This window comes from Capsicum annuum, chromosome 3 (genome assembly GCF_002878395.1).
Source record: "Capsicum annuum cultivar UCD-10X-F1 chromosome 3, UCD10Xv1.1, whole genome shotgun sequence".
In the NCBI taxonomy this organism is placed as follows: domain Eukaryota; kingdom Viridiplantae; phylum Streptophyta; class Magnoliopsida; order Solanales; family Solanaceae; genus Capsicum; species Capsicum annuum.
In genome coordinates this window covers 179,537,288-179,605,420 of record NC_061113.1, presented here as the reverse complement: position 1 = coordinate 179,605,420, position 68,133 = coordinate 179,537,288, and the positions used below count along the sequence as shown (strand labels likewise).

The 68,133-nt window shown below is 34.4% G+C and overlaps 1 pseudogene; it reads right to left on the bottom strand.

Moving 5' to 3' along the window:
• Positions 1–10,714: 10,714 nt before the first annotated feature.
• On the bottom strand, positions 10,715–46,864 carry LOC124896762 (annotated as a pseudogene).
• Between the last annotated feature and the right edge of the window lie 21,269 nt (positions 46,865–68,133).

The window sequence follows — 68,133 nt, the reverse complement described above, 5'->3', positions numbered from 1 at the left end:
AGTAAAGTAAGACGGTGTATCTCTTCAGGTGTGTTCTTTTTTAATGAAACCGTAAATTATGTTATTGTAGAGTAGGGATGATAAGGTGCATATCTTTAACTGTGTTGTGGTTTAATGAAATTGTAAATTTAGTTATTAAGGAGTAGTGATGATAATTTGATTATTACCGAAGAAGTTGATGGTGGAAAAATGGCAATAGTCATTTATGTAAGTATAAAATATACCAAAGTGAGAAGGTGCATCTCTTCAAGTATGGTGTATTATCGGTTAAAGTAGAGAGAGGTGGAAGAGACGACTGTTTACAAAGGTCGAGTATAAGCGTTATTTCAGTGGTGGGTTTTTTAGTTAGGAGGGTAAATTAGTAATTTCACTTTAAGTTTTCTGAGTTGGTGCTTTTAAGGTAGTATGTATGTATATATATATATATATATATATATATATATATATATATATATATATATATATATATCTTTTTAATTTCTACAAACTAACAAATTTATTCAATTTGTTGAACTAACATTTAGTTCAATCTTGAATATTCTTTTAAATTAAAACACATCATATAGGTTTTGGCAGCAATTAAGATTTGATTTCTTTTCATAAGTTGCCACTATTTCTATTTTAAGAGTATTTTATTATCGATTAAACCGAAAATCAAATCGTTAAGGACTAAAAATCGATAAATCAAAATCCCATAAAAAATATCTTATTGTTTGGTTATTGTTTTAGTATATTTGAAAATAAAAAAACCAATAAACTGAACTAATGATACATAAAATCGGATCGAATCGATCGATGTACACCCCTACCTTTTACCGGATAAGTCATGTTTAGACTTGAAATTAGAGTTTGGTGTGCCCTATTAGTACCTCCGTACATCTTTTCTTATCGAGTATATCAAAAATAAATATCCAATAATATTTTTGAATTTGAAAAATCAATGAATAATTTGTCATATTTTGTCCATTTTACGTTTGTTGTTATATATTATTTATAACTCAATGCATTTTAAAAATATTAATTTTCTTAGATTAAAATGGTGACATAATATACTTGCATCCTGTTATTTGTTGTTACTTAGTGTATGTCAAGTCAATAGTGGATAAGTAAAGATAAATGTAGAGAGTACTTGTCCATGTCTAACTAGCCAAATAATAAATAAAATTGTGATTTTACTATATCACTTATTAATAATAAGTAATCAAAATATTGAGAAAATAATGCCAAATAAGGACCAGATCGCTTCAATGATATTCCAGGAACATTTACAAACAAAGCATAAACTTGTAGTTACCGGTTTAATTCAAAAACGGGTCCAAAACACAGCATTTAATGCCTTCCTGGCTAACAGTCCTTTCAACTGGACCTCCGGCATGAGCCTTGAATCAAAATCTATTACTACAGGTTTATGTATTACGACCTTAATATGATTGGATGATTAGGTTCTTATTTGAACATCTTATGTCATATCATATTGATTAGCTTAGTTTGTTATAGTCCAACACTAAGTATTTAGCCTATCATTAGGATAAGAACAAGTAAAGAAATTAAAATTTTAAATTACAAAAATTTAAATTATACCTTGTCACGGATGGATGCTCAGAACCGAAAGTTTTTATTTCAATTCAAGATATATATTACAAGAGAGTAGAGAGAGAGTAATGGATAGAATGGGGGTTCTAAAACCTGCTCTTACAAAATAAAAATGAGCTCCTTATATAATGGATGCTCCAAAAGACAAAATAATAATAAATGACACTTACTATTCACAATTGGTCTCTACTACTCATAAATGTTCTTTACGTTTTCAGAAAGTTAATGGCCTTTACTATTTGCTTTTCAAAAGCTGTTTTGCTATCATAGTTGTCTCCCCAATAATTTCACTGTTGGGTCCTGTAATAATTCATTTTTTCCTTTTTCTTTTGCAGATGTAGAGGATTCTTCCAGTGTATCCTGGAATTTCTTCAGGTATTCATCCAGATCTAATTCTTAATCGCTTTGGATGTTTTGGGATTCCCCAGCTAAGCAATCTCCTTCATTCTATGTGGTATGACCTGCAAATGATATGGACATGTCTGAAGGACATCCTTGATCAGGATTCCTCATCAAATCTCGTTTGACTTCTTCTATATATGAAGCCAGTATTTCAGCTTTGGACATTGTTTCTTTCTTCATCTGAAGTTTTCGAGCAATGTTTTTGAATGGACTATGTTCTTCCCATTCATGAGGCGGAGTCATCTTCCTTTGCTATTTGTACTGAGTAACTGTTGATTTTATTAATTCAATCAATTAATGGCCATGGACATTTCCATTTCTAGTCTGTTAGTTTAATTTACTCCAAAATTTAGTGTAATAAACCCGCATTAAACATGGTAAATTATCAACATTTGATTTTACCTCTATGGACCATTTCAAGATCCAAGGAATCGAGAATTCAATGAAGAAATACATTGTCGATATTTCTTCAAAACATATATTCTCTTTTTGTATTTTTAGAATTATAGGTGATACTTTTACCCAGTCATTATACAGACTTTTAAATGGTGCAGGCAAAATTGTTGTTGTGGAACCATACAAGATCCACCATTGGTAAACTAATTTGGTATTCTCTGTTTGTAGACATTTCCACAAACTTTCATAAATGATGAGTGAGATCTCTTAGGATTTTCACATAATAAAACTTTATCAAAGCTTTCTACATAATCCCAGTAATTATATTTAACAATAAGTTTTTGCTGCTCTGGATGTATGTATTCTTTTTCTGTAAGGGTACTCAAGCCCCATTCTTCAGGATAAAAGATCTTTTTGATTATAATCTTTGAAAAATTATAATTTTTGCACACATTTGCGTTTGCATAAAAGTGTTGTATTTCTGCAAATACTGTTTGAGACAGTATTGTCTCATAATGTTTACGATACTTATATTTTATAGTAGTATCAAATGTATTGTCCAAATATTTTTGCATCAGCTATCGTGGACTTTCTCTCCATCGAAGATCATGATATTCTAGAAGAAGTATAACTTCTTCTTTTTTATTTTTCTCATATAGTTCTGTATTCCCATTATCATCTTTAAGAATACTGGAATAAGAAGGAACATCATCTTCCTCTTATTTTTCAGACTTTGATTTCATGAATTCCAGAAAGTCCTGTTACATTTTTTGATCCATATTCAGACCGGATGAGCTTGAACTTGCAATATTTAAGGCTATAAGCCTTTGATTGCCAATTTAGGCCAGGATATTTCCTCTTCCCCTAGTTAGAGTTATTTTACTTCTTCATCATCCTCTATAATAAGAGGAACTGGATCCTTGGGAGGCCATCCTGTATTGGAGTGAAGAAAACGTTTAAGTTAGATACTCACGACTAAGAAAATCGGGCAGATTATTTTCTGAACCCTTTATATATTGAATTTCAAAGTCAAATGGAGCCAACAGACCTTGCCATCTTGCAAATATTTGTTTAGACGCAACGTGTTTACAATCTTTATTAAAAATTAATTTAGTAGCTTGGCAATCAATTCGTATAATAAACTTTTGATTATAAAGATCGCCTTGGAATTTCAGACCACATTTAACTATAACAAGAATTTCCTTAGCTATAGTTGCATAGTTTTTCTGGCTGACATTCCATTTTCCAGAATAAAATTAAATAATATAGGCTTGTTTATCTTATGGGGAATATTGCTTCAAAACTCCACCATAGCCGATATCAGACGTATCTGTCTCGGTAATTTTTTCCTAATTGGGATTTAATAATGTTAAGCATGGTAGGTTATTAACCTTTGTTTTAATATCTTTTACGGTGAGAGTATGACTCTCTGTCCATGCATTTGGATTTTTCTTCAGTCTATCATACAAGATAGCTGTGTCTTTTGTCAAATCCTTTATAAAAGGAGATATATTATTCAAGCTTCCCCAAAATCTCTGCAATTGAGTTTGATCAGTTATAACATCTGGGAATTTAAAGGCAAATTCAATACTCTTTCTTATAGGAATTATTTTTCCTTCGTCAATATTATGACCTAAGAATTTTACCTTTGTCTAGAAGAGCAGCATCTTTGGCTTCGATATGACTAAGCCATTTTGTATAATGATCTTTTTAAAAAGATCTAGATGCTTAAAATGTGTCTCTATATTTTTTGAGAATACCAAAATATCATCAATATAGATAATTATAAAATTGCTATGTGGCATAAATATTTTGTTCATGATTTTTTAGAATTCTGAAGGAGCATTCTTCGGTCCAAATGGCATGACATTCCATTCAAATTGTCCCATTGGGACACTAAAAGCAGTTTTATACTTATCTATTTCCAATATCTGGATATGCCAATAACCTGATTTCAAATCAAATTTAGAAAATATTAGAGCATTATATAATCTGTCTAATAAATCCTTTTTATTTGGAATTGGATACCTGATCCATCCGAGGACTTTGTTGAGAGGTTTTTAATTTATAACCAGCCTCAAAACACCTTTTTGCTGTTCAGCATGTTTATTAACATAAAAGACCATACATGACCATGAAGATTTTGAAGGTCATATTAGATCTTTATGCAAAAGAGAATCAATTTCTTTTTTACATAACTCAAGATATTCAAAATTCATTTGGCAAGGTCTTGCCTTGGTAGGGATATTATCCTCTTGAAAACTTTTTTCATATGGAAGGCTAACCATATGCCTTTTTCTTTGCCAAAACGCATTTGGATGGTCTCTACATATTTCTATTGAAAACTTATTTTTTAATAAATTAATTTTTTCAATTAGTTTCAGATTTTGAAAAGTTTGATCAATAGTCAAATTGCAAATTTCATTTTTCAGACTCCATTTGTTTATTTTTTGAAAGAATTTTTTCTTTGATAAAATTGATATATCTGGTGTAAGGCAGTTCATACCATTCAAACTTAATTTGTTTGTTTTCAAAAATGCCAATTATACCATCCTCATCCCACCAAATTATGTTATATATATGCACAAACCAAGGTTTTCCTAGAATAATTTGGCCACTGATATCTTTTACTAAAATGAAAGTTTCTGGCATGCAAATTTTATCATGATAAATATATGCCTTGGGTATTTTATATTCTACCCCCATCTTATCCCCACTAGCATTTCTTAAAACATAAGTGGTTTTTATAAAATATTTTGAGGGTATCAAACCTTCTTTGATGCAATTACAGCCTGCCCCACTGTCAATGAGAGTTGTGAACTCTTTCTTATAACTATAATCAATTGAAAGAGTTATTTTTACATAAAAATATTGTTGAGTAACAACTTCCAAAGTCTGGAGGAAATCTTCCTTAAGAAGAGTAGGGCCTGCCATAGTAAGTGCCACATAAGGATTTTCTAGGGCAGAAACCCTCTTATCTAAAAACAAATTGTGACTCTTAAGAAAGGATATTTCCTTTGTGAGATTATCAATCTCATTCTTAAGGTCTTGGGTTGTTGCAGGGATGCTGACAACCTTTTGTCTTTCCTTTAAAAGCTTATGAACTTCTGTCATGGTATAAGGTCCATTTTGGGAGGGGATACAAGGAATTTCCTCCTCTTTGTGAGAATAACTCGTAGATCGTTGGTTATCTTCCTGGTTAAATTTTTTTAGCATTTCAATCAGAGCAGCTAATTTGTCTTCTTTCAAGACATTTATTTCCATGTCTTGGAATTGGGAGTAAATATTAGAAAAAACATCTTTTTCTTCCTTGTTACTATAAGTTTGTCCCTATTGGCAAGGAAAACATTCATCTTCTGAGGACATATAATCCTCATTATGAAGGACTGTTAAATCTTCATTTGTAGACGAATGACTTTTCTCATTATAACTGTGGTCCGAACTGAAATTTTTCGGAGAGGAATTAAGCAATATGTTAAATAGAGTGTCTTTAACTTCTTCATCTAAGGTCAGACTCTTGATTTTTTCCTTTACTTTGCAATCTTTTGCAAAGTGGCCAAATCTTCCACATCGGTAACAAGAATTGTTTCTTAATCTTTCAATTAGATATAAAAAGATATAAAATGATAAATTATTTCTTAATCTTTCAATTAGATAAGTAGATGGACAACCATTTTTATTATATCGAATAAGTAAATATATTAAAAGACACTATATATATATCAAATATAACATGATTTTATCGATAATAGCATGTTCTTGTGCAACTCTCTTTATTTTGATTTTAACTTTAAGAGCGGCATTAAATCAAAGAAAAAAAGTATTACATTTCCATAAAATTCAAATGTCAAAAAACTTTCTCTTTCTAAATCACATTAAATTTCAGTTTCCTCTCCTCAAACTATTCTTTGCGATTTCATGTATCTTAAATACACAATTCATCAAATTCAACATAATTTTTCTTTTGATATTATCTACTTCTCCTTTCCTTTCCAACCCTTTTTTTCTTCAGAGAATTCAATAATGGATTTCAATTGTTTGGCTATGGAGATTAGGCTTAGCAATTTCCTTTCCTATACTAATCCAATAAAGTTCTTCCTTCGATTTTAAATACTTGTGTTGATTTACTTTCCGCAATTTACCTTCGTGTATAGTTACTCAAAGAATATGATTCTTTGAGCTTAGGAAATCAAACTTTATTACAACATTTTGAACAAAACAAGTATTGCACATTTGTTGTTTTAATTGAAATTTTCTATTTTACCATTTGATTTTTCTTATTTAGTCGTTTACTTCGACATTAGTTTTGGTGACTTTATCAAAAGTGTTTGGAAATTCAGCTATTAATTGAAATTGGTGTAATTACTAGGGTGGTAATTACATAGCCTAGTAATTACAAGGACTTATTTGTTTATTTGTCTCAATGCCATTACAGTTTATTAAACATACTATTTGGTTGCACATGAGGAATTACATGGTTAAATTAATGTCGAAGTAAAAGTCTAAATTAGAATAATTGAATAACAACATGGGAAATTTAATTAATTGAAAATTTTCAATTCAAATAACAAATGTACAATACTTGATTTTGTTTAAAATGTCGTAATAAAGTTTGGTTGCGTCCTAAGTACTCAAAGAATCAAGTTCTTTGAGTAAGAGGGTGTTTGAATTGACTTATTTTTAAGTGCTTTTGGCTTTTAAGCACCTTTTTTTTTTTTTTTTGTTTTTAGAGGTGTTTGACAAGGATAAAATGTGCATTTAAGCAGTTTACGTTAGCTTAAAAAGTACAAAAAAAAAAAATCAAAAGCCAAAAGTAAGCTTTTGACTTTTAGCTTTTAAGCCACTTAAAAGAAGCCCATTCAAACACCCCCCAACTATAGACAAAGGTAAATTGTGGAAAGTAAATCAACAAAAATATTTAACATGGAATATTTCTTTTTCTTAGGTGGCAAAAATCACGATCCAATCCTCTACTATAATTTAAGGTCTACAATGTTCTTGTATGTAATGAACTCCAGGTTATTTATTGCGTTTTCATATTTTTCTATATTTAGAGATTTTCTATAGACACCCCAAGTCATTTATAACTTCTTAGGACTGATAGTTTGGTTACGGGCAGTTTATTTGATTTTTAGAGTCATTTCTTTATTTTGGAGTTTTTGATGTTAACAATGAGTCTCTGGCCTAAATTCCCTGTAAATGGCCTCGACTGTCAATTTTGACGATTTTATTAGCTCCAAAATATCAAGAGGACCCTTTTGTCCGAATCCCCAAGCTTTCAAACTTGTTTTTGGCTATGGTGTGTATTTTGACTAAAACGGCTCCTTGGGCATGAGATTCATTTTTTATCGAAACGACCTCAGATGGAAATTATGATGGCGCCATGATGTATGGAATGCCTAATTTGATAGGACAACATAGTTCATTTGCACACACAAGATTTCAAATCAATCCTGCACACCCAGTTAGAGTCTGTTAGGACTTATCAAATTTGGCTAGAGCCAAATTATCTTGTGCAACCGCTTTAGCGTCTAAGAGACCATTTTAGAGGCTTGGCATCGCTTTAGTGGTAGCTTTTTAAGAAGCTCTAGAAAACTTTATCAGAGGTCGACAAGCTAAGGCTGGATAGCTATAACGACCCCCTAGCCGCTTTAACGGTCATTTAGCCGCCAAAATGGCCATCGCTAGAAGTGGTATAAAGAGTTAATATTTTAAAATCAACCTTATTTTCCTAAATGTTAGGCACCATTAGAGCTAGTGTAAGAGAAAAAGCTCATGGGATATCATAGAATTAAGGTCGAGTTTGAATTGGAGGAGTGCTAGTGATTGTTTTATTGTCGTATTCCCGTAAGTTCCTGGTTACTTAATTAATTAATGCTCTGATTAAATTTCTATCCTTTGAGTTGTGTTGGGATTATTTTGGGTACTGAATTAAGCTTAAATTTTTCCCAATTTTGGGGAAAGTAATCCTTTAGCTGGGAAAAAATGACACGAACTGAACCAGGGCCTAGTCGTGTCGGGTGCCTCAAGCCCAACCGAGCCAGAGACCACCCCCAATACCCAACCATAACTACCTTATTCCTTAAGTCGGATAAATTCCAAATATATATATATATATATATATATATATATAAATATAACATAACAAAATGGAACAATCATAAATCAAATATAGTCAACCAATATCAGCCATAATACTAATACCATTGCCAAGGTGGACACCAATGCCGACACCGCCCATACCAACCCATAGTAGTCTCACAAAGCCTCTATCTGAAAGTAAAATTGTATCCGATTTGTACATGCCCCTGACTATAGCCAGAACAAAAGTCTAAAAAATAACCCAAGTATGAAGACAAGACCATAACATGAAATGGAGCCTTCCGAAGTACGGAAAATCACCACTTCATTCCAACTCTAAGTTATTCCCAAATTCGATCACTACACAGGAGGAGTAGTTTGGCCGGTTCCTGCATTGCGTGGGGATACAATTCCAGAAGAAGGGTTAACGGGTGAACGTTAGCATGCATTCAGGATAAGGATAAAATAATGCCAATATTTAAAACCAAGTAAATAACTAAGTAAACCAAGTATATATATATATATAATCCATGTCGGGAAAGGGAATCGGGTTTAGCATGAATTTAAAACCATTAGCCTGGGTTTGTGTAGTTTAACCGTCCTAGAACCACCCACGGGCTATATGGGTCCAGTGTTACCCCCTGAACGAGCCTAGTGTATGTAGTCGCACGTACCAAAGATATTATAGGAGCAGGGGATTCCCGTGTACCCTTCACCCTCCATGATATATATATACAAGTATAACTTATGGGATTCTCGTGTACCCTACTCGTACATGGTCGCCATGACCAATCCTCATGTCCGCAAATACGAGTTTCCAGTGTCTGTCCATTGGACTCACACCTTCACGGTTAGCTATAACCCACCTTTATTGCCCAATTAAAACCATTAGCACACAACCAAACCACCAATTCCATATATTATTAACCAAGGCTATAAGAAGTGGTATCATTATACCGACTATAGCTTGCAAGCAAAGTCCCTAGCCAATCACCAAGGGGTTTCCTATGTACCCCGTAGGTACCATTATTAGATTCACTTAGGGGATTTCTGTGTACCCCACAAGGTTTTTAAATTAAACCTTGGCCACCAAGGACTTACTATTTAGCCATTAAAACTATTTAGCCAATTTAGGTTCCATTGCCATATTATACTATGCAATGTTTTCAATGAACGTCTAACTATTAATAAAAGCATTCTCATAGTCATTTTAACAAACATGTTGAGGGCATATAGTTTCTAAAACCAAATCCAAGTACCAATTGACCATTCCCATGCAACCACATGTTCAAACCACTATTATAATATGAAAACCATAAGTAAAAACATGGGAAAATACAAATCAACCATTAATAACTAAATCCCACAATATACAATTCAAAACCCAAAACCATATCACAATTTTGCCATGAAAACCATCCATAAAACATGAATTCAATTTAACTAACAATGAGGAAGGAGTAACATTCCTTAGATTACCAAGAAGACGGAGAGAAATCACCCTTTAGAGCCTTAATTATCCACCTTGAAGGAAACCCTAGCCTTTGTTTAACCCAAGAGCTTGAGAGAGTTTAGAGATAGTTTTTGAGTGTCTAAGATTAGAATAATAGGGTAAATGAAGTTCCAATATTGTTTTAGGCCGTGGGGTCATAATAGGTTAAGAGGGGAAGTATCTAGAATACCCTCAACTTAAACTGTAAAAATTCTCGCATGAGGATATGACTCCACCACCCAAACCATACCCTAACATACGAGTGGTACCCACCACTCGTGTCCTAGGTAGCAACTTGGACCCCAACACAGTCCAACACACGTCCACCAAGATTAACTCGTACCCAAGCATACGACATGTACTCTTTACCCATGCCCATAGTAGAATAAAGAGGGGTTGGACACTATCTAACATACGAGTTGGATAACACCACCCATACCTTATCCTCATGACTCATGGCTACTCGTACTCAGATCCAAGTTAATTTACCAAATTTTAGATTAAGTGAAGGATCTACCAACCGACCTATCACCAACCATATGACCCATACCCACCAAACTGTAACCACACCAGAAACTCACTCACCAAATACTGGACAACATACAAAATGGGTCACCTGACCCATACCCTCACCATACAGCTCCTATGATGAGTTGTATGTTCAGAAGAAGACTCAAAACCCAGCAAATTTTTCGAGGACCAGAACCTAGGGTGTTTTAGAAAAGTTGTGAAGATTTTAATTTTGTGATTTTACAAGCGGGCTCTATGTGAGATTTTTAGCCTAATTTCTGACTTAGAGCATTTATGCATAATATGGGTATCGATTTTCTTGTCTTGACATGTAGGACTAATTATTTTAGATGTCTCTTCACAATAGTTATGATAGAGAAATGACTAATTCAAATTGAATGGATTTAAAATAATGTTACAACATGAATCGGGATTAAAATTTTTTCCATTTTATCCTTTAAATAATATTTAAATTTAATCACTTGAAAGGTCTAGTTTAAATTGTCAAGTTGCAAATTGTTAGTTACTAAGATCTGATTATGAGTTATTAAATAGTAAGATGAATAAAAATTCTTAATTGGAAGGGATGTTCCTAAAGGTCCCAATGAATTCCTAATTGGAATTAAGGGATCCTTTTTAATTGATTCTTTTATCACACTATGATATTTTACATCCTTGAATAGCCCCATTCGAGAATAATTGGTTGCTGATAAAATTATTAACGGCAGACATTCCTTATTTCTATCCAACAACATATGAATAGTTCGTTGAGATTGGTTAAAGGATTGTTGAATTTTTGCCTTAAAATATGAATAAATAGAAGAAAAGGAGTTGATATTGTCTCAGTCTGATCCATTATCAGAGAGCAATTCTGACCCCGATGGATCATTTTTTTTTGATATACGATATAGGGGATTTCACTAAGTTAATTTTTAGGAAATGTGGAATCAAACCATTTGTGTTTATTTCAACAAAAGAAGCATTTGCATTTTCGTAAGAAGAACTTTTTTTGTCTTGGTTTCAATTCAATACTAAATAAGTTTGAACTAATTGAATACTTGTGTCAGAAATTTCTTGAATCGATTTACCATTTCCATAAAGGATATAATTGACAATTTGAAGTTGCACATTATCCCTTTCCTGTAATGGATTCAGTGGAAAAATGGTTGCTAAATTTATATTGTTTGTTATTTCATATGTAACGACAAGTCAAACTAAAACAAAAAACCAGACCCAATTTTTCACGTTTTTGAATTCCTTGGAATTTCTTTTTCCTGTTCCTGGTGGTATCAAAACATCGATATGTCTAGATAACTTTTCTGTCTCTCCAGGAAAATGGATATCTCTAGAAAAGATTTTAAGTTCAATTTATTTATTCTTTCTCTCCATTTGGACCAACCCACCAACTCGGCTTCTTAGATTTAAGGTACTTTATGTATCTACCCTAACGATACTATTGTTCTGTACCATTCCAGAAGAAGATCTGGGTAAGATATTCACCTCTTCAAGAATGAAAAAAAATCGATCTACTTTAATTTGGTGTTTTTATTGAAATTCCTTGACTCCTCGATGCTCAATAAAATCCTTTTTTTTTTATGACTAAATGCGTTTTTATTGTCGCATACTTAATAATACCTGAACTCTTTCTTTTGTATCGAGGATCATCAAAATAAGCAAGAATACTATTTCGATGAAAAATACCATTTACATGGATTTCAATCGAGTTACCTGAATAGGGCATTAGTTGATTCTCGTGTTCTTAAATCAAATATAGTGGAATGTTGAATTTTTTCTTCGCCTTTTTGACAATATATCAGAATTCTCATGGAAAATAGGTGAATATACAAGATTATACTGACCAGTACATATGATTTGATTAAGGTCTGATTAACCAAGAATCCTATCTTTTTTTTAACATAAAAATCCAAACTAAATAATTTTTGCCTCGCCTAATCATTAGTTATTAAGAGGTTAGAAGTATATCTTCGCTTTCCAAAAAGAGAATGTGCATTCATTTGACACTGATCCTTGTGGATCAAAAGATAGACTACACTGGACCTGCACGACCCTCCTAATAATATTCATAAATGACTTGTTTTTGGTAATAGATAAACATTACCGTATGTAAATTCGGGTGTATGATAGATATCGGTATTCCAGTGCATTTCTCCATCTGAATCAGAATAAATATATTTTCAAACCTTCTCTTTAAAATTTGAAGTGAATATTCCTGCACGAATCTCATAAATTACTTGTTCTGATTCTACATATTGGTCGTTTTGAACTAAAAGCAAACTTTTGGGTGGAATATTCATATTATATAGAATATCTTCACTTTCAATAGTTACATTCAAGTCTGTAGAACGTAGAAAGATGGGATTCCTATGATGTGTATGTGTCGGATAAACCAAAACCACATTGAATTTTATCTTTCCATTAGATGGGGCTTGCACATGTTCTGCAGTCCCCCTCATGAATGCTCCTCCGGTATGAAAAGTTCTTAATGTTAATTGAGTACCCATTTCTCCAATCGATTTACCTACAATAATACCTACAACTTCCCCCAACTCAACCAGGTCGCCATGAGTAGGACTCCAACCATAACTTAATCGACAAATCCAAGATGTACTACTACAAGTAAAGAAAGTTCGAATAGAGATTGGTTGTGCCCGATAGGTTATGAATCAATTTACAATTCCAATGACAATGTCTTAATTTCTAGTGGCAATACATCGTGAACCCATGCGTGTCATCTACTAATACAAGACCAATTAACGTTTGACTAAAAAACCTTTCTAGCATCATCCCATTTAGAGGACTCACAGAAATACCCTGAGCAGTGCCACAACCCGTTCGACGTACAAAAATGTGTTGAACTACTTCAAAAAGTTTGTGAGTGACATTCTAGCATCTGATGTTCATACAACAGTATCCACAACTCCTTTACGGGCTCCATAACAAAAATGATGTATTCTATTAAAGAGAGTCATTCACACAAATTTCTTTGAATTGGTGAATCAATCATTTGTACTTGAGGATCCAACATTAATCCTATTATACCTACTAATTGATTTACCTAATATCCATTTCCTATAGCTCCAAAGAAAGACATTATATGAACTGGATTAAAAGGGTTAGTCATCTTAATATTCAAATTCATTTCTTGTCGCAAATATTCACTTGTAGTATACCATATTTCAATGGATTGACATAAATTTTATACTACGTGTATATTCCCATAATGATGGTGTTTTTCAAAATTAAACTTTGTTGTTCAACATCTTGAATGAGCCATTCTTTAGAAGGTATTATTAAAAGGTCATCAATTCCTAATGGAATGGATGTAGCAGTAGCTTGTTGGAATCCTAGAGTTTTTACTTGATCAGGATATGTGATGTATATTCCATTTTGAAGTGATCTATTATCAATTGACAATATAAAAGTGGTCAAAGGCTTCTCAAAAGGAGAAAGCTCCAGAATAGGGGATTGTGCAAACTTTCGGCGGTGTCCGGGTAGGTTAGGCTAGGCTTACTTATCTCTTAGAATATCTTCATTATATTATTAGTGTAGTACTATGCTATCTATAGGTGGTTATTTATGTCCCGATTATAATTTTTGCAATCATTGATTGAATTAGCCGCATATAGGCCCTTTTTTGTAGAATTTGGCATCGTTTACCCTTATATTAGTCCATGCTTATTCCTTAGGACTAGTTTTAGTACTCTTAGTGTCTTGGGATGGGATTTAAAATCCTTAGATTAGGTTTGGGTTGGTGTTTGCCTAGACTGGATTTTTGGGACTGGTAGTGGGCCCCATCAACCTTTTTTTAAAGTAGAATAAGTAGAATTAACTTTAGTTTATTTATTAGTTTTAATTTGAGTCCGACATCTAGAAACTATCTTATTAGTTATCAAATTGGGCTCAATTCTGACATTTTACTGTTATGGTAGATCTCTCAAGTTCTGAATTCGAGTCCAACATTGATGATTTATATACAATATTTTACTAGTAAGATAATATTCCCTAGTTTTATTTAAGTTTGGCATTTATGATCTATCTAGATACTAATCTGGCATTGAAAACTCAGTAAATATAGATAAGACTTGGTTTTTGACCAGGAAAGAGCATCAAATATGCTTACTACACATTGACCCATATTACTCTTTCTATTATTGTTATTTTATCATCATAATTTGTGTTACTCTTCATTTGTACCCATCGGGCTTATGAGGTCTCAATTGGGTTATTTTTTTCTTGTTTGTACGTTTTAGTCTGATGGGGGCTTAGGTTATTATTTGACTTTATTTCCATCCCTTGAGTTATTTATCTCATATTTATTACCTTTATTTGGTATGATCTCTTATCTTTCATTTATATCCTTTGTTGCTGACTTTAGTTTATATTCTCACTTTTGTTATACTTTTACTATGATTTAGATCAGTTGGCGTATAAAGACTATTGAGTAACCATTGTTTTGGTACTCATATTACACCTCTGCATCTTTTCCCTAATGCAAATCCAAGTACGAGTCATACCACTGACATTGTTCTCAGGCTTGTTGTTGATTTAGAGATAGGATGAGTTTTACAATCCTGAGTTGATCCTCTTCCTTCTGCTTTACTGGTAGTCTTCATATTCTGAGACTACTATGTGTATATGTACATTTTAGTATTCTCTTTTGGTTATAGTGGCTCTTGTACAGACCTTACTAGGTCTTAAGCGGGATCCTTTCGTATATTTTTCCTCTTCTCTCTTTTGTACAATCTGTTATGTACATATATCTCTTTATTTTTGCTCATTATGGTGTTGTTGATGATTTCACCCTTATTTCTCTTATATCTTCCACCTGTTAGGCCATTACTTACTATTTGGGCTATGACATGGGTTACCAACTGATAAGATAGAGTAGGTGCCATAATGCCCCGATAAATTAGGTCGTGATTTTTGGTGTCAAGGCCTAGATTCACGGGTATTATTGATACAAGAGTAAGTCTCTTGTAGAGTCCTACGGACCAGTACAATGATGTTTGTATCCTATCTTTCTGTAGTAGAGTCCTACAATCAGTACAATGATATTTGTATCCTATCTTTTGGAGGTTACAGGATATTCTTAGGAAAATCTAATGTTTTTGGTTTATTTTATATGATCTGTCTATATTGGTTTCTTTATTCTTATTTCTTTTACTATTTTGTAGATAGCGAGGACATAGGCCATGCCAGTCGGGGATCGAGACCCCGAGCCTATATTTAGAGCACTAGGTAAAGGTCGAGGACAGGCTAGAGTTGTAGCCCTAAATTGATACCTGGATAGGGAGCCATCTCCAGATCCTATTATTACTCCTAATCTAGATATAGAACCTAAGGTTTCCACTACTACAATAAGTATTATAGGGGGTAGCCTAGGCTTCACTGGGATTTATACTATCTTTTGTTCTTTGTGATATATTGGTACAACTTTTGGGGTTAGTTGAAGGTCTGCTAACAGATGGGGCTTTGACAATAACTTAATATGGGATTGGTTTAAGAGTGCAACTTACAGTTGTATTTTCCAGAGTGGAGGTTCCCTTAGCTCCGGTAGTTTCACAACTAGCAACATCCCAACTAGTTATGACTATGGAGGTGGTGGAGATACTGGACCAATTTTTGAGATTAATTCCATGTAGGTTTGTGAAGGGTCCAAACAAGGATGCATTTATGTTTTTGACTAGTTATTTAAGAAGCTTTGTAATTTAGGCTTGATAGAGTCTCGTATTGTGGACTACACAGTCATGATCTTCAAGCTGAGGTGGCTATTCTGGATCAACCGAACCTTCTAGATATAGTAGAGTACCTTGGGAATGTAATAATAGTGGGATCATTATTCATTTCTTTTGAGAATGCCCTCGATTTGGGATGATTGAGCCCTTAACATAGGCTATTCAATTGATAGTGCCCTCTCCAGGTAGGGGTTATGCTCAGGATCTTAGGGGTAGCATCCAGGGTTCTATAGGAGTCCTCAGACCATTCAAATAGGTGGATAGGTAGGTATCTAGTCCTAAGGTAGATGGGGTTACTTATATTTTGTTCTTTGTTGGCCGGAGGCAGAGTCTTTGGATATTGTTATTATAAGTACAATTTCAGTATGCCGTCAACCAACTTCTATTTTATTTGATCTAGGCTCCTTATTTTCATATATCTCTTCTTTTTATGCACCACAATTGGGGTTGTCTTGGGAGCCTTTATTTATGTCCTTACTTGTAGCTACTTCTGTGGGTGATTTATTAGTAGTGAATCCGATGTACAAATCATTTTTGGTGATTGTACAGAGTATGACACATAAAATATCTTTATTATGTTAGATATAGAGGATTTTGATATGATTTTATGGACTGGTTATCCCCCTCCACATGTTGTATTGGATTGCTTTGCGAAGACCATTGCCTTAGCTATGTGTAATGACCTTTTAGGTTATTTCCTTAATTTGCATGTATTCCAATGTTTTGAGCCTTCCCACAATGGCTACAAGTCATTGATGACATGTTAGAACTATCGGTTCAATTATCAAATAGTTCGTTTGAATTTTAGGCATATTTTCCTGTTTTGGAGCTTTCCCTATTTAGGATTAAATCTCAGACCAAAACTCCTAGTAGATGAACTCGAATGAGAATTTTCACAGGCGCCTTTAGCTCTGAAATGTTGATTTTATGCTAGTGTAACTTTCGGTTCATGTTTCAAGCTTTTGGACTCGTTTTGGGCAATTAGGCGGATTATGTGAAAAATAGAACTATAGGTATGGGCCCTACATTTAGTCGAAATGATCTAGGATGAAGGTTTTGATATGTCAAATTTGGTATGGTAGTATATTTTGTTTGCATGCACGGGGTTACGAATGAATCCTAAGCACCCGATCGATGTCCATTTTGGACTCAGGAAAATCTGGTATATTATGTTGCTAATTCGAATGCTTAAGCGATCATATGACCGCTTAAGCGGTCATTGCGTATGAGACATAGTGTCTCTTAAGCGACATTGACCTCTTGGTCAATGGTTTCTTAAGCAATGTTGTGTCCGCTTAAGCAGGCATCACTTTAGTGGCCTGTAAGTTGCTTAAGCAATACCCGACCAAGGTGCCAGATCTCTTAAGCGATCTTGGAGCCGCTTAAACGGTTATCGCTTAAGAGACAGGGTGACCGCTTAAGCTGCACCTAGTGGCTATTTATCCCCTTTTCCCCATCAGATTTTCTACCATTTCTTCCATTATTTTCACATCAAATTGAGAGGTAAAAGTGGCAAATCATCCATATAAGTTAAGGTAAGTTAACCTAACACTCCTCGGTCATTTTCCATTAATTTTCCCTTAATTTCCATCCTAATTCATGGTCAAATTCTTATAAATTATGTCTTTAATTTCTAAACTTTAAGGGTTGATTTGAGACCCAATCTACACTCTGTTTGTACTCAATTTTTGAGCACACATTCCTTGTCCTTCCACGGACCCCATGTCGGGTTTAATTTTGGATTTTATTTTTAGGACCTGCGGGGGTTTTCTTGACCCAAAATTTGACCCCACCCTTAATATAATAATATGGATCTTATTTTACTCCTAAAAACAAGTAGATTACTATTTTTATAGCATGACGACATTCGAGATCATGGAGCAAAAATGAATGATTTTTGGGCAATTCAAGGATTATAGTTCAACATCGAGGTAGGATTTTGTCTACTCTTGTTCATGAGATGGTGTATTATATATGTTGCATGTTAGATAGGGATGTTAGGATGTGATTGTGTCTAGAAAACTGTGACTGAACCTAAATTATGAGTTTGGGGATTAGATGGGTGAATCGAACCTTAAGGTAAAATACTTATTATGCTTCTATAATCATATTACCCTAGGTTCCTAGCATATTAGGTATAGTTGAGACTAATGAACCTTTATTTTTATTACGATACTCAATGTATTGTGATAGTTTTTCTCGTATTATGATGTTATGGTTATGCCGGATATGTATATTATTGGGCCTAAGGCTGTGATTATGATATTGGTTGGATCCTAAAAAATGTTTTATCCTTGTAAAGGATGTAGCCATAGCTTATAGATGTTTTGATGCTTATTGTTTCATTGTTTAGATACTGGTTATGGCATACATAGATTCCGTACTTTCATGCTCACTAAAACGACAACTGGTACGATTCTAGCTAAAAATATGGTTATACTATTCTTTTTCCTGAAAAAGGTTTATCCCACTTTTCACTTTTAAAACCGATTTCTTTATAACGGGAATTGTAACATCTTAATAAATAACTTATGAGTCTTTAAGACTAAAAATTATATTTTAGAGATTTGACCGAGATATTTACCTCAATCATGAGAGATTCCAATCCTTTCTATACTTTTATGATGATTTAGTCCATAAGTTTACCACAGACACTAAATTTACAGACTCACACTCTTTTAGACATAATTCTAGCTCATATATATATATATATATATATATATATATAAATATGATACTAGACAGAGTGGATCGATAATGATGATGATGGTTATTAGAAATCCTGGATTGGGACTAGGTCGGTGTATACGGGTATTCCCAAACTCCTAAGATCCCCTTTATTCGTGAGCCATTGTGCCAAAAAAGAGACATCATCGTAGGTCCTGCCTTTGCGAGTCGTTGAGTTAGAGGAGGTGTATACACTTGGTTTCTTTATGGAATTTGGATTGGTTATTATATTATAGATCACTCTGCATTCATCTTTGAATGAGAATTGCCTATCACCAGTGTGTGCCTATATCTATAAGCATTTTTGGAGTTGTATCGGTATAGGTGATGAGTATTGTATGTGGTATGTTGTGTGTGCTAATTGGACCTTTTAGGTTATGCGGCTTGGTTTAGGTATTGTTTTTCTGGGCTAGCCTATTTCTTTATGTTGTTTTTGTTATTATGATTTGCTTATGACAGGTTGAATTAGACTAGTATTGATATTCGAGGTATAATTCTCATTTCTTTATCTTATTGCTATTTATTTATGCATGATTATCCCATGGTTAGGAATTCTAGTTTTAGACCCTGATTATGTTAGCACTAGCTCCTACAATAATTAGGAGATCTTGAGATGCTAGTGTGACTACTTAGGTTTTACCTTGGAGTTAGCCTTATATATATATATATATCTATGGTATTTATGGTATTGCTGTATATGTCACGATCTAAGACTATACCCTAGTTGTAACACAGTGCTTAGAACCACAAATGATCCCAAGCTAACCCATGGAACTGGGATGATGCTTAAGCAACTAATTAAAACAAATACAAGAGCTAAATTTACTGAATGGAAGCATAATCTTGAGATAAGTTATTTCAATACATTATTATTCAAAGTTTACGATGTTGTAATCTGAAAGAAGGGGAAACTAAAAATACATACAATAACTCTAACTGACTATCTACGAAGCCTCTCCTAATACTTACTATAGGTAGTCGAGATGTGACCCCCAAATATCCCTAATCAATACATATGAATAAGAAAATAAAATATTGGAACTACAACTGATTTGAGTCCTCGAAATAAGAGAACTCATCACCTGCTTGACGAATGCTATGATCTGGCTGACTATGATCCTGATAGTAAGCACCTGAATTTATATCATATGAAAAATAAAGGCAAAAGAGGTATACAATCAGTACTTTGAAATGTACTGAGAATGTAAGATATGCACTAGTCATGAAAACACTTAAAACATACTTTAAAACTGAGAAAATCATTTGCTGAAATACATCTTTAAAACATATCTGTACATAAAAGCTGTGAGGTGCTGTGAAATATCTAAACCATGTGCTAAAATGTTTCTATAAATTGGGAAGCGGTAGAAGCATAACTATTACATTTAGTCTCAAGATAATACTGAATATGATGTAAAACTATACTGAATGCCAACTGAAAATATAGAGATGAACTTGAGTGTAAACTGAATGCATGGAGCTGAACTGTAGTACAATGACCCTATATAAAATATGACTATGGAGCTGATGTGTATTAATAGTTTAAAAATTTATAAGATAAAAGAAAGTAAACTAAACTTAGGGTCATGTATGAATACTGGGTCTGAAACTATGGGATGTGAACAGACACAATGACCAAGTAAATAAACTTGTAACTAATCAATACTGTACTGAATAATCTGATTGGAAGATCATGCAATAGCTGAGCCTGGATGTGGGAGAAACTATTACCCAACATATAACCATGTGAGCTAAGCATGGAGTTCGATGTATAAACCCCATCGACATGGTTCTAATACACCCTGCCAGGGTATAAAGGCTAAGCTGACGTGATACCACTAAGCTAATGTCCAAAAGGACTAAGGTGTCAATCCTGGTCTGATGGGTGACCCTTTAGAACCTATGGTGGCACCGTAGTTCTGGAACTTAGGGACTTCTAATAAAGGTCTCAACCTAACTAATGGGTGAGTCTCTATCCCTGCGTTAGCCGATGCTAAGTACTGCTCCTACCGAAAATGTAAATTGATATATGGAATAACTCAATAATACTGAAGTCTTGAGGTTGAATGATAAGTTCTGTGTCTGAAAGTATTTTAAATCATAAAAGTTGAAATACTGAGTGTTTGACTGATAATGCATGATATCCTGGGTATCAGATGTTCATAACCTATCATATTTAAAGAATGCAACTATCATGATAAATTTTATAATCTGAAGAGAAATGTGAAATTTCATAATTAAGCCTAAAATCATGAATTTAACAATGTAGTAAGGGTTCATAATTCTAGGTTTGTGTAAATACTGCTTTTTATGGGAAAACATGTTATGTCAACTATTGTGGCCTAAAATCTGCAAAATCATGATAAATAATGCTTAATAGTCTTGAAAACTGATACATCATACATAACTTGATCATATGCTTTAAATTTAATGTAATATCACGTAAATAATGCATGAACATGAGAATATTGTGAATGGTGTAATATAGTCATAAGGAATCATAATTAATCATGAAAATATGCTCATGAATGTAAATATATCAAGGAGAATTGAATTGAAACTTATAATTCTATTTGGGTAAACACCCTAGTTTATGGGAATCATAAAAATCGTAATTGAAATTCAATTTTACAACTAGATTTTTGGCCATAAGGGTGAAAGGAATCCCTTATTGAATACCTATATACCCGGACTGATGAAATCTTGGACTAAAGCCTTGATTTGACTTTGAGAAAAACCCTAGGCTTAGACTTTCTTGAGATTTGAATCGCTTGATTTTCTAACCTAGAATGCGTTTAGGGAAAATAATGAGGGATTTGGGGTGATTAAATAGACTTATACCTCTTGTTACAACTGAAACTACATAATTTTGGGGTTAAAAGAGTGGGAAAACACCAAACAATCCTTTTAAAATCGTCCAAAAAGTTGTTGGTATCAGTCCCGATAAGTTTGGTGACGGCCCGTAGGGTTCGGTATAAATCGTGGCTTTAATTATCATTTGGGACTCAAATTTTGATCCCCACTCCCGTGATGACATGTCTTCCTAATGACTCGTAGGGCTTGGCTATGAGTCGTAGCCTGATTCGTAGTCATTTGTAGCAGTGCTTCAGTAAATTAGGCATAAATTTTTACTCTGATATTGAATTAAGGCAAAACTGGATGAGTTGGAAATCTAATTCAATTATATATTTTTTGTGGGTCTTGAGATCAAAATCTCATAGTTTTATGAAAGTTATTCTCATTTAAAATTGACTATATAAATATTCTTCTCAATAATTCAATTAGTAAGGGATATTTTGACTTGTGCATAAGCTAGGAGTTATTTGAGCTCTTAATATATGTCTAAATCCCTTACCATACTATGAAAACATGATGTTTGAGTTTGCATGAACTTGAAGCATGTTTCTAATATTGGCTTGAATTTTCGGGGTGTTGCAATATCTCCCCCTGGGATCATTCATCCTCGAATAAAGACTGACTTGGTTCAAAGGATAACGAAAAAGCTGTAATCCATGACATAGAATTCTAAAAACCTAATATGGATAGGACAATTAAATTTCCAACTAAAACTTTGATTTTTTTAAAAATTAGGGAACTCACTATTACTATTATCTAGCTGAATTCTAAAGTTGGATGACTAACACGATACCGATTTTTGAATCTGGGTATCTATTTTGGTTGGGGAGAATTTAGACTTAGAGTAAGGAATAAATTGAGATTACACATAGAATAAATTGAAATAAAGAACCTCATGGAATAGAGATATACATGAAACGTAGAAGAGTAGACTAGATGAAGAGATGAGAAACTATGGGAGATTGTTTAGATGATAGCTAAATTGGATTGCTAGCTATACAAACTAACTCATACTTAGAGTTTTACAAATCAACAGAAGCATTCCTGGCATGATCATATATGTAGAACTATAAAGTAATAGATAATAACATAAAATTTCTAATAGTTACTGATAAGGAAATATTCTTAACCTTCAACGGTCCTGGTCAGAGGTTCTGATAACATTAGGGAGCAAAGAATTTTGGGCATGATCTAAGTAAGATATCTAAGTAAGGATTATAACATGGTTTGAGCATCAAGTCTATTAGTCTAAGCTTGTAGTATAGGAACGACTTGGAGTTGAACATGAGAAACCTCTGGTCAGAAGTTATATATCAAAGAATGGAATTATATTGGGCTAAAAGTAAGTATAGAACTAATATACTTTAGTAAATAGGGATTATAACTTCTAAATTAGAAACATTCTTCAACTGTGATCCTTCCCACAAATATCACACTTAACTAGATGAAACTTCTAACCCTCTGATGGATACACTACAAATAGCTGTTGAAGGCTAAGTCTAGTTGCATGCTTATACCTAGTTCAAGATATACTATGAGATATGAAACACTACTACTAAAATAACAACACTGGACTCAACTACGAGAATTTATATTTTATATTCACTAGAAGCGATTAGGCTCCAAACACATTGTCTCTTGCTGCCTTAAACAATCAACTTTAAGTACTAATCAAAGAGTCACTAACCACCATAAGCCATTATCTGTAGATATATAAATAAATATTCAATCCTATAACTCAACCACCACCAATATCACCATCAAAACATAAGAAAGGTCACTGAAGATCTAGAATATGAGGGTTGATATATAAAGGATATTGTGAGATATTGACTTAAGGATTTTGATGAATTCAACACGTAATTAGGGCATAAGGAGTAAAACGTAATTGTAATAAACTTGTTAAAGAGCTTTGATCTGAGAGCATACAAGACGTAGTGTGATATCATTAGTCATTAAAGATTGTAGCATGAGTACCTGGAATGGAACATACTATTAAACATGACTACATGATTCATGAGTTGCATGACTTGAGATTGGAATTAATAAATTCAGATAATATAAGTCATACTTCTGAGTGAACTGTCACTCCTTATAATAGGAACTGAAAGTGGACACAATTCTGTATAAAGAGCATGAATATGAGCTATGATCATAGAGCTAACTTGTAAGGCATGAGTAGAGTGTCCTAATGACTGACGTACAAAAATTTATACCGATGTAAGAATGGGTTGGGTATCTTCCTTCCCTAGTGTTGCTCTAGAATTCACTAGCATCACTACTAGAATTACAAAACCTAATTTGGTTCTTTCTTCTATCATCTCCCCCTTGATTCAAGTCATCAGTCTAAGTCTGTAGACCTCTATAATAAACTTTAAATTGAACTGCACTCACTCTACTCTAGGGTTCGGGATATAGCAATGTACATAAATATTAAACTCCTCCTTAAAGACTATACCTGAAAGTATAAAACCTGCTATGAGTATTTCTTTTCGGGATACCTGAAAGTATAAAACCTGCTGTGAGTATTTCTTTCTGAGATACAACTCTTAACTTTCTATAGCTTCAATAGTCATCATAATAACTTGAATGCTTATTTACTTTGAAACTTCAGAATTATCACAATTCCTCGAGTTCACACTTTTCCTTCTAGAATTTAAAACTCTTCTTTTTATTAGCTTAATCATACATATTTCAAACTTAGATTCTAAGACTTAAAATAGATATCCCTAAACTTTCAGTTAACTATACTAACTTACTACTACTGGATAAGAATCATGAAACACTAATCCATATGATATTTTATAAACATATCCAACCTTAACAAGCTTCTCTATCTTTATGGTCGTTGCCTAATCTCAATCCTGACTAAAGTATTTACATACTCTATGTCTCCTTAATTGGTAAATCTCTCTCAAAATGCTATTATATAATCTACACAACACCTTTTAGGATCCATGGATACATAATCTACTAAATCTGGATAAACACTATCCCCACTTTATTGCTGCTACACTTTAAGGCTCATGCTTATAGCTCTAGGTCTTGCTTCCATAGGATTTTGAGAAGGGATCTGAGGGCACATCTGACTTTGGCTCAGTGTATGATTTTCATAAACAAGAATGAACTCTTTCAAAGTTTGTAACTTAAAGGCATTGATGGGATCTTTTCAAGCCCGCATGAAATAACATAACTGTTTGTAAAGATTGTCTAAGAAAACTGTATTAATAAGAATATAAGATTGACTATTTCTATTACCTCTAAAATAAGGCATAGTCAGCTGGACCAGAGTAATACTAGAATCTATATCAGTTTCTTAGAGAACATCTCTACTGTATGATGTGAGATATAAAAAATGGGAAACATTTCTTTAGTGCCCTTTAGCCTCTTAAAGAAAAGTACAAACATCTCCGTACCGTTCCACAAGACTCTACTAGACACGGATTCATAGACATGTTAGGACACTTGAACCTTGTGCTCTGATACCAAGTTTGTCACGACTAGAGACTATCACCTAGTCGTAACACGGTGCTTAAAATCACAAGTGATCCCAAGCAACCCATGATACTGGAATGATGCTTGAGCAACTAATTAAAACAAATAAAAAATCAAAATTAATTGAGAAAAAGCATAATCATAAGTTAAGCTATTTCAATATATTACTATTCAAAGTTTACAATGATGTAATTTGAAAGAAGGGAAAACTGAAACTACATACAATAACTTTAACTGACTATATTTGAAGCCTCTACTAATACTAACTATAGGTAGTCGGAACATGACCCCCAATTATACCTAATCAATACATATGAATAAGAAAATAAAATACTGTAACTTCAATTGATTTGTGTCCTTAAAATAAGAGAACTCATCACCTGCTGGCTCAACGCTATGGTCTGACTGACTATAATCATGATAGTAAGCACTTGAATCCATATCACATGAAAACTATTAGAAAAGAGGTATGCAATTATTACTTTGTAATGTACCGAGTATGTGAGATATGCACTAGTCATGAAAACATTTAAAATATGCTTTAAAATTGAGGACATAAGCCATTTGCTAAAATATGCATTTAAAACATGTTTGTACACAAAAGCTGTGAGATGTAGTGAAATCTCTAAATCATGAGCTAAAATATTTCTATAAACTATGAAGCAGTAGAAGCATAACTATTGTATTTAATTTTAAGTTAATGCTGAATATGATGTAAAACTGTACTGAATGGTAACTAAAAATAAGGATATAAAATTGAGTGCAAACTAAATGCATGGAGCTAAACTGTAGTACAATAACCCTATATAAAATACATATATGTTGATGTGCAATGGTTGTTTAAAAATTCATAGTATAAAAGAAAGTAAAACTAAATTGAGGGTCATGTATGAATATTGGGTCTGAAACTGTGGGATGTGAACAAATGCAACAACCAAGTAAATAAACTTATAACTGATCAATATTGTACTGAATTTACTAATTACAAGGTCATGCAATAACTTAGTTTGGATGTGGGAGAAACTATTAACCGACATATAACTATGTGAGCTAAACATGGAGTTTGATGTATAAACCCCATCGAAAATAGTTTAATATACCTTCCTAGGGTATAAAGGTTGAGCTAACGTGGTATAACTAAATTGATATCCAAAAGTACTAAGGTGTCAATCCTGGTCTGACCGGTGACCCTTTAGAACCTACGGTGGTGCCATAGTTCTGGAACTTAGGGAATTTTACTAAAGGTCTCAACTTAACTGACAGGTAAGACTCCATCCCTGTATTTGCTTGGTGCTAAGTACTCCTTCCAATGGAAATATAAATTGATATACGAAATAAATCAATACTACTAAAGTCCTGAGGTTAAATATAAGTTCGGTGTTTGAAAGTATTCTAAATCATGAAAATTAAAGAACTGAGTATTTGACTAATGTATGATATCCTAGGTATCGGGTGTTCATAACCGCTATCTCTAAAGAATCCAGATATCATGATAAATTTATAATCTAAAAAGAAATGTGAAATTTCATAATACAAGCCAAAAACCATTAATTCACCAACGTACTAAGGGTTCATAATTCTAAGTATATGAAAATACTAATTTTCATGGAAAAATATGGTATGTTAACTAACATGGCCTGAAATCTGCAAAATCATGACAAATAATGCTTAATAATCTTAAAAACTGATACATCATACATAACTTGATCATGAGTACTGAGTATGCTTGATCATATGCTAGATGTATGAGTGTAGTTTATATTCCTTCTTGTATGTTATTTATATTTGCACTGTCTTTGAAGCTCAGTCAGCAGTTGCCTACTGAGTACTATGTGTTTGGTACTCATATTACACTTCTGCAGCTTGTAGACCAGAGTATGTATTTTTTCCATTGTTGTATGTGTCATGCGAAGTAGCTATGTTTCGAAGATGTAGGGCGAGCTCCTAACTTTTGAGTATTGCTATTCTCCCTCCTATGTACTAGACTAATCTCTATGTTATATTCAGAGATGGATAGTATCAGTATATTTATTTAGCACTTTATCTTGTAATCTGATTATATTAGAAGCTCTTGTATTGATTCCACTAGGTTTTGGGACTATCTTGTGTATTTTTTCCTTTTTACTATATTTATTTTGCATTCTTCCTTCATTTCTCTTAGTCATCTGTTACTAGTAGTTTTGGACTATAGGTTGGCTTCCCTATTGGCGGATTATAGTAGGTGCCATCATGATCTAAGACATTAGGTCATGACACCATGAATGGAATAACCCCAGTTGTGTGGCAGGGTTCTTTTATCCATATGACGATGGTGATTATATCTTATATTTGGGATATGAGACTGGTGTCAAGGGGTAGTGAGTCATTCCTTGCTTATGTTCTTGATTTAGTGCTTAAATTTCTTTTCTTGACTCTGTTCGTATTATCCATGATTTTTTGATGTTTTTGCTACCAACCTACCTGACCTTCCTCCTGAGCGTGATATAGAGTTTTCTATTAACCTTGAGTTAGGCACCCAACATATTTTTATGGTACCTTACCATATGGCTCATGCTGAGCCAAAAGAGTTAAATATTCAACTTTAGGATATTTTAGGTAAGGGTTTTATTAGGCCAAGTGTATCACCATTGGGTGGTCTTTTTCTGTTTGTGAAGGAGAAGGATAGTTCTATACATATGTGTATCAATTATAGGCAGCTGAAAAGGTAATAGTGGAAAATAAGTATCCAATGCCTCATATCAATGATTTATTCGACTAACTTCAACGTGTGGTAGTTTTTTCTAACTTTGATTTGAGGTATATCTACCATTAGTTAAGGATTTGGGAAGAGGACATCCCTAAGACAACTTTCTGGACTCGTTACGGCCATTACGAGTTCCTGGTAATGTATTTTGGGTTGACAAATGCCCTAACAACATTTATAAAATTAATGAACTGCGATTTCAGGCCTTATTTGGACTCTTTTGTGATCATTTTCATTGATGATATCCTTGTCTATTCGAGGAGTATGGAGGAGAACGAGCAATATTTGAGGACTATGCTCAATATTTGAGAGATCATAGGCTTGATTTCAAATTCACAAAGTGCGACTTCTGGCTTGAGTCTGTATATTTGTTGGGGCATATGGTGTACAAGGATGGTATTATGGTGGACTTGGCAAAGATTGAGGTGATTTGTAATTATCCTAGGCCTGTGTCTCGAATTGAGGTTCACAATTTTATTTGGTTGGTAGGCTACTACAGGCGGTTCATTTAGACATTTCCTTCTATTAAAACCCCTATGACTAAATTGACAAAATAATGTTACATTTTAATGGTTCGGTGGTTCTGATATGAGCTTTATTAAGCTCAAGGACTTGCTCACTTCAACTCCTATATTGACTCTTCTAGTTGAGGGAAAGGGGTTTACTATTTATTGTGATGCTTCTGGTATTGGTTTGGGGTGTGTTCTAATGCAGCGGGGATGGGTTATTACATATTTGTCGAGATAGCTGAAAGTACGATAATGCTTAGATTACACTCTTGAATAGATATAGTGGATGTTGTCAATATATACCCAACAAAGAGTCGGGGTCAAATCCACAGGGAGCAATGTGAGTGGTGATTTAGTAAGTATGAAATAAAAGTGAATCGCTAAAATTCAAACATAAGATACAAGTATTTTAGGGGTTTTGATAAAAAAAATGGAACACAGATAAAATCAATTTAAAGAATGAAAATTGATCAATAGCTATCACAATGATGGAAAACAAGGAATATGACACGGGGAATCAATTTTATCATACATCATATTCTATTAACTGCTCACAATTTAATCACAGATCTAGTAAATTAGCCTTTATTCAAAATCACCTACTAATGTCTTTCGACCATTGATGGATTAGTTCTCGCTTGTTCTTTCAAACCAAACTTAGAAGAATGAACCACAAAGCCAACTTTGGGCTACACTATGATTTAACAATGTCTAGCGAAAAATTTCATAAGATAGGTCATACAAACCAAATCGCACTAAATTAATCTTTCCCAACCTTAATTAGATATTTCAAGTAGGTAATGGGAATTGCCCACTCTAATTTTCTCTTTTGAGCTCAACTGAAGTAGAAATGGTAGAGCACGAGATTTATTTAGATAAAGAAAATCCATTTTCAAATTAAGAGTTATCAATCAATATGAAAGCATAAGATAAAAGCAAAATCCAAATTAAATACCCAAGTATTGCATTATATTAACTGCAAATACTCAAATATCAAAGTTAAATTACACCCTAATAGTCTAAACAAAACAAGGAAAATAAGAAAGTTTTGAGAAATTAATACCACAAAGCTCCAATCTTCAATTCCAAGGGTGTTGGGTCAAGAAACCTACCCTCCAAGGTTGTAAATCATGCAATAGAAATTTTGGAAAGGCTTGGGATCGAGTATTTGATGATTTGGGGTCCAAAAATATGAGATTCCATACTTTCCCCTGAATTTTGCCGAATGTTCGCTTAAGCGGACCTATAGGTCGGTAAAGCTATCATGTTGACTTTGACTGACCGTTAAAGCGATTAAATTGGACATTAAAGCGGACCTTGACTTTAATTGAGAAGACTTCTAAAGTGATCATTTTGGCGCTAAATATCCCCTTTAACAATTTTGATTAACTGCGAAAGTGGTCAGATTGGCGCTAAAGCGTCCTTGACTTGGGCGTTGACTGGCTGCTAAAGTGCACCTCAGGCCGCTTTAGTGGTACCTGAGGGTATGTTTTGAGATTTTCTTCTACTCTTTTCTTTTAGCTTCGATGTCACTCTTTTTCATCATAACTTCTTGTAAAGCTAAAAATACCTGAAATTAAGATAACTCAAAGGGTAAGTAGCCTTCCTTTATCAATTAACTACAATAAATCATAAGAAGCGAGGTATACATGAGTGTAAAATCTCTACTTATCAACACCCCCAACTTAAAGACTTTGCTTGTTCTCAATCAAAACAACATTAAAACTCAATGATGCTATTAATTTAAGCTCAAAACCGAAGTCATCACCTTTACTTCAAACGCGCACAATGACTACGACTTTGATTGGTACTAACAATTAGTCAACAAGGATGCGAGTTTCTACTTAAACAACTCCTTTAAATTCAATCCCATTCTCAAGAGAACAACAAACTTTCAAGAATGATCAAGTAATAACTACCAACTCTCTAGAAGTGTTTGACAATCAATAGTCAATCAAATATGCTCCTTTGCCCTATTTTCATAATCTATCAACTTCACCAATTTTCATAGTTTACATGCCTTCACATAAAAGGAAGTACCAAAAACACGCAATATTTACAAAACATTAACAAGGGACAAATGCTCAAACATTCACACATACAAAGAAATTCTAATGCAAACAAGTACCATACCATATGCTTGCCGTTATTTTTGATCTCTACTAACTCAAAAACACTAGGCTGGGGATCTAATAGGACTTCTTTTAGCTTGTAATGTAGGTTTGGGGAACAATAGGATAAGTATTTAGGATAAAATTGAATAAATGCTGCATTCAAACACACACACAAGTATATGCAATTGTACAAGTAATATTGGATTGAGAGTCTAGATATCGTACCCACAGGGACTTGTCGATTAACTATAATTCTAAATTAAACTAATACTTATTATTTGTTCAAGAGGTAAATCCCAAAAGATGTATTTATGAATTAACTAAACTAAAAATGAAAATAAAATAACTAATGAATAATTAACCAAATAAAGAGCAGATTTTTACACAATCAATGGATGAATCGATCTAGAATTTTGGTTTCGCTTACAATCATGTTTAGTATCAATTTCACCAGTTTATGTGATTATCTAGTTGTTGATTAAGGAATTGATTTTATAATTCAGGAATGGTATAATCATCAATTCAAATTAGTCTTACAACTACAGCATTGAATGGGGATGTGAGAATCTAATTCAAACGCATTTATTTAACTTATCGTGTTGTAACCAAGTAAGGTGATCTAGGTATATTCCTATCCTAGACACAAATCAATTCCTTATTTTATTAAAGAAGAGATATTACTCCCTATATTCTTTGTTCTGACCCTCTATTCCCTTGGTTAGTTCATTTCAGGCACAATGATTTATTTTAAAGGTCGTGAGTCTTTAAAATAGTAAAAGCAAGAATATAAGAGCAAATATTTTGATAATCGAATAAATAAAACAAAGAGGTACTAAAAAATCATTTAATTAGCTACCACAATCCTAGAAAGAGAAGTTTAACTCCACATAACCATGGAGCAATTACAGCAAATCATTCAAAGAAGTAATGTAAAAATAAATTATAAAGAGAAGAACAAATGAAACCAATTTTCACCGGCCTCCACGGTGGCTCCTAGCTCTCTCTAAGTCAAGTTTTGTATAAATTAATTTTATGGAATGTTTATAAGTGTAGTAAAAAGCCTCAAATAATATAACTGAATCCAAAATAATCTGGAAAAATTCAAATTCGGATTGGACTCCTACGTGTCGAGGCTTCAAACGTGCAAATGAGGTTATGTGATGTGCCTATCAAATTGTTTCTTGGTTGAACATGTGTGCCTAATTTCAATTGAAGAAATTCAATAGGGTCACTTTTTATTATTTTAATAAATTTGTTCCTTTGAGCTGCCTGCTTGATTCCTTCTATAATCTTCCGCCTTTAATTTGTTTTAGCTTCGAATTTTTTCATCTTCACACCATTTTAATCCTACATATTAAAATATAATATTAGGTGCAATTCATAAAATAAATGCTCAAAAAGGACAAATCAAATACTAAAGATGAGGCAAATAATGACTAAAATTACACAATTTTAACTTAACATCACTACATCCTCCTTGAACTCCACAAAACACAATATAAATCAAACTTTAATCATTGGCCACATCATTTTTACACTACACAAGTGCCTATTTTCTTCATTCTAGCGCACCCACTTATTGAAAAGTTTCTCCTTTTATTTTCTTTTTGCATTTTCTTTTTTTTCTCTTTATCTTTCCATCATTAATTTGCTTTCAAGGCGCTCACTTACTAAACTAAGACAAATGATCACGTCTTTCAAGTTCCACCACACCTCCAACAGAGGCTTTTAGCCTCAAGTTGATATTTTCAAGTTCAAGAAGGGTAGGGTTCAACAGAGGGAAAAATTTTAAAAGGTTCAAGGCTTGTAAAGTGGTTGCCTAAGAAAGGATATTAGGATTAAAATAGGGTAACTAATGATAACATCTATGTACGAATAGGATTTTAAGGATATAGTGGTTACCAAAAGTCACCAAGAAGGCCTAAGATTATTTCACCAACCAAACACAATCCAATTAGCATTAAAAGACTAATGGGGAAAGTTCTAGATGCGTAATACTCCATACCATTAATTGCTCGAGTGTGAACCATCTGATTAACAAAACAAATAGGGTTAGATTCATCCAATTAGTCCTAAACATCAAACACACAAGGAAGAATGAGAAAGAAAATTAAGACACATCCTCACAGAATCATGATAGAAATGACAGACAATATAACCATAATTGAGATTCTACTACTAACTTGTGCTCCATTAGTCACAGGAATATCTGGCTTTGATACCAACTTTATCAGGACCATGACCAACGCTAAAAAGGTTAGTACTCCAGAGCATGCTTCGTTAGCTTTCTACAGAAAATTAGGTAGAGTTTTCCCTATTTTTTGTCCTGTCCAAAAATTTTCCCTATCTCAAACCAACAACACAATACACCAATACCACCAATAATTCACCAATACCATCAACGATGCACCATTACGATCAACAACCCATTCACAGTGAAATAATAGTACTAGATCTATCTCCAAAATATAATAAGAAGTCAAATACTCCACGAGTCCATAATAATAATAAAATGCTTACTCTAAGAAAACGACTATGGAACGACTCTAAGATTTTTCAAGAAAAAGAATATAACAAATAACTAAACTACTTGTCCACGTGAACAAGTGTGAGCCTTACCAGAAATATGCCAAGTCGAATGCTCTAGCTAACGAAATCCTTACCGTCACATGTATTCTTTAAAACAAATAACAAGGAGTGAGATGCTAGCTTAGTGAGTAATAGCACTTAACCTCAACCGTTTTAGTGTGGACAAGTCCTAAAACAAGCTAATATGAAAATCAGAAAATATCATGAAATAATTCTCTTTCAGAAAGTGATAACCATCATATAAGAAATCAATTTAACAATTGGATAATAACCAACAAATATCATCATATCAAGTTTTATTCTTTAGGAAGTTTCCATAATGAATCATGTAATCAGTATGGCATTCTACTTCAAGAAATAGCCACAAACAGTGTACCCCTCCTAAATGAGTCAAATATCTTATCAGTAGGTACCTAATTGAGGGAGATCAGTAATAATATGCTAGTTCTGCCTTTACACTAGCAAGGGTTGTAACCATTATCTATAAATACAAAGTGCAGTAGGTCTAATGAATCCGCTATTAGCTATGAAATTCAAATCAAGGTCTACTTCCATTTATATTTTTTTTTATAAATAGTACATACTCATATGAAAGCATTTTCAAAATAAAACAGGACATTTAGGTTTATATCAAAACATATTTCATTTAAACTTGAATGGAAAATTTGTCAAAATACTTATTCTCAAGTATGTGAAGAACTTTCATAACATCAATAATCGTATCTTACGTAACGGTAAATATGTCTTATAACAGCGGGAACATTCAAATAACCATTGCAGTATCATATAAAGTAAAAAACTTGCCCCACGTGCAATTTCAAAGCATTCAGTAACTCTTGTTTCATCAAAATCATGTATAAAATATGCAAGTTAAGAAACACAAACTATGGTAAGGTCACTACTCACCGTCCACTTGTTGGAATACCAAACTTGTTACCTCAAGAAATACGTATGACTTTCTACGATCAATCTGTAATCATATCATATTAATCTCATGTTAATTTCTTTGTTTAGACTAAACATAACTACTTTAAACTATCCAACTCTAGAAATTTTATGATTGACTATCAATTTATCAACTTATACTAAATTTTTGCTTCTAACCCATAAGAACATGCTTATAGTTGATTTTTCTCACTATCGTAAACTGCAATAACCTTACTGTCCAATTTTCTTTTCTTTGATTAAGCTAAAAATATAAAGATTGCAATCCAATCATTAAACATTCTCTCTCTATTCAAGAGAATTTAAAAGATTTTCTATCCCTTTAACCCTTGATTCTTAAACTTCAACCCCAAATCTAAAGCCGTAAATCATACAAGTAAAATTTATAAACCAAGTTAAGAAACCCACGTCATTTTCCTACTTCTCTTTAATTTTCTTTCACTGATTAAGTCCTCTTCGTGTTCTATCACAAGATCGCAAAATCTAGAACCCTCACTGCTTCCTTTGTTTTTTCTAAGAAAAGTGGCTAGTGATTTTTTTAGTTTAGGCTGCTGCTCGAAGAACTCCCCACTTCCCTTAATCCCTTTTATATTTTTAGCTAGTTGCAGTAATGGGCTTTGGCGCCCTTTTTATTCATTGAGTTATTAATATTTTTAATCCTTTTTTGGGTTAAATGGGATTCTACCCACTTTCTCATCTCTTTATATTTTTTTCTTTTGCAACTACAAATACTTATTAAATGGTATGGGTTATTACAAGATGAAATAAGTAAGCAAAAAAATTATTAAACAAACACTCACCACACATGGCATGCAAACTACTCTAGAAGGATCATTTTCATTTCCTAAACAAGAATAAGAGGATTCATTTTCCACATTACCACCACCTAAAGGATTAAGAGTCATGAAAAAATTCAAAGAATTGTCACAACATAATTCACTTTCATGCGCTTGTTTTTCACAAAAATTTTAGATAGAGGGGTATGCTAATTTCACATCTCATAATCAAGGCTAACTATTATTAGTACCAAACAAGTCACAATCTCTCATTTCGGTTTCGACAAGGGCAATAATGCTACTGCTGTGCGGAATTCACTACAATAATTGGCTACTCAGACTTCACCATAATCAAAATCACAATCCTAATTAACAATGTATGGGTACTCAGACTTCCTATACACAAATAACACCAACACCCAAAAATGATGATTTTTCCTGAAGAATGTCATTACTCAATCTATCATACAGAAGGAATCGCCCACAATAACTACCAAAATGAAAATTAATCTAGATTTTGAATACAAAAGAAAAATGACTAACCCAGCAAATCTAAATAAATCTATGTGTACACAACATCCTAAAAATCAAGCTCGATAAAAGAATGATAACATCTAAATAAAGAAACACAAATTTCCAAATAAAATGTAACATAAATACAAATACAAGGCACCCCTAACTAAAAAACTGTATTGTCCTCACTGTATAACATCAAACCATAAGAAAGAAGAGGGGCTTACTGAATTTGAATCACTGACTCTTGTTATTCTCATCCTTGTTCATATCATCATATCCCGCACCCCATCATTACCAAACTATGTTGACGGTACATCGTCATCATTATCTATCCTCAAAGAGGAAAGTGGATCCTTAGTTCTTAGGACCTTACATAACCCTTTTACCCTTTTCACATTTGAGTGGAGAAATTTTCTCTCTTTTTACCTCTTATCTTCATCTTGATGTGAGGCTCACTCAATGATCTATGAAACTTGGCTAGGTCAGTGTATTCTTTCTCTAACATGAGAGATAAAACTCTTTGCCTTTTTTGATCTTCTAAAGACCTTTCAAAATCCTTTCTTGGGACATAAGAGTTAGGTCCCTGAGAAGTCTCTCCTAACCTTATATGAAGTCTAGGCACCAAATCTCAAATAATCCTCAACACATTAGTCAATTCCTAAAATCACCCCGTGACAATCACCAACAGGAATTAGTCTCCACCTGAGGTGACTTTTCATAATTAGTCTCTACTTTCTTACTTTTTATGATGGTTTCTTTTACCCCACCTCTTTAATAGAAATATTAGAGCTGTAGGTTCAGCCCAATTGTCTCCCGAGAACTCTTCTACTCTAGCCTATTTATATAACTCAGTGATCTATGAAGGAAACATGAGAGTTGGGATATCTTGTACCTTAAATTCTATCCGCTCCAAGATTGAGAAGAGACTAACATTCACCAGAATATTGTCTGAAATACAAGAGACCATCTGCACCTTCAACAAAATGGCAAAACTCTACTACAAATGATAGATATCCAATTTCTTCCTTCAGTTGTGAATTCCTTAGTCGTGATTCCTGCCTTTGGAACCCCCAAGATACATTTTTTCCCAAATAAAGCTTCGAAGCCAACCAATTATTTAGGATGCAATCTTTTGCCCTGATTTCATAATGATTGGGGTTTGGCAATCTATAGATTCTATATACCACATCAACCCCAAAGTGAATAGTCTTGTCTCAAATTTGGGTCACCATATTGTTCAAATTGACAACCTTGAGGTTTGAATAAAACTCCCTCACCTATTGCTCATTTGCTTTGCATGGTTCGGGAGCAAAACAGATCTATTCAGTTGTTTCCAACCTTTGATAAAACTCGAGGAAGGTCTCAGGGACCCAATTAAGTAAAATCCCCCCCTTGAGAAATAACTTATTTCTAACCAAGTGTGCATAGTATATGTTATGACATTCAAGAAGAAGTGATTCTGATCATAGTTTTCTCTAATTTCTACTTCCTCAATGAGGCGGTGTTCCATTCTTGGCTTTTTGTTTGAAGACCTAAAAACAATACACATGCATGACTTACAAGATTAACTTGTAAAAGAATACAATATTAGTGAGATAAGACAAAGAAATGAAGGAATTACCTTGCCTTGGGATCCCTCAATTTTAAGCTTTCTTGGAGAATCTATAGAGAATTTGGATTTCTTGGAGAAAAAGCTTTGATGGTCTAGGGTTTTCTTTTGAGAAAGAATGGATTAAATAAGCATGAAATGCCTTGGGATATGTTAAATCTTGTGTTTTGGACGGATTGGGGGCTTGGAAAAATTCCAAAATACCCCTTTTAAACTCCTAAACGAAGTTGGAAAAACATAACTAGAGTTTCGATTTAATGGGCCACCGCGATGCGCCACTATTGCGGTGGCTCACTGGAATTTGGCAATTGGGAAATTGGTGCCTCCGCGATGCAAAGATATCGCATTGTCCCACTGGATTTTGACAATAGGGACCTGGTATTTTAAAGTGACACGCTACCATCGCGGTGCCCTATAGAAATGCCATTTTGACCTTCGATGTGATGCGCCACTATAGCATTGGACTACTGGAAATTAACGAACGGGAAAATGGACCTTTCCATGATGCGCCAATATCACAGAGGTCCACTAGAAAATGATAATTATAAATTTAACAATCTCTGCAATGCGGTGACTGTCCAGGTGGCACACTGTCAACTTAAAAACGTCTTAACTCCTTCATCGAGTGTCAGAATTGGGTGAATTTGATATTGATGAAAAGCTTATTCAATTGCCCACACAAATGGAAAGTCTAAATTTAAAGAATTCCACACGAAATAAATATTCTTCATTTTGGAAGCTATTTCTTAACATCCTAGGAATGAATTTAAGCTAGGAAAATTTATAGGGTATTACAATATCTCCCCCTTGGAAACATTCATCCTCGAATGTGGCTGATTAAGTTGAACATACTGAGAAATCTGAGGCTATAAGCTATCATGCACAACTGAAATAAACTAAATATTTGAGTCTTAAATATAATGAGCTACTGAACTGATCTGAAAGTGCATGAATTCTCATGAAGGTAATTATATAGCTGAATCTGAGAATAGTAAAAGACTGAATGAAGGAGAACCATTACCTTTAGCTGAATCTGAGTTCGTGGATAAGAGATGAGGATACTTGGTACGCATTTCTGCTTCTGCTTCCCAAGTAGCGCCCTAAACGGACTGATTTCTCTACAAAACTTTGACCGACGAAACTTTTTTGTTCCTTAGTCTACTAATCTGATGATCAAGAATCTCTATTGGGACTTCTTCGTATGAAAGACCATTCTGAATTTCGATGTTTTTTAAGGGAACTATAACAGCTGAATCGTCCATGCACTTCTTCAACAAGGACACATAGAACACTGGATGAACTGAGGATAAATCTGTGGGTAGTTTAAGCTTGTACACTACCTTTCCAACACAACTCAAAATATGGAAGGGACCTACATAGCGAGGAATAAGATTTCCCTTCTTGCCAAATCTCTTCACCCATTTCATGGGGGAAACTTTCAAATACACAAGATCATCAACCTCAAAATCAAGATCTCTTCTCCTTACATCTGTATAGGATTTCTGATGACTTTAGGATGCTTTTAATCTCTCTCTAATTAACTTAACTTTCTCCATAGCTTCAAACACCACGTTTGGCCCAATCAAAGAAGCCTCACCCACTTCGAATCAACTAACTGGCGATCTACATCTCTACTCATAAAGAGCCTCAAACAGAGCCATCTGAATACTAGCATGATAACTGTTATTATAGGCGAACTCAATCAATGGAAAATGCTCATCTTAACTACCTTTGAAATCAAGAACACAAGCTCTCAACATATCCTTTAAGGTATGGATGGTCCTATCTGCCTGGCCATCTGTCTATGGATGAAAAACTGAACTAAGATGAACTTGGGTACCAAGACCTTTCTGAAAAGCTCTCCAGAACTAAGAGGTAAACTGAGTACCCCTATCTAAGATGATAGACAATAGAAATCCATACAATCTGACTAACTCTCGGATATACAACTTAGCATAATCCTCAGCTGTATAAAATGTATGAACTGGCAAGAAATTCATTGACTTAGTCAATCTATCCATATAAACCAAATCAAATCATGATGACGACGCAAATGGGGTAAACCAGTCATAAAATCCATATTCACCTCTTCCCAGTTTCAAGTGGGGATACCAAACTCTTACAACTTACCACCAGGTCTTTGGTGCTCTACCTTAACCTATTGACAAGTTGCACACTTGGCTACAAACTCTGCTATATCTCTCTTCATACCACTCCACCAATAAATTTCCCACAAGTCACGGTACATCTTGGTAGAACCTAGATGAATAAAATAACACGTACCATGTGCTTCTACCATAATCCGCTGTCTCAAATCATCAACACAAGGTATACATAATCTACTTTGGTATCTTAACACACCATCTCCTCCTTGGGAGAAAACCTCTACCTTTTGGTCTTTAACTGACTCCTTCAGTTTGATCAAACTAGGATCCTTATCTTGCTTCTCTTTCACTTTTGAAACTAGGGAAGATTCAGAACTACTCTGAACCCAAACATTTTCTTCAGCGAAATCAACTAATCTAACACCCAGTTTGGCTAAGCGATGCACTTGTCGAGCTAACTCTTTCTTATCATTCTCCATATGAGCAAAATTGCCCATAAACAATCTACTAAGGGCATCTGCCACTATATTGGCCTTGCCTGGATGGTACAACACACTTATGTCATAATCTTTCAGCAATTCTAACCACCTTCTCTGACGGAGATTCAACTCCCTCTGGGTAAACACATACTGCAAGCTCTTATGGTCTATGAATACATCAATGTGCACACCATAAAGATAATCTCTCCAAATTTTCAAAGCAAACACCATAACAGCTAATCCAAGATCATAGGTTGGGTAGTTCTTTTCGTGAGTCTTAAGCTTTCTAGAGGCATAAGCCGTGACCTTACCTCTCTGTACGAAAAGACAACCCAAACCAACTCTGGAGGCATCATAATACACCATAAAACCATTCGTACCATCGGGTATTGCTAGGACTGAAGCTGAAGTGAGTTGAGTCTTCAACTCCATAAAACTCTTCTCGCAGGAATCGGACCACTGAAACTTAACCTTCTTTTGGGTTAATCTAGACATAGGGGATGCAATAGATGAGAAACCCTCAACAAAATATTTGTAATAACTGGCTAGACCCAAGAAATTCCTAATGTCTGATGAGGAGATAGGTCTAGGCCAATTCCTCACGGCTTCTGTCTTTTGGGGATCGACTCTAATTCCATCGACGGAAACAATATGACCAAGAAAGGCTACTAACCTTAGCCAAAATTCACACTTGCTGAACTTGGCAAACAATTGATGATCTATAAGAGTTTGCAAGACAATGCTAAGATGATCTACATGATCATCCTCACTATGAGAGTAGACAAGAATATCATCGATAAAAACTATGACAAATATGTCCAGATACTGTTTGAACACTCTATTCATCAAGTCTATCAAGTCAGAATTGGACGAATTTGGTATCGATGGAAAGCTTATTCAATTTCCCACACAATGGAAAGTCTAAATATAAAGAACTCCACACGAATAAATATTCTTCATTTTGGAAGCTATCCCTTAACATCCTAGGAATGAATTTAAGCTAGGAAAATTTATGGGATATTACACTTTTAAGGGATTTTGGGTCGGCTATCCAAATTTACAAAATTACTCTGAACATATTCTAGCTAAGCCATAGTCGCAACAGCATGTCTGAGATTGCGACTACCACTATCGCAATACGATCATCATAATTGTGGTCCTTTGACTTGACTTAACTGGCCTCAATTGTGAACCTCAGACCGCGATTGTGGTAACTGATTCTGATTTCTGCTTTAAGTCTTGCACTTATACTTCTTTTCTTCTTTTTGATAATTTTCAGCTCAAATCCACATCTTTCCTTCTCATAACCTGTATGCCTGCAAAATGTGTAAATTAGTGCATTTAATCATAAATATGTCTCATGCATCATTCAAATTATAGTAGTGTGCATGAATGCTGAGTGCAAACGAGTGGTAAATTCACCACTCATCAATACCCCCAACTTAAATCTTTGCTTGTCCTCAAGCAACACTGCCTCTTACCATGAGACAATGCACATTTAAGACCCTTTTATACAACCTAATGATCACAATAACTTCAAGCTTGTCTACCACCACAAGTAGCTCTTCAAACATGGGCAAAGCTATTCTCACGACACCTCTCAAAATGAAATGCATTTTCAAGGATGTAAAAGACTTTAAAGAACAATAATGCAACAATTACTAACTCTCTAGAAGTGACTCACCTTTGACCTCCACTCCATTATATTCCCTTTGCCTCATTATTCAGAAGATGACAAGATCACCCACCTTGAGTTTTTCACATGCCTCCGCACAAGAAGGATATCCCACACACACCAAATTTTCAAATATACAACAAGGGATTTTAAGTGCAAAACTCTCTCTCACTAAGACTCTCAATGCTAAAAAGTACCATACCATATTCTTGCCCTTATTTTCAATCCCCACTACAATAAATACACTTGATTGGAGATCTCGAAGGGCTTTTTGAGCTTATAACGTAGGTTCAGGGAAGTGTAGGATATCATTTAGGAACAAAGTGGCTATACCCTCCTTGAATATCCATATCGCACTAATGGATCACTCCTTTTATTTTCACTTCTTACACATGTGCCTAGTTTTATTACCTTGATTTACCCATCTTTTGAAAGCATTTTCTTTTCATCTCTTTTGTTTGTACACTTTGTACATTTCTTTTCTTTGTTGGATCCTTTTTTATATTCATTTGTTCTCATTTCTTAGCTCTTAGGCACCCACTTACAATTTTGTGGCCTAAAGTTACTTCTTCGAATCTTCACCACCCACAAACATAGGCTTTTACCCTCAAGTTGAATTTTCAAGTTCAAGGAGGGTAAGATTCAAAAGATGGATAAAAGTCAAAAGGCTTATGATTTGCAATGTGGTTGCCAAAGAATAGTTCAAAGGCTCAAAGTAGGTGACAAGGTTTAACATCTATGCAAAGGTAAGCTTTTCAGACTAGAATGGATTTTCAAATTCACAAAAATGGCCTAGGATCATTTCACCAACCAATTATAATCAAAATTAGCCTTGGGAGACTAATGGGGTAAGTTCTAGATGGTACAAGAATACATGAGATTTAGACAAATAAGCTCACCACACAAGACATGCAAACTCACAAAGGCAGCTCAATTTCCCCTCCTACTAGAGTCCAAAATAGAGCATCTACCAATTTTTATAAGCCAAAATTTTTGAGTCACAAAAATTGGAAAAGTATTGTTACAAGATGACTCACGTCCGTTCCCTTGATTTGAAAATTTTTTGGATGGAGGGGGGCGTTTGCTTCATATTTTCACCACACACAATTTGCTATTTATGGCACCAAACCAAGCCGATGCTTCACATTTCGAATTTTATATAGGAAAACCATAAGGCTACTCAGACTTTGCCATAGGTATAAGTGCGATCCTAAATCAATATGCCATGGGTACTTAGACTTCCCCTGTATGTATTTCTCTAAAATTCTATGGGTACTCAGACTTCCCTACATCTATGGATCAAAACTCAATCACGATGATTTTTCCTTAGAAATTTCGTCACTCAATCTATCATAGAAAAAGGCTCGTCTGATATCACCATAAGTAAAATAAAGATAAGTAAAAATCTTAAAAAAACAAAATAACTAATCCATGAAAACGTGGGCACTATTAGAGTGCCCAAATATTACAACCCATAAAAAAATAAAAAATATCTAAAATAACATCAAAATATCCAGACATATCAATAATATAGGTCCTAATGAATAAATGTAGAGACAGGCACCCCCAACTAAAAAGCTTGCAGTGTCTCACTGCATAAACAATAAAGCATAAAGAGAGATAAGGGTGCTCTCTATAATTGCATCAAGAGCTGCTCTCGCCCTTGGACTCTACATCATTATCTGTATCCTTATGACGAGACCACTCTACTAAGGCCTCATCATTACTCTCCACTCGGTAGGAAGAAAGTCTAACTTGGGATTTTAGGGACTTCTAAAGGCCCTTTACCCCCTCCCATATCTTGCTAAAAAATTTATCCCTCTTTATTTCCCTTTTCACCATATTCTTATGCAAGTCCCGTAGCTCTCTGTGAGACGCTGCTAATGATGAGTAGGCCTTCTTGAGTGTAGAAATGGTGTCTCCCTACTTTTTATGGTTTTCTAATTACCTCTTATAATTAGAGAGGGTCACATATGAATAGAGAGTGGTGGAGGTTTCTCTCGGCTCCTGAGGCAACCTGACACGAGCTACTGAATAGCCCCAATATCAATACTAATATCTTCAAGAGGCCCGACTACGGATGGCCTACAAGACTTAGGCTTATCTCATGTCGACTTTCCCAAGTCAATCTCATCTTTTTGCTTTTTCCCCGTGCGCTCTTACCTTGAATTTTGAGAGAGTAGATAGGGGTTCTAGGATGCACCCAAGAATGTCCTAGGTACTCCTCAATGCCTACTCTTTTTTCATAACTTTGTAATCAAAGAAGGGAAAGAGAGGTCACACCATGGTTTTTGAAAAATTTCATATCTGATACCACAAGCTGACTAATATTCAAAGAAATGTCTTCTAGTATGCAAGCAACCATCTGAGCCCGCAAGTCTAGAACTATTGTCATGTGGGTACAAGGAAAGACTTGGCTACAGATGATGTTCAACCAAATCTAGGCCTTAGTAGTGAAATCATTCATTCATATGCTTCTCTTGCTGGCGGCCAAAGAGACGTCCTTTCCTGAGCACAACCTCCCTGCCATCCAGCTTCCCGCTCACACCCCTTGGCTTTAAAGTCAGTCATATCAACATTTAGGATCCCATATAGGTCATTAGTTTTCTCTGCCCCAAAATGCACCTCCTTCCCCCAGATCCTAATAATCCTGATGGACGGGTCAGAGAAAGATACTATACTAAGGTTAGCATAGAATTCCCGGACCCACTGCTCATTCTCCTTATAAGGATCGGGGGCAAAGCACTACCTAGTTGCAACAAGTCTATTATGAAATGCCGAAATCTTTTTCGGAACTTGCTCTAAACATATTCCTCTTTACGAAATTAGCTTTGTTCTCAGAAGATCACCATAGTATAGAGTGTGGCACTCGAGGGCGATGAATAGGACTTTATTAAAGTCTTCCATGATATGATCCTGAAAAACATGAGAACAACAAAACAACATTAATCATCGATATTTTCATGCACAAACCATGCTATGTTGTCCACTAAAGCTCATGGTATGGTTACTTGGTGAAGTTTGGACAGAAATTTAAAGTGCAAAAATTTTGATCCAGGCTGGAATTCAGCCTAAGATGTAGTGATCACGGGCCATAGAGCTGCTGTCCTAATGACCACGATCGTGGTATCTGAGATCGGTTCAAACCAAAATTTTCAATTTTCCAAAAATCTAAATTCTAAGCAAAAATATGTTCCAAAATAAGAATCAAGACTAAAATCATTGAACAAGATTACTAGGTACTCCATTATGCCCTTGGAATGTGAAAACAACTAGCTATGAACTTGTTTAGGCATTTGATCAAGCACTTGGGGTGCACCCTTTATTTTGCTCAATTTCAAACACAATTTGGGTACTCAAGACTTCCCCACATGTGTGGACACCATTTGTAGCAGCTAATCACCACACAAGTATAATTTAATCACAAATTTAGCAATGAAAATCATAATTTTAGGTCTTCCCTTTAACATGCATTCTATGGCCTATTTTTCAATAATTAAAGCACAAAACCAAAACACTTACCAGAGGAAATGATGCAAGAGGGATGCTCAAATGCTTTTGAATGCCAAAAATATGCATAGGAGTGGGTAAAAATTGAGAAAAAAGTTGAGAAAGGAGTGTGGGCGAAATTGGAGTTCGATGGTCCTTTTAAATTGATTTGACCACGATCGCGGTTAAAGGTTCGCAATCGTGAACACGTGGGTGACTGCAATACCGATACAAGGTTCTCGATAGCGGTAACTGAGGGGATTTCTTCACCTCTATTTTCCCCTATTCAGCTTATTACTCAATTTTAACACACTTTCCTGTATTCAGTCCAACTTGCAGAAATTTCACACTTTCCCTTTCTCAAACTAATTCAACACACTCCATCGTGCCACAAATGTATGGATTAATCAAATCAAAAAATTAAAATCTAAACTACAAAATTATAAACTTAGGATACGAGCCACTTTTGTGGCATTTGTGGGTTGCCTCCCATATAGAGCTTTAGTTATCGTCATGGCACGACATCCTTCATCTTTTTTAAGTTAGATACACAAGGGACCCATCATTACCTTCCTTATTTTCAACATCGATGACCGATACCACTTGAAGCTCCATGGGTTGTTTCTTTGTTTTGCATACCCAGAAGGACACTTCACCATCATGAACTCTAAACCTCATTTCCCCAAGCTCCAAATTGACAATGGCTCTACAGGTGGAAAAGAAAGGTAGACCAAGGATGATAGACACCTCTTGGTCCATTTCAAAATCTAGCACCACAAAATCTATCGAAAGAATGAATCAATCCACTTTCACTAACACATCAAACAAAACACCAATCAATTTCTTGATAGACTGGACCACCATCAAAAGCCTCATCAACGTTGGTGTAGGGGTGCTCAAGCCAAGCCTATGATAAATTGTAAAGAGCATGAGATTAATACTGGTACCAAGGTCACATAAAGCTTTTTCAAACTTATGTGTCCCGATGGTTTATGGAATGCTAAAGGCCCCCGAGTCTTCCTTCTTTTCAACTTTCACACTAGCCATAATAGTGCTACACCCATGAGTGACTTCAATGGTGTCATCCTCAACAAGCCTATTCTTCAACATCAATTTTTTCATAAACTTGGCATACCCCTAAATATCTTGGATAGCCTCGACTAACGAGATGTTAATAGAGAGATTTCTAAGCTTAGCCATGAATATTTTGAATTTTGCATTATCCTCCTTCTTTTTGAGCCTTTGAGGAAATAGAGGGGAACTATCATGGTAGGCATCGGATCACTTTGACCTATATCATTTTCAACTACCTTGGGTCACCCTTTTCACTATCAACTTCTTCATTTAACACCGACTCTTTTTATTTCCTTTTATGAGATTTCAGAGTCTCCTTCTTTGAATCATCCACAAGCTTTTTCTCCACACTTACTTGTTCAATATTGGGCTCTTTTTTGACATCCACCACAAGATCACTGAGCTTTTTACCACTCCTAGTGATAATAGCCAACACTTGGGCCTCATTTTTTGGGTTTACAATAGTGTCACTAGGAAGGCTTTCCTTTCGTCTAGCATTGAGTTTGGTGAAGATTTGACCGATTTGAGTCTCTAATTGCTTAATCGAAGCAGAGTAGGACATAACCATTTGGTTGATTTGTGAAAAATATCCTTTCAATTCACGAACCATCTTATCTGTCCCCTCCACTCTTATCAAAATTTTTACCAAGACATCTTTGGTTTTGTATTTGTCAGGGTCAATGAGATTTGCATCTTTATTATTTGCCCACTCTCTAGGGGGCGCTTAACGATCGTACTCCCGGTCTTTGTCCCTCCAATCACGGTCATGATCGCAAAAAATCAAACTTTGGTTCCCACATTGCCTTTGATAGGCCGGGAGGAACCCTCCGAATTATTGGCAAAATACTGAATCTCCTCATCAAGCTTCTTAGCCTCATCATCATCATAAGCCTTGGATGACATGACATTCACCACTTTGGTGGGTGCACCCATCACATGCTTAGTTAAAATATCCAATTACATTATCATTTTTTCCATGTTTTCCTCCCTCTATTCATCACTTTTTTTATTGACAAAGGAGGTAGCAGGGGAGCTTTTTGGTACCTTGACATCATAGGTATGCCACCCCCAGTTTTTCTTGGTCACTTCCTCAAGCAAGATTGTATCCGCATGATAAGTCAACTTCACAAGAGAGCCCCTCCCCACATTGTCTACCATAATTTTGTTGCGTGGATTAAGATCCCGGTAAAAGATTTAGAGAAACATCTTTTTTGGGACTTCGTGGTTGGGACATTGCATGAGTTTTCTGTTGAGTTTTTCCCACACCTTCTACAAGGGTTCTCCATTTAATTGCCTAAATTTAATGATTTTATTACGCAATTGGAGCATTTTGGAGGGTGGGAAATACCGGTCAAATAAGGCCACATTAAGTTCATCCGATGGAATAATTAAAACGGCCGGGAGAGATCAAAGTCACAATACCACCTCCGCTATTAGAGATAATGGAAAGAGGCACAATAGGATGTACTATTGGGTTATGTGTGCAATATCAAAGGGTTCACACACTTCTATGAAGTTTTTCAAATGCAAGTTGGGGTCCTCATTAGCTTGCCTCATCAAAAGTCCCTTCATTTGTTGCATATGGAATATGACACTTGTGACATGAAAGACACAATTCCCATTAGTAGGCGGGATATGGATGACACTTAAATGTCCAACATTATTGATTCGCTCCTTGTCATCAAGAGGACCGTCGAAGGACCCGATATTACTTGTATGACACTCATAGTTTCGTGAACACTATGGGAATCACCTAAAAAGAAAACAAGAACGACAACCAAAATAAATACACACCACTATGGGTATAACCTAAGTAAAAATCAATATCGCGCAAGTGAAAGGTAAATTTCACTCCCCGATAATGACACTATTTTAATAACGCTCACCTATACTATTCAAGTTGGTAGAGGACGATCATTGTTTATAGCTCAACTTATGTTGAGGTCAAATCCTCAATGAGTGAAATTATAATTCTAGTCCTATGACTGTTAATAGTTACTAAAAAGATACCCATATGTAAACAAAGTAAAATTCATGATTTGAATTTGAGGGGATTGGCTTGTAACAAGGGCTAATCAATGTCAAGTCAAATCAACAAATTAAGGAAACACTTGTGATTTAAAATTTAATAAGATAAGAATATTGGTATTATGTCTACCTAAGGGAAAGTTATGTATGGAAACAAGATGATTTAGTGTAAATTCTAGTCATTAACGATGTGTTAGGCTAAGTCGAAGGTCCTTGAGGATAGTTGTCAACAAAACCATAAGAATATCACTCGTTGACCCTTTCGGGTACCTAACAAGTGTGTCAATTACAACCACCTAATACCTCAATTGGGCATCCATATTTCTAGGAATATTCTCAAGACATAGTTAACTACCTAATCACCCTTATGTCTAAGATAGTGAAAATTAGCAAATTTCATCAATTATTGTCCACTATTTCCTTGTCACCTATATCCATCTTTGAAGGATGATATGGGTTCCAAAAGTTCACCTACATCCTTCTTTGAAAGATGATGTGAACTTTTAAGAGATTGGGGCTTTCACCCACAACTCCATTTTGCGCATTTGGGGTTTTCATCCATAAACCCCAACCAATTCAATCAAGCAATAATGAAACTCTTCATTAACAAACTAGAATCTACACAAATATATCACAACCCACATATAATTGGAACTTAGTTCAACATAATTCCAAGACATGAAAATTTAGCTATTCATGAAATAAATAGAAAGAAATATACCAAAGCGTTCATTCAAAGCATCCATCCTTCAATTTTACTAAATTTAAAGTATAAATTCAAATACCAATATTGCCCAAATTAGGGTTTGTAAACTTCAAATTCAATTGTTACCAAAAGTGTAGAATAGCAAAATAAGAAAAGTTTTGAGCCTTTTAAAGGATTTGGGGTTGGTTGTCCAAATTTACAAAATTTCCCCTGGGAATATTCTAGATAAGCCGTAATCGCATCCAACTGCACTTCTTTTGTCCTTTTTGATCCTTTTTAGTTCAAATCTACATCTTTTCTTCTCATAACCTGTATGCCTGCAAAATGTGGAAATTAAAGCATTTAATCATGAATTTGTGTCATTCATACGTTCAAATCATAGTAGTGTACGTGAATGTTGAGTGCAAATGAGAGGTAAATTCACCACTCATCATCAGGGTTCAATATTTCCAAAACTTTTTCTTAAGAGTATCATCGAACTCGATAAGGGTTGCTTGTGTATCTTATCAAGGTGAGAATCAGGTGTGTGTAGTTCTTGAAGACTTAATAATAAACTCTTCTCTTTAATTTGAAAGAAAAAGGATTTTAAGGAAACAACCATAAGGTTTGAGGAAAAGTTGCTCTCTTCTGACTCACTAAGCTGCCAAAAGCAGGTCAATAATCAAATAGGCTTTCGAAATAAATATCAAAGAGCATATAGGATGCACATTTGGTCATATAAAGAGGGATGCCTATCCTAGATGGATCCGATACCTGTGTCGAGTCCCACTAAGTCAAATACATATAATATAGATAAAGTGGAGCCTAATAGGGATAGTCACATTTGAGTTTCAGTTTTACTAGGTTTAACTTGATGGAGATAGGTATCTAGACTGGTTTACTCAAGCGAACACTTAAATGGGAAGGGGCAACTTATTTGGTAGTAGTGGTATTCCACCTTCGTTTCTAGTCCAAACTCCACATAACATGTGTAACTAATAATCCTTCATCAGGTGCGTGGACACTTTGGCTTTATCTTAAAAAAAGTAAGATGCATACTTTGCATTCATTCTACCTTATATTTTAGAGACACAGGGGAGGTGTACGAGAGAAGATAATTTATAAGACAATTCAACAATATTAAAGTGACAAATGGGTGAAAATTTGCATATTGGGACAAAAAATACAACATTGAAATGATTAAAGAAAGCATAAGTCAACATCAAAAGGTCAAATTCTTTTAATCCCCAGCGGATTCACCAGAGATATCAAACTCATTTTTTGGGTTGAAGGATTTTTCCAATTGAAGTGACAATATTGAATAGGAATTATTTTGTGTACAAAGTTGTCACTTAGAATTAATTTATGGCGGCCCAAGTCATCTTATTGAATCTCTAATCAAATAAAAGTTGACTCTTTTATTAGTCTACAAAAATAGAAGATCGAGTAAGGAATTCTGTTGACTTAGGAGAAGGTATGAGGTTTCTCTCAAGTCCCGTGGTTCTAGCATGGTCTCTTTTATCAACTTATACTTAAGTTTAACTATTTTGATAAATTATGCTCATAGGCCTTGATTCGCTTATTTTCAATGTACCAATCATATCCGTCTATACCTCTTGGATTAGGCTAGTGAAAGTTAATTTTTGGATGATCTTTGCCAAGGAACATAACTACATCCTCGAGTTTCATATTTGTTATTAAGCATAACAAGAAAGATGCATAACTTCATTCTTAATCAAAACAAAATTTATCAGGCCTAAGGCTTATCTAGTGTTAAAGGCATGTGTTCGTCTCTTGTAAACTCGAGATCATTTTCTAATTCATTTATTCACTTTTACTCTTCTCTTTCAAAATTTACAACGAGTTTTGAATTAACCCACAACTCACCTTGCTCTGTTACAAATGGATTTTCCTTTTTTTTTCTTTATTACGACGCGTCTTGAATAAATCCTCAATCCATCTTATTTTACCTCATACTAAATAATGATTAGACTTTAGGAACTCTTCTAGTCCCGACAACTATTTTAACATTATAATCCCAAAACATTAAATATAACCAAGGAATTGAAGTTATAGATAGGAAAAGAAATCATTGAGAAAACCCATTTGAGATAACAAGAATTCACTGTCTAGAATTATACATGGCAATAATTTAAAAGCAGTGTAGTCCAAAACCAATTTCATATTATCCATAAAACACTCGAGGAATTATTTTTTTAACTTATGCTGAAATGATCATGTTTCCAGAAAAAGACTAAGTTAACATCCTTTCGTTGGTGTTAAATAAACTAATAAAAAAAGATTGACCCATTTTGTGACTAAGTTGACTATTATATAACTAGTTGAGATTAGCTATATAAACTTAAGAATTTAACCTTTATAAAACTATTGACAAAAGATGTAAATATAATTAATAAAATTCATGATTGAAGCATGGTTAAAAATACTCAATTTGAATCTAAGCAATCATAGTTGCTAACCGATTAGCTGAATTCATAGTTATCAAGACATTCATCAATTAATACACAGTCAGATTCGAACAACTCTATCCAAATGAAATAAAACACCCAAATTTATATTAAGTGATGAAGAATAATGTAAGTAACAGACTTTAAAAAGCTTCGATCGGAAAATCTAGAACAAACCCAAACTCAGACTCACGAACCTTGCAAGTATTCTTTGTTTCTTTTTGTGTATTTATACTTATTTGTTTTTTCTTTTATTTCTGGATAGTTTGTCTCTTTCTCTTTGTCTTCTCTATCTCCTCTAATATGTTCTTAATTCTCCATGCATGCAATTGAAGTTAACGTCAACGACATATCATTTCCTTTCCTCTATTCATCATTTTTTAGGTATTGATGTTGCTAGTTTCTTAACCTAGTTGTTGAGTATGACAAAGGTATAACCCATTATATACAAATTAACACTAAGTAGTAGTAACTAGAATAATAATTTAGATTCCAAATATATAAAAAATAAAATCTAATATTACTTGGATCTAAAACATAATATGCTCATTTACTACTTCTCAAAAGTCAATGCTACTAATTTATTTCCAACACACAATAATTATATCTATTTTAAGATATACCATTTTAATAAATTATGGCAAAATATCCAAAAGAGGCTCATAAATCTCATTTAGGAAGTCGAAATAGCCGGCCGATATAGCTAAAGTATGTGACTTTTGATGTGCCGACTTTTTGATAGCATATTTGAGGATTTTAACTTATAATAATTACAATTTCTTGATAAAATTGTGTTATTTTTAATCATACTTTGCTTTATTGTGCAGAAAAAGTCAAATTTTGAGAAACCGGAGAAAATAAGCAAAAACGTGTGTTGACGATTAGAATTGACGAGCTGTCAAACAAGTGATGAGCTGTCAATACTTTTCGTAAATTTTGAAGAAGTTTAAGACCTCAAGAGATGGCCCGTTAACTAAGTGACAAACCATCAACTTCCATCATCAGCCTACACAAAACAATTTAAGTAGAGGACTCAGTTGACGAGCTGTCAACTAGTTGACGAGCCGTCAATTGTGGTCGTCAATCGTGGAGCGGAAAATTAGTTATTTGATTTTTGAATTTTTAATTTCACTAATATAAATAGTAAATTTTAGGGTTTTCTAATCTTCTTTTGTCTACTTTTCGTTCAGACGTTATTTTGGAGACAAATGGAAGTTTTGAATTTTATTTGGGTAATTTAGTGTTATTGTGGATTTTTGAAAGAGATAACTGAAGTTGATTCCATATTTTGTAAGCATAACTCTTTAATTTATGAATTCTTCTTCTATATTCTTTCTTAATTTCATGAGTAGCTAAACTTCCATAACTAGAGTTGTAGGAGCCATGGTGAATTCATCGTTTGACTGTTTGTTGTTAGTGGGATTTGAATGATTATGGAATTCATATTGATAATTCTAATATTTTAATAGACTTTTATTGGTTGCAAACAGTAGAACATGCCTTAAATTTAATTTACTTGAATTAAGGAATTAAACTGGGAACATGCATTGTCAACGAGGATGTGAAGTCCTCAACTCTTCGTCTAATGGTCAATGCTTTAACAAGAAATAAAATCAAACTCAAGTGCAAGTTTCTTTAAGTTCAAAAGAATTAAAGGATTAACCACTTAATTTAGGTTGAAAAACACTTAGGCGAATATTAGACATTGATAATTTTATATTTCCCAAATGTCGTGAGAATCCTACTAAATAATTGACATATAATTATGATACTAATCATGGTAGCCACAATCCTAGTTTAAATTCACTAATGATTTAAACCTCTACAAATTTAACATAGTGTTTCCAACGACAATTGATACACTATTTTATAAATCATTATAACAAAACCCCCATCTTACAAAGATCATTATCTACCAGTCACATAAATCAAAACATCTTAATTAACACTATATTTCCTATGAGATTCGAGCCTAAACTTTGTTAGGTTATATATTTGTTGCCAACTGCTTACGCTTCTTTAAAGGAAGTTGTAGTTTTGGCGTATCAAATTTTGGTGCTATTGTCGGGGAGTACAGTTGTCAATTAAGTTGGTTTATTTATTTGACTTTTAGTCTTGTTTTCTAATTTTACTTTTGTTTGTTATTTTTATGTATTGTAGGCTAATACTTGTGCATGCCACAACTCGTTGCTCAGGTGAACACTTACGATATTTTGATCCTGAACTCCTTATAACCCTAAGTAGAAACATGGAAACACAACAAGAGATAGAAAGATTGGTTGCATTAGTGTTCACCAACTAAACCAATAGAACTTGGGTGCACCTAGTCATATTTAGAATAATGAGAATGGGGATATGGGTGATGATGAGTTGGTTGATCCTGTAAATGGGTAGCAAGTTGAAAATATCACTCCAGTAAATAAAAATTAGCAAGCACATGGTAGAGGACGCCAAAAACCTAAGGTAACTTTGCTCTATATGATGAAAATAAAGGTGATTTAGATGGGAATGGTGCGATTGGGGCGATTATGTTACCACGATAGCTCATGGAGCAAATTTTAATATCACTAGCACACTGATATAATTGCTGAACCTCAAAGGGTTGTTTGGTGGATTGCCTAGTGATGATCCGAACATACATTTGGTAAACTTTGTCAGCATATGCAAGTCTTTTGATTATCTAGGAGTTAGTCCAAATGCAATTTGGTTGAGGTTATTCCCATTGTTATTGTCTGGAGAAGAAACTTTGTCACAACTGAACTCGTTCCTAATTCTATAACAAATTAGAAGAAATTAAAAGGAGCTTTCCTAGAAAAGTTCATTTTGCCCTCCAGGATGTAACAGTTGAGGGACGGGATTAATAGTTTTAGGAAACTAACTATTGAGGCTCTATATGAAACTTGGATGAATTTAAAGGAAAAGCTAATTCAGTATTTGAATTATTAGATGACTGCTGAGCACTTGAATAGAGACATTCTACTGAGAACTAAACTCAAGCACAAAACTAACAGTTGATAAGTAGCAGGTGGTGATTTTATAGCTAACACTTTTGCTGAGGCTATTGAGATCTTGTATAGGTTAAGAAAAACTAGTAGAGCTTGGCATGCCAGGGATTCAGAGGTTTCAAGAAACATATACTCAGTTGGCATATCAGTCGAGCAACATCGAAGAAAAGAAGAGCGTGACCAAGATATGGAACACATGATGACACAAATGGATCTATTTATAGAACACTTATTATTTGGTAAAATTGAGAAGGAGAAGGTAGTTGGGTCATATAGTAGAGTAGACAAATTGAATTATGAGGAAGAAGCAAATAATTGAACGACTAGGGGTCTTTTTGGGCCAATGGCCAAAGAAATAATGTTAGAACTATCAGAGGGATAATTATTATGAGAAGTCTAGTTATAGAGATCATGATCAAAGAAATAAGAAGTGAAAAAGTGATTGATGTGGGTTAAATGTGCCACCCAAAAATTATGATAATGCTGCTAGTGACTTTGGGAAGATGTCTATGGAAGCCATGATGGCTAAGTTGCTAAAAAGAGAGGAATCTACTGATGCAGGTATTAAAGAGATAAAAATAAAGTTGTCTATATGAGTCAGTTGGTTGATTCACATTCCACTTTTATTAAACATTTGGAACATTAGATGAATCAGTTGTCCACAACTTTCAACTAGAAAAAGAGTGGAACTTTACCAAGTGATATGATAAAGAATCCAAGGAACAATGGTACCTTCCTAGATATTACCACACAAAGTGGTAGAATATTACCTGATCCATATCTTGGATTTCAGTTGCATGGGGATGATGTTGCATCAAATGATAAGGTTATGGTTAAGGATGGTGAGTCAATAAGTGATCTAATTTAGTATGAAAAGCTGTAAGAGGTAGATGAAATGAAGGCTACTATTAGGCAAACTTCTAATTTGAGGAATGAAGATGAGTTGAGTGAAAAAAGGGAAAGAATTAGAAACTCCACTAGACAGAATTTTTAAGCCTCCTCATCCTTTCCACATAAGATACAAAAAAAGTTCACGGATAGAAAGTTTAGTAAATTCATGTCTATTCTTAAAAAATTATTGATAAATGTTCCATTGGTTGAAGCTTTGGAACAAATTCTAGGATACGCGAAGTTCATGAAATATCTGGCCACTAAGAAAAGAACGGTGATATATGAGCTAGTTGATAATCTCTATCACTGTAGTGCAATTCCTACAAGAAATTAGTTCAAAATAAATCTAATTCGGGAGCATTTAGAATTTCGTGCACAATTGATGCCTTCAATTTTGATAATATACTTTGTAATCTTAGAGCAAACATTAATTTGGGCCTTAAAGTTTTCAATCACATCCTTTGAGACCAATACAAAGAGGTCCAAGACATGATCAAGCAAAAAGCACAAGGATGCATTTGGCGGGCCCTTTTTAAGCTCCTAATCCCACAATTACATGTGTGGATAATTGCTTGGAGCTTGGAGTATGCATTGAAGAGCACATATGGGTTATTTTGCCACTTTTGGCCTATTTTTGTGATAGGATATTTTATGAATAGGCAAACACTATAAGTATATGCCTTAGTAATTTCATTTGTAATATTTGATGATATTTGAAAGAATACTCATATGAGTAAATTGCAAGCTTGGATTAGCTTATGTTGATACCTTTATTTAGAAATGTGGGTTGTTTAGAAATTCAATTCCCTTGAGGTCTACGTAAGAAATTGGTATTCAATTCTATTCGTTTAAGAGTCTTTAAGTTTGATACACTCATTGGTTCTTAATTCTTTGTAGTTTCTTATGTAAATTTACCTATTTTTACTTTCTTTCATTGTTTGTGTTTACTTCTTTAGATAGTTTTCATCTCTCTTACGCCGATTCTTTGTCAGTTGGTATCAAGAGCCGAGCTTAGAATCATTCCCAAGATTCTAGTCTTGGATTTTTGCTATCACAAAAATAAAATAAAAAAATCAAAAATGACAAAAATATTTTTATTTCCATTTTTACCCCTAGGCTGAAACTCAAGGCTTAGATTCTTGTGTCTTTTGTGTGTTTCTAGTGTTAGATCCTTGTTCTCTAACACTAATAGAGTCTATATCTTGAATTTGAGCTAATTTCCAGTTTATTTGGGCCATCCACCATTGTTGAGCTTGAAGTTGAAAAAACTTGAAAGGTGATCTCAAATTTTGAAAGGGTTTTTGTTGAGATTTTGGGTTGAAAGTGTGTTGATTGTGTTTGGGAGCTCAACGTGAGTTTGAATCTTTAAATTTCATTAAAATCCAAGTCATTTGACTAAGGTTCCATTTTTGAATATTCTTGGTGTTCTTCATATATTGTTGAAGAAGAACATTCAAAAAGTATTATTTGATAAAAAAAAGGAGGTGAAAGAATGTGAGTTACTTGTTTGTCCAAAGAATATTCCAAGGAATATCCCAAGTCTTTCAAAGAAAGAAAGAAACAAAAAGTATCAAAAAGGGAATATCTCAAAGAAGAGGACAAAAGAAAGTACAAAAGGGGGGACCACAAAAATTCATACTCTTTTGAGCTTGAAAGAACAATTGAAAGGGTCCAAAGTTCTTGAATTTTCCCTCCCAAAGTCACCTATCACTCATCCAAAGTTGAAGATTTCTTGAATCCAAATTGGAAACAAGAAATTTTTCAAAATATCAACCAAACTAAGTCGACATTTGAGGGAGCCATATCATCAACCCACCCAATTGCCTTAAGCTCAAGTTTGGATTCTTAAATTTTATGTTCATTGATTCTTGGGTTTCATTTCTGATTTTAGTACTAATTGGCAACTGTAATCACCTACTCGGTTGTGAATTGGGTTTTAATCCATTTCTTTTGTTGTCATCTTTCTTTGTGTTTTTAATTCATTGTAGCTTATTAATTCACGTCCTTACATATTTTTTTTTGTATTGGAGTCCTTCAAACAAGAATTCATTCCGACCTCAAGCCATAATTTGTACCAAGTCATCTAATTGGAGTACAAACAAGCTATCAACACTTGTGACGCCAATTAAGTGACATTCAAAGGTGTGAGCTTTGAGGGTTTGTGAGGGTGATTTTATAACCTTTAACTTTTTTTTGTTTAGAATTTCTTAATAGGAATAATGGATCAAGAAGGTGAAAATCACACACCATGGATAATAACACCACAAATGCTATGTTAGCTTATATTATGGAGAAGCTTAATATTATGGATAACCGAATGAGATCTCTTGAAAGAAGAATAGAAGGGATGGAAAACTCTCTTTCAAAGAAGTTGGATAACTTGATAGAGCATCCAAGATTTCCTAAATCCACCCTTCACAATCCACTAAATTGTTAAGATCCCTTAAGTCAACATGCTCAAAATGAACTTCAAGGTAACAAAGCTAACTCTTGCATTCTGGTGAATGAGGCTAGTAGCCAACTAAGTGTGAATGATATCTTATCCTTAGGTGAGCCTAATGTCTATTTACCTCATAATGATAATGTACAACTTAAAAGTGTGGATACACTAGTTGATCCTAATGATGACAAAATTGACTCTTCTAGCAAGATCAATTTGTGTCCACCTAGTATTGAAGTTGTTGTAAAGAGTGATAGTGCATTGTCTTGTGGAAGTCATGAGGATCAAGTTATGTGTGAACCTAGCCACCACTTGGGGATATTTGTGAAGTGTTTAAAGGGCCTCAAGTAAATGGTGATGTTGAAAATATTAGTTGATTGAATGAGAATGACCCTCTAATTGCCTTTATTGATGATCATGCTAGTATAAAGGGTACAAATAATTGTATTGGTGTTAATCTTAGGGAAAAGAAGTGTTTCCTAAACCCATATCCATAGACACTCTACCCATTTGATCCCGATGATCATTTGAAATATGGTGGTTACATGATTTGTCCCGTATCTTGGAATCATAATGATATATATCCCAAGGTAGATAATATTTTGAAGGTATTTGAATTAAAATCCTACCTAGGTGATGTTGATGTCTTTCAAACCGTAGTTGGGAATGACTTGTGTGAATTGTCTGAGCATGGTTATGTTGATTCTAAGCATCTTTTATTTGTAAATATGGTTTACCATATTTGGAAGGGCAATTTAACCCCTAAAGACTCCTTGGTTCTACCTTTAGTTGTTCTAATATGTGATGATTTGCTTAGTAATGTTGTTAATGGGACTAACTTAGGGAAATTTCTTGATGCATGTTCCAAGAAGGATGTTTAGTTATATGTGAAGTATGTGCAACCTTGGAATGATGCTATGATTGATTTTACTAACCCTAACCCTCATTCTATGATGAGTTTGTGTATGTTTGTCCTTTCTTTGGTTTTGCAAGGTTCAGATTTGAGGACGAATCCTTTTCAAGAAGGGGAGGATGATACGAGTCAAATGGTCCTTAAAGCTTTCGATCATATCATTCGAGGCCAATACAAAGAGGTCTAATCCAGGATAAAGCAAAGAGCTCAAGGATGCATTTGACGGGCCCTTTTTAAGATCCTAAGCCCATAATTCTATGTGTGGATAATTTCTTGGAGCTTGGAGTATGCTTTGAAGAGCCTATGTGGGTTATTCCCAAAATAGCCATTTTGGAATATTTTTATAATAAAGCATTTTAGGAATAGGCAAACACTATAAATATATGCCTTAGTCATTAACTCTTGATGATATTTGAAAGAATACTCTTATGAGTGAATTGCAAGCTTGGATTAGCTTGTGTTGATACCTTTGTTTAGAAATGTGGGTTGTTTTGGAACTTGATTCCCTTGAGTTGTACGTAAGAAATTGGTGTTTGATTCTACTCGTTTAAAGGTCTTTGAGTTTGATACACTCATTGGTTCGTCATTCTTTGTAGTTTCTTATGTAAATTTACTTATCTTTACTTTCTTGCATTATTTGTGTTTTGCTTCTTTAGGTAGTTTTCATCTCTCTTAGGTCAATTCTCTATCATTTGATACCAAATAATATAGATATATCTACAAAAGATAGAAGTCTACTTGAGGAAGCTAAAACCGCAACATACAAGTAATAAAGATAGATAAATTGATGTAAGAAACTATAAGGAAATAAGAACCAATGAGTATATCAAACTCGAAAACCCGATTTATAGAATCAAACTCCAATTTCTTACGTAGAACTCAAGGAAATTGAGTTACCAAGCAACCCACATTTCTAAACAAAGGTATCAACATAAGATAATCCAAGCTTGCAATTCACTCATAAGATTATTCTTTCAAATATCATCAAAAGTTACAAATGAAATGACTAAGGCATATATTTATAGCGTTTGCCTATTCCTAAAATAGCCTATTACAAAAATAACCGAAAAGTGGATATTTTGGAAATAACCCACATAGGCTCTTCAAAGCATACTCTAAGCTCCAAACAATTATCCACACATGTAATTGTAGCTTAAAAGGGGCCTGCCAAATGCATCCTTGAGCTCTTTGTTTGATTATGGTTTGGGTCTCTTTGTATTGGCCTCGAAGGATGTGGTCGAAAGCTTTAAGGCCTATTTGACTAGTATCATAGACCAATATCTATGCGGTTATTAATGGCTAATAGTTCAGTCAAGAGATTCGTTGGGATCCTTTATGATATACTAGTAAAGGTGCAAAATTTTTTATTCCCACCAGACTTTGTAATTCTTGATGGTGAAGTTGATCTTGAAGTGACCATAATCTTTGATAGACCATTCCTAGATACTGGAAGAGTGTTAGGGGAAATGGATAAAAATAAGCTTAAATTCATGCTCAATGATGAAGATATGAGGTTCAATGTTAGTTAGTAAATGAAATAACCAAGAGATATCAGTGTTATCTCTGTTATTAATATTATGGAGTAAAGTGATATAGTAGTGTCTATTGAAGAGAGATTTGATGTTAAAACTTTGGTAGTAATATTGAAGAATTTTGATAATGATGGAATTGAGGAGTACAATGAGAAAGTATGTGCATTGATCGATATAGGTTTGTATTCATATGCATCGAAGAAGTTGGACTTGGACTTGGATAGCAGACCAACAATTCCAGCAAAGTCATCTATTGAAGAACCACCAGTGCTAGAGTTGAAGGAGTTTCCAAGATACTTGAGGTGTGTGTTTTTGGTTGAAAAAACACTTTGCTCATGATTGTTACTGTGGATCTAATTGAATCACAAATTGAAACTCTTGTATTGGTATTAAGGAGATATAAGAAGGCTATACCATTGCAGACATCATTGGCATTCCTCTAGGTATTTGCTCTCATAAGACTCAGTTAGAGGAAGACTACATTCTTACTATCAGCATCAACATAGACTTAATCCACCTATTCAAGAGGTGGTATAAAAAGAGATAAGAAAGTGACTCAATGCAGGAGTAGTTTACCCAATCTTTGGAAATAAGTGGGTAAGCCAGTTTAATGTGTTCCCAAGAAAAGAGGCATGATTGTAGTGGTCAATGAGAAAAATAAGTAGATTCCACTTAGGCCGATTACTGAATAGAGAATATGCATGGATTATAGGAAGTTGCATGGATTATAGGAAGTTGAATTTTTGGATGCTAAAATATTACTTTCCAATGCCCTTTATATACCAAATACTAGATTATTTATTAGAAAGGGGCTGGTATTACTTTCTAGATGGATACTCAGACTACAATCAAATATTGATTTCTCTTGAAGATCAAGAAAAAATGACTTTCACATGCCCGTATGGAACTTTGCCTTTTACGTGGATGCCTTTTGGGTTGTGCAATACTTAAGCTATGTTCCAAAGATACATGATGTCTATTTGCTTAGGCATGGTAGAGGATACTTTGGAAGTGTGTATGGATGACTTTTTAGTGGTAAGTGATTCATTTTATGACTATTTGATGAACTTAAGCAATGCTTTAGAATGTTGTGAGGAGTTCAACCTTGTTATTAATTGAGAAAAATATCACTTCATTGTGAAGGAGGGCATAGTATTGGGGCACAATATTTTCACTAAAGGAATTGAAGTGATCGAGCCAAAATTGAGGTAATAAAAAAGCTACCTCTACCAATCTTAGTAAAGAGGGCACACAATTTTCTTGGTCATACATAATTTTACCGAAGGTTCATCAAGTACTTTTATAAGATTGCCAATCCTCTTTCCAAACTATTCAAGAAACAACTCAAGTTTGTTTTTGATAATGAGTGGTTAAAAGCTTTCCAATAAATTAGTGGTTGCTCCCATGATTGTTCCTCCAGATTGGTTCAAATAATTTGAAGTGATGTGTGATACGAGCAGAGTTGCACTTGGGGTTATTCTTGGACAGAAAAGGGGAAAAATATCTCATCCTATCTACTAAGACAGAAAGTCATTTAATGGAGCACAAGAGAATCACACCGTTAAAGAGCAAGAGCTCCTGGCTGTAGTCTATGCCTTTGAGAAATTTAGGGCATATTTATTTGGAACAAAAGTTGTGGTTCGTATGGACCATACAACATTGAGATATTTGATGGCAAAAAAAGCTGACAAACCTAGGTTGATTAAATATGGTAATACTGCTATAGGAGTTTGATTTTGAAGTCAAAGACAGAAAAGTATGTGAAAATCATGTGGCAGACTATCTATCTCAATTGGGGAATAAAGGAAAGAGGTTGGATGAATTAGAAATTGATGACTCATTTCCCAAAATATAGGTTATTACAGATACTCTTGATCTTGTGCCTTGGTATGCAAATTTTTCTAATTACTTGGTCTGCTACATTATTCTGAATAACCTGAGTTTTCCTTAAAAGATTAAGTTCTTACATGATGTAAAAAAGTATTTCTGGGATGAACTCTATTTGTTTAAAAATTATGCTGGTGACATTATTCATAGATGTGTGCGAGATGTAGATATATTGAATATTTTGCAGTATCATTTTCCCCAGTGGGAGGACATTATGCAGGAAATTGAACAGAAGAAAGATTTTGTAAAGTGGGTACTACTGGCCTATGATTCATAAAGACACTTATGAGTTTGTTAGAACTTATGATCAATGTCAGCGATAAGGATCAATTTTTGGACATCATTAGATATCGAAGACTAAGATATTAGAAGTTGAGTTGTTTGATGTGTGGGGCATAGATTTTATGGGCCTCTTTGTGAGTTCTATGGTCACAAATACATTCAGATCGTTGTGGACTATGTGTCCAAATAGGTAGAAGCTAAAACTCCATTAGAAAATAAAGGTAGAAGTGTGGTGGCATTCTTAGGAAAGAACATGTTATCTCATTTTAGTACTCTACATACAATCATAAGCGGTAGAAGTTCTCATTTTTGCAACAAGGTGTTTCAGGCTGATATAGGAAAGTATGGGGTGAAACAACACAAGGTATCTATGCCTTATCACCTACAAACTAGTGGGCAAGTGGAAGTGTGGAATAGAAAAATCAAGATGATACTAGCTAAGACTGTTAATGCAAATAGAAGTGATTGGTCGAGAAAGCTTGATGATGTCCTTTGGTCTTACTAGACTGAGTTCAAGACATCCATTGGTATGTCTCCATACCAGCTAGTCTTTGGTAAAGCCTATCACTTGCTGGTAGAGTTAAGAGTACAAGGCCTTGTGGGCACTCAAAAGGTTGAATTTTATTTGGAAAGAAGCGATTGATATGAGATTAGACCAGCTTAATTATAACACCCCAAATCTAGTACCCAGAATGCTACACAGTGCTCATGACCCTGAAGGACCACAAGCTATCCCATGACTGATATCTATACCTTTGTACTGCATAATATACTATATTAATATGGAAATAAAGGCTGAAAGGCCATAAGGTTCAAAACTGTAACATCACTAATAAAACATAACATCTAGATGGGGTATGAAATACCTAAAACAACTAAAATAAACAGTCTGAAGATACTGTAGTCTGAAAGCCTCTAAAACTAAATTGTCTGAATAAGGAGTTGATGGGACATGTCCCCAACTAACTCCAACTACTGAAATAAACTAAGTAATGACATAATAAATTAATGATTATGTCCTCAAAGGATGAGGACTCACTGCTAACTCTGACTATTGAGACTGGAATGCTACTAATGCTCTGGAGCTCATGCTTCTGAACCTAAGGTATAAAACATCATAGCACAAATGTGTCAGTACGATTGAATATATTGGTATACAAGTGAGGTAGGCTAAATACAAGGGTTTATATGCATGAACTACGCTAATCGACTGTATAACATGAACGTGAGAATACATGTATGAATAAACGACTATAACTGAATTTGTGATGATACTGACTACTGAGTCGTAATACTGATAACATGAGTACTGATAACTTATACTGAGTGACTATATCTGACAATCTAGGTTTTGATAGAACTAGCTGAGTTCCATACTATTTTGAGTTGACTATATCTGAAAGTCCTGAATTTTGTAGAACTATCTGAGTTCTATTACTGAGACTGAAACTGTAACTGTGGAAAGTAGTCATCTAACCGACATACCCTATATAACGTATTATAGATGAGTTGGGGTCCAATTTGTAACCCCAATTGTAAGGGTTTCAATACCGCGCCACTGGTAAGGACAAGCTATTGGTAACCCTCATCTGACAGTGTCCCCAAAAGAGAATGGTGGGGCCCTTATCTGACAGTGCTTATCCACCCTATCAACCCTTATCTGACAGTATTGATGTCTCAACCTATGCTGGATACATAGTTCTGGAATGCATGGATTATTTCTAAGAATCACATGCTTACCTGATAGTGTGTGTTCCCATCCTACTCCCATCTGAATAGACACTAATCATGATTGACTGAACTGGACTGAACTGAATTCATGGAGTTTTACTGACTAACGGAATGCTACTGAGATTACTGAATTACTGAGCTTTCCTGAGTCACATGACTGACTGAGTTCTATGGAATGTGGCTTGACTAAGGATATCATGAACACATAACACTGGCTCTAGGCACACAACTATATTTTTAGGTACAAGTACCCCCAGGACTCGATAGAAGGAAACTGACAAGGCATGACATTCTTGAATACATGACCAATATCAATAATCCATAATATATTAAGTTGGGGATTTCATGAAGTACAAGCTCTAAAGCACCACAATGGCTACACATATATCCATAATTCATTGACTTAGACATTTCATCAAACACTTGACATGCATGAACTTGTACATAAATGGGGATTTCATATTATCATACTAATATGGCACTTTTCCTTCACATAGGCATTTAATCAAACACATGGGGAGCATACTTCGGCTATACCATAATCAATGCATCTAATTTTCATGGTTTCATGAATAAATCTACAAATTTAAAGCGTTAATCATGATTATTATGTAGATCATCATATACTAGGGTCAATCATTGGAATATGTAATTTAAAAAATGAATCAAAATCCCACAACATCATGAACATGAATTTCAATTCAATTTAGATCATGAACACAAATCTTGGATTTTGAAAAGAGATTCTTGAGCTTCATGAGTGAAAGGGACCCATGAATCAACACATGACATACCTAGGTTGTGAGTTTCTCGAAGTTCTTGGACTTGAAGAGCTTGAATTTAGTTTCTTGAAGGAGGATTTGGATCTTGTTCTTAGGGATTGATCTTAGAGAGAAAACCCTAATTTGATGTTGTAGATGGATAATGAACTAATGAGTCAATGTCTGATATTATTAGGTATTAGAAAGGGTGGTAAAAGACCAAAAAGACCAAAAATATGCAATTGTGGGTGCGATGGTCTATCGATGGGTCGATGGTCCATCGGTACTGACCGTCGCACCTGGGCAGAATAGGGGTTCACTGCTTCTCCTACGATAGCTTAGGTGATGGTCCATCGCTAGCTCGATGGTCCGTCGGCTGAGACATTGCTCTTTGGAAGAAGGTGGTCTCACTGGCTCTACTGCGATGGTTTGGGCGATGGTCCATTGCTAGCTCGACGGTCCGTCAGCCCTCATCGTCGTACCTGGGCAGTTTTGACTACTTTTTGTAAAATGTCCATATCTTTTTACTCCGATACCGGATTTGAACGAAATTGGTATCGTTGGAAAGATAATTAAATTTTCCATATGATTAAAAGTGAAAATCTTGAAAATACCACATGTATAAAAGTGGATTCATCTTTAGAACAATTCTTTATCATTTTTGGGATGAATTCAAGCTAGGTAGAAGTACAGGGTATTGCATTAATGACATGGATGAGTTTCAAATTTGGGCTTATAATATAGATGAGCTTTGTAAAGAGTGGATTAAGTTATATCATAATAAAATAATTACAAAGAGAAACTTCAAAGTAGTTGATCTGGTGCTACTGTTCAACTCGAGGTTCAAGCTTTTTCCAAGAAAGCTAAAATTAAAGTGGTCGGGACCTTTTAAAGTAACTCAAGTCTTTCTGTTAGGAGTTTTGGAGTTTGAAAAGATAGAGGGAAATCCATTTAAAATGAATGGGAAAATAATCAAACAAAACGTTAGGCTAATGAAAGTTGTAAAAATATTGTCACTGGTGTATCTTGATGAAGTCTGAGTAGTCAAGACAACCCAGTTGTGACACAACATTAAATCAGCTGCTAATGGGAGGCAACCGATATCTTATATTGTAAATATGGTTAGCATATCTCTATTTATGAATATGGTTAATGTTTTTATTGAGATGTACAGGGGAAAAGGTAAATCTATTGAGATAGCTTAGAAAATTAGAAGCTATGAGCCATCAATATATTGACGAATCGTCAACTACCAGTCATCAACTTGGAGAGTAAAAAAAGACATACTAGTTAGGACTGACGATAGGAGTTGATGAGCCATCAACTAGCTGACAAGCCATAAACTCCACTTTTCAATTCAAGAGAAGATTTAACATATATTTTGGATAGACTTTACGGCAAGGGATGACGAGCCGTCAACTAAATAATGAGCTATCAACCCTAGTTGTCAACTAACGCAAAATTACTGGAACATTCTATATAAGGTTGACGAGGTTAATTGACGAGCCATCAATCTAGTGATGAGGCGTCAAAGTTCAACCCAGGTAAGTTTTTTAGACCTGACCCGGTCCAACCCCAAACACTAATTAAACCCTAACATGGTCAACCCATTAAAGATCCTCCACATTCCCACTTAACCACTCAAATTTTCTTTCTTTTTAGTTTATCTATCTAAAGAAAATCAAAATATTTAAAAATAAATATAAGATACCATTGTTTTCAAAACTCTCCACCTTCCTACCATTCTCACGTCCATAACTTCCACTCTCCTTCAAACCGACGTTTCATCAAATCCCACTACAAAACATAAATCTCAACTCTCTCAACTTCCATCACTACCAAAATTTGAAGTATCAACTTCATTGTTGTGTCACTACTCAAGTATACTCCATTGACAAGGTATGTGAAAGTGTTATTTTTCCTTCTTCTATTTATAAGGCTCAATATATATATATATATATATATATATATATATATATATATATATATATATATATATATATATGAAAAGGAAAAATGCTTAATAATTCTCCACTTACACCATTATTTTGATGCAAGGCGGTCATCAATATATACCCAATAAGAGTCGGGGTCGAATCCTCGAGGAACAATATGAATAGTGATTGAGTAAGTTCAAAATAAAATCTAATTGCTAAATTCAAATATGGGATACAAATATTTGGTGGTTTGTTTGAATTTTTTTCAAAGATATAACAATTTCTGAGCTTGACAAATACTAACTCGAGGCTAAGAATAATTAGAGTGTAATCAATTAGGAGCAGATCTTGGGGTTATTCCATTCTAGGTACGAACTCATACATAGGTAATTGAGAATTTATCCAAATTTTGCTAGAGTCATGCGTAGGCTAGATTTAGAGGTATTAGTGTCAATCTTTCTATAAAAAACTAAATCTCACTCATGGATTCTTTTGAACACCTCACATACGTGTCAAATCTACTACCTCAATTAACACCCTTATTTCTAAGATAATGCTATCAAATGAGCTACCACAAATAACACCCTTATTTCTAAGATGATACTACTCAATAAGTTAACACAAGTTATTGTTCACAAATAATCCTCACCTAATACTCCTCTTTCAAGGATGGTATGAGAACCAAAACAATTGGGGTTTTCACTCCCCATTTTTAATTCAAACATGGAGTAAATGCAAAACCTACAACTGTTAGCTAATTTGGTAGATAAATAAATAACACCTATGAACTAATCACAACTTATTCAAGCATAACCCCAGGAGGAAGAATTAGCTACTCATAAATATAGAAAGTTAAGATGTACCAAAATTTCCACCAAATTGATCCATGAAAGTTAAAGAGAATGCAAATCCAAACTTTAAATTTTCAATAAATCTTTAATGAAAATTGCTAATCCTTCACTTAGGAATTACTCTAATGTATTCTTCACTCAGGAGTAGTACAAAAGTGTTACCTTATATGGAAGATAGATGATGGGAGGATAGATGGGTCCCCAAAATGTGAAAGGGTTTAGCCTTTTGTGATTTGGTATTCAGATTTATAAATTTCCAATTTCATCCCTGAAACTTTTCTGCCCTCTCGTGATCACCCTCTCTTGGATGCGATCTCTATTCTACGACCGTGTAGCATCTATCTACTATCGTACAACTCTGACTTTCTGACTGATGGCTATCGTGACTCTCAAATCGTGATCACAACATCTGAGGGTCGCCTCCTGGACCCATTCTTTAGATCCTTTTATCTTCTTGCCCACTTTACTTGCCTTCCATCTTTGTCTCAAATTGTTTTCATTAGATTCCCTGCGAGATCAGAAATACTGGCTATTAATGCATTTCAATGAAGAATTAGTCTCATTTACACAATGAAATCATTGTAGTGTGCAAGAATTTGGACTTAAATGAGTGGCACATTCACCACTCATCAACTCCCCCAACTTAAAACTGTTTGTCCTCAAGCAACACTGCATACTCCATGAGATTACTCAACTTATAAACCATTCTTACAACCAAATGATCACCAATTCTTCCAAACTAGATTAGCACTAACAATTATCTAACAATCATGGGAAGAACTACTCGTGCA